Below are 72,089 nucleotides of genomic sequence, written 5' to 3'. Positions count from 1 at the left end.
CCGCCTCTCTCTTCCTCTCTTCTCTTCTTCCTTCCTCCGTCGTTCTCCCTCTCTTCCTTCTTTCGTTCTCACTATCCGTTGGAAGGAGGGTGTATGAGAGAGAATAAATGTGTGGGATTTGTTTCGTAATTTAGGGTTAGGGTTTGGTTTGGGAAAAAGAGGAATAAGGGTATTGTAGGAATTTTATATTCTACCCTTATAAAAAATTTCACCCTCGAAAATCGATATAATCTGTAAAACTTTACATGGTTTTAGCACTTTACCAAATATGAGAAATAAGTATAACGAGGTGCAAAAGTTACAAGATAGGTTCCTACTAAAACAATGCCGTTGACATTCCCCTACTCTGGCTCCCTTGACAACTCAGATATACATATATAGCACTCTTCACTTCGTTCATCAATCTTTTCAAAATACAATCTTGGTTCTGCATTACATATCCATGGTAGCAACCAGTCTTATGTCAAGTATTTGAATTACAACTTTTCAAACTTTAGCATCGATAAACTATGTCCTAAAAAACTAACGTATCGCTTGCTATATCTGGGAATCGCACGTGACATCAAAACAAGTACGAGTTTATTCAAAAGAATTCAAAACTTAGGCAGAGAAGAGCAAACATCACAGATGGTGTTCGCACGAACATGGAAGGATGCTTAAGATTGTAATTATGCAACGATGTACAGAAACAATGAAGTGTGTCAAAAAGAGAGTCAGTTGCATCTTAATAAGGAAATCTGAATAAAAACTTGGTAAAAACAATAAAAGAAAAGATGGTGTATTAGGTCAAAACAAGTTCAAGTTGAATCAAAGAATTACAAAGTTCACAAGAGATGGTCACTAAAATTAATAACAATGTTCACAAAAATTTAAGAGAATGATTAGGAACAAAATCAAATAGGACATCCATCAACAATGGTTAAAACTATGATAGAATCATTTCACATTCTCAAAGAAAAAATATGAGATGAACATTTTAAAAGAATTGATAAAAACATAAATGCTATCACGTCAAACAAATTCAGGTTGAAACAAAAGATGTAGGATTTATGAATTGAAGATCAATAGGAGTCAGGGCAAAGATTTTTTCTCAATAACCTTAGAGGATACTTAGGTGCACAATTAAGCAAGGATATTGTTCCGAGGGTTACCTGAAACTGTAGGTCGATCTCGGACGAGATCTTCTGTGCTGGTCGGAGCTGTTGTGTCCGACTTGTTGATGGTGGCCGGAGCCGCCGCGTCCGACTTGTTGGACTAGCTACACTGCTGATCCTTGGTCACCGGAGGGTGGGGGGTACCTGCAAGAGACTCCGATGCTTAAGTTAGCATGGGTATTAAACAGGTTTTATGTAGAATCAGAGTATGAGTTATACCTGGTGCTCCAGTGTATTTATAGTAGTGTGGGCTGACCTTTCTGATAAGATAAGTTAGTTATCTTGTCTTATCTTATCTTTATCTTAAGTGAAGTCAGCTTATCTTTAAGGGAACCGCCTTTATCTCTGTAGGCTTGAACTGCCTTTGGATTTGGGTTGTGTTCCTCTATTTGGACCCTTTACTGGGCTCTCCTGTCGATTTGGCCGATCTCTTTAAGAAGAGGTCGGATAGTCGGACCTGAAGAGGTCGGTCGCTTTGCCACCAATCATCCCGGGTTGGACAGTTCGACCCAGGGTATGAACAGTGCCCCTGCTTGAGCTCGGTCTTCTTTTTGAGGTCGAGTTCTTGACTTCGGTCCTTCTCTAGTGAAGCCGAACTCAAGCATTTTGTCGATTCCTTTGTAGAAGCTTTTGAATGTAGAACGTTTTTCTTCTAAAAGCGCGCGCTTTTATATCGGCGCTGTTTTGGGAATGCAAGCGGTTTTAATATCCGCATTTAATTGGCATTTAATTGCCCCGTTTCCCCTAACTTCTCTATTTTTTGAATTTTGCACTCAAGAAACGGTTTCTCTCCTTCGCCCTTTTCGTAACTTCTTCACATTTCTTCTTTCACTCTCTCACTTTCAACTTTTTTATTTTTCTGAAGCTTCTACCTGGAGTTTGCAGTTTCGTGTTTTAGCCTAGCGACGTTTGCTTTGTCACTTTGCTTTTTCGTGGGAGAAAGGGTGATTCTGGCTTTTGCCTTTCGCTTCCTTGCCTTTTTTCGCAGTTTTCTTCTCATTTCACAGGTTCGACTCTTCTTCCTTCCTTCCTCTACATCATTTTGTGTTTGTTTTGAGAAAGTTTGGATCTTTCTGTCTTTTTGCTGATCACTGCGTGTCTTGTAGTTTCTTCATTTGTTGCTTGATACTTGTAGAACTTTGCATGTTTGCGAATGCTTTTGTATTTGAAGCTTTGGAATGATGACTTTGTTTGATTCTGAAAAAAGTTTGCACCTTTGTTGTTTTTCCGCTTGCCCCAATTTGGAATTTCTGCTAAACTGTAGAAATGTGCTTTCCGCTGATAAACTGTAGGAGGGTGGACCTCTTGCATCTTTGCTTCCTTTGTTGCAGCTTGAAAATTTCACTTTGAAAATTTTATTTTTGATGAGTGCTGGGATGTAGGCTGTAGAAATAACTTGAAGACCTTGCTTGTTTATTGCCTCCATGGGATGCCCCGAGACTTTTTGTCTTAAGTCTTGGGGTTTTCCCTTTTTTGTTTATCCGCTCGTCGAGATGTTTTGCCCCCTGTCCGAGATGTTTTTAAGTAATCCATTCTTCTTTTCTTTTTGTAGGATTTAGTTGACCTCATGTCTTCCCGAAATAACGTTGTAGAGATGCCTTCCCAGGTCCCTGCGGGTATGGCCGATTGGGTGGACTCCATGGTTCTCATGTGTGTCTCGCTGGTTTATTCTGAGTTTTGTGCTCAGCTTAGGCAGTTTCATAGTGTCTGTAGTAATTCTGGTGATGAGAAGAACTACGAGATTGTTCCTCCTTCTTCTGACGAGAGAGTCTGCTTCTCGACTCGAGTTGTTGACAATCGCCCCTTCTTTTATGCTTACGATTTTTTCTTTGGTCAACTGGGTATTACCCTTCCTTTTACTCCATTTGAAACCGACCTGTTATGGTCTTGTAATGTTGCCCCTTCTCAACTTCACCCCAACTCCTGGGGTTTCATAAAAATTTTCCAATTGCTGTGCGATGGTTTTGGTATTCCTGCTTCCCAATCTCTCTTTTTCTATCTGTTTGTCTTGACTAAGCCCGATGTGGTAAAAAAGAAGTCAGCCTGGGTCTCCTTTCGTTCTACCCAGGGGAAGAAGGTTTTTTCCATGTTTGACGAGTCGTTCCGTGATTTTAAAAACTACTTTTTCAAGGTCTGAGCTGTTGAAGGAGCTTGGCCCTTTTTTCTGGATGAGAATGACGAACCTGCTTTTCCCTTGGAATGGCAAAAAGATGTGAGGGTCTCCAGGTATTCGTGGGAAATGTTGGATGAGGCTGAGCGAGCCTTTGTGACTATCTTGGAAGAACGCTAGGGTCAACCTCCCCATCTTGACACAAAGAAATTTCTAACCAATCCTTCTCTTCTTCAAACTGAACTGGGTATCTTGTGTTTCTTTTATTATCTTGTTTATGTTGCTTGTAGCTGTCCTTTCCGACTTATCCGACTTGTAGCTGAATTTTCTGTTTTGTTTGCAGAGGCAATGAAGAATAATGAATCCATGAAAGCTTACAAGAGGGCGCAGAGGGCGACTGCTGCCAGAAATGCTGCTGCCCAGGCGGCTGGGGAGGGATCCTCCCAAGTGCGCGAGAAGCCATCGGTGCAGAGTTCCGCCGGGGTGAAGAAGGTGATCCCTACACCCCGAGTTCGTTTGGTAGATCCTCACATCACCTCTGCTGCTCCTTCTGTTGCTCCTCCCAATAAAAAACAAAAGATTGCTGAGCCCTTTGACCTCGATGCTCCAGATTTTAATGCTATTGAATTCGTGGATCAACAAATCGGTCCTTATGGCACTCTCTCCATGGACGATGTGTCCATCCTTCATCACTTGGAATTCATGGCCCAAAATCATGTGAAGATGGCGTACATGTCAGCTGCCATATATTGGACTACTCAGAATCTCCCTCTCCACGCTACTAAAGCGTTTATGGAGGAGGCGAAACAGGAGTTTGATCGGATGAAGGTGCTAAAGGAGGAGCTTGAGACGAAGGTAGCCAAGCTGGAGAAGGACTTGAAGAATGAGGAGGCGAGCTCTCAGTCATTGGCGGCTTCTTTGAGGTTGGCTGAGGATGCAGTCCTGATGCACAAGGAGAGTTACCTTTCATCTTATCGGGAAGTGATGTGCCTGAGGGGGGAGCTTGACAGTGTTCGGGAAGATTATGCTGAGCTCCAAAGTCATCTCGTTGGTAGCGTGACTGCTGCTTATGAGAACTTGAGGGAACAAGTTCAGGTCATTGATCCCGAGGCCGACCTCACCCTTTTTAGCCTGGATAATATTGTTAGGGATGGCAAGATTGTCCCTGATGATGAGGGTGATGATGATGATGTCGTTCCTCCTGTGTCTTCTACCAAAGTGCCGACCTCTTTGGTTCCTCCCGCTGTGCCCGACCCGGATTGCTAGATCCTGAATTGGGAGGATGGAACTGTGGATGCTGTGCCGATCCAGACTCGCCCTCCTTCTCCTTGTCCTGATGCTGCCAAGAAGGCTCCTGATGCTTGTTGATCTTTTCTTAAAATTTGTATAGTTGGCCCGGTTTGTGGGCTTTTTTAGAACTCCTTTATTTATTTGCTGATACTTCTTAGTTGCTTATCTAGCAACTTTTATTTTGAAAAACAAACAATAGCTCGCTATCTTTTGATAGTAGTTTTTGGTGGCCTTTCGAGGCCTTATAACTCTGTAAAAAGTAGTTTTTTGACTAGGCATCTTTTCTGTTTTCTACTGATGTCGAAATCTTGCGGCTCGACCTCTTTGGGTTGTTTTTGTTTTGTTATTTGTAGCTTGAATCCTTTGAGGTCGGGGTTGTGGGGGTCCAACTTGTTTCTTTGGTTTTATTTGCTTTGTATGCTTTCTTAACGTTGGTCCCTTTCTAAGCTATTTTCGTAATCCTGTGTCTTGGACCTTTGCTAGGTCTCCTTCAGGGATTACTTATATAACTTGTTTTTATAGGAGTTCGACTTCGTTAGGTCGACCTCTTTCTAAGTTATTTTTGTAATCCTCTTTCTTGAACCTTTGTCAGATCTCTTTCAGGGATTACTTTGATAACTTTCCAGTTGTAGGAGTCCGACTTGGTTATATCGGTCTCCTTTAAGTTATTTGTAGTCCTCTTTCTTGGATCTTTGTCAGATCTCTTTCAGGGACTACTTTGATAACTTTTAAGTAGTAGGAGTCCGACTTCGTTATATCGGTCTCCTTTAAGTTATTTTTGTAATCCTCTTTCTTGGACCTTTGTCAGGTCTCTTTCAGGGACTACTTTGATAACTTTTAAGTAGTAGGAGTCCGACTTGGTTATATCGGTCTCCTTTAAGTTATTTTTGTAATCCTCTTTCTTGGACCTTTGTCAGGTCTCTTTCAGGGACTACTTTGATAACTTTTAAGTAGTAGGAGTCCGACTTGGTTATATCGGTCTCCTTTAAGTTATTTTTGTAATCCTCTTTCTTGGACCTTTGTCAGGTCTCTTTCAGGGACTACTTTGATAACTTTTAAGTAGTAGGAGTCCAACTTGGTTATATCGATCTCCTTTAAGTTATTTTTGTAATTCTCTTTCTTGGACCTTTGTCAGGTCTCTTTCAGGGACTACTTTGATAACTTTTAAGTAGTAGGAATCCGACTTGGTTATATCGGTCTCCTTTAAGTTATTTTTGTAATCCTCTTTCTTGGACCTTTGTCAAGTCTCTTTCAGGAATTACTTTTATAACTTTTTATTTTGGGCTGACTTTGTCATGTCAAGCCCTTCTAAGTTAAAGTAATCCTCTTTAATAGGGTTGGCCAGACCTCTTTCCAGGGTTTACTTATAACTTGGGTTGACTTGGTCCGACTTCTCAACGTCGGCCAGTCTTTAAGTTATTATTTTAGCAATCCGTAAGACCTCGTCAGGTTCTTTTTTAGATCACTTTCGATAACTTCTTACATTATTCTGTGTTCATCTTTGCCAATTTGTAGAAAGTGGTTGTCATCTCTAAATCGTCCTTTGGGTGAATCGCGTTTTCACCTTTATCGGACGGTTGTCTTTATCATGATCGTGCAGTGAAATTGTTTTTCACTTTCTGCCGATCTGTTGCTTTATAATCGGACAATGAATGCTTCAGATTATTGCGTCTTGAAATCTTTGTAGAATATCTAAAACATATTTTATTTAAAGGAAAAGTGCAAATATATACATATGGGATTGTCTGAGTCTCAACTTGGTGCCTCATTAAAAAACCTTTTCAGGAAAAAGAGTGCATCCAATGATGAGATCTTTTATCTTTTCTAACTGTAGTACCTTTTGAGGTTGCAGGCGTGCCATGACCTGGGAAGCTCTCGTCCTTCGAGTTCAGACAGTCTGTAATAGCCCTTTCCAAGTACTTCTACAACTCGGTAGGGTCCTTTCCATTTTGCTGCCAGCTTTCCTTCTCCTGGTCGAGTTATTCCGATATCATTTCGGATTAGGATGAGATCATTTTCTGCAAAACTTCTCGGCACTACCTTTTGATTATATCTGGAAGCCATTCGGCGTTTTAGAGCTTCTTCCCTGATCCGAGCTCTTTCTTGGATTTCGGGTAACAATTCGAGCTCTTCTTTCTGAAGTTGGGAGTTTGCTCCCTCATTGTAGTGAACTACTCTGGGCGACCCTTCTTCAATCTCTACTGGAATCATCGCCTCTATTCCGTATGCTAATCGGAAGTGGGATTCCTTCGTGGTGGAATATGGCGTTGTTCGATATGCCCACAGGACCTGTGGAAGCTCTTCTGCCCAGGCTCCCTTTGCATCTTGTAATCTCCATTTTAATCCGGCCAATATGACTTTGTTAGCAGCTTCGGCCTGCCCATTGGCTTGTGGATGTTCGACGGAGGTGTACTGGTGCTTTATATTCAAGTTGGCTACTAGTTTTCTGAAGCCTGCATCTGTGAATTGGGTGCCATTGTCTGTGGTTATTGAATATGGAACCCCGAACCTTGTGACAATGTTTCTATATAAGAATTTCCAGCTTCTTTGAGCGGTGGCATTGGCCAGGGGCTCTGCCTCGATCCACTTTGTAAAGTAATCTACCCCTAATATGAGGAATTTAACTTGTCCTGATCCCTGTGGGAAGGGGCCGAGAAGATCGAGTCCCCATTTTGCAAACGGCCAAGGCGAGGTCACACTGATGAGCTCTTCTGGCGGGGCGATGTGAAAGTTGGCATGTTTCTGACATGGTGCGCATGTCTTTACAAATTCTGTGGCTTCTTTCTGTAGAGTTGGCCAAAAAAATCCCGCCCGGAGTACTTTTTTGGCGAGAGCTCGTGCTCCGAGATGATTGCCACAAATACCGCTGTGTATTTCTTCTAGCACTTCCTTTGTGTTGGAGGTTGGCACACATTTTAGTAAAGGTGTTGAGATTCCCCTTTTGTACAGGATGTTGTTTATGATGGTGTAGTACTGTGCCTCCTTTTTTAACCTCTTTGCCTCCTTTTCTTCTGTGGGGAGCATTCCTGTTCTGAGGTAGTTGGCTATAGGGGTCATCCATCCTTGGTCCTGACTTGTTATAGTCAGGACTTTTTCCTCTTCCGAGATTGACGGGTTCTGCAATATTTCCTGGATGAGGCTTCTATTGTTACCCCCTGGTTTGGTGCTGGCTAGTTTTGAGAGTGCGTCAGTTCGGGCATTTTGTTCGCGGGGTATGTGGCAGATCTTATACTCCCCAACTTGTCCGAGCTGTTCTTTAGTTTTATCCAAATACTTTTTCATGGTGGGATCTTTGGCTTGGTAGCTCCCTATTATTTGTGATGTGACCACTTGTAAATCGCTGTAAATGTTGAGTTTTTGAGCTCCGACCTCTTTAGCCAGCTTCAAACCAGCTAATAACGCTTCATATTCCGCCTGGTTGTTTAAGGCCGGGAACCCGAACTTAAGGGAGAGCTCAACCTGGGTTCCTTGGTTGCTTTCTATTATTACGCCCGCACCGCTTCCAATTTTATTTGAAGAACCGTCCACGTAAAGATTCCATTCTGTGGGGGGTTTCTAGGGCATCTGTGAATTCTGCGATAAAATTGGCCAGATACTGTGATTTGATAGCCGTCCGAGCTTCATATTTGAGGTCAAACTCTGACAACTCAACTGCCCATTGTAGAATTCTGCCTGCTAGATTTGTTTTCTGCAATATTCCTTTTATGGGCTGGTTAGTTCGAACCTTAATGGTGTGAGCCTGGAAGTACGGACGGAGTCGTCGAGATGTTAGGATAAGAGTATAGGCAAATTTTTCTATTTTCTGGTAGTTCAGCTCGGATCCCTGTAGTGCCTTGCTAATGAAGTAGACGGGTTGTTGCCCATTTTCGTCTTCTCTGACTAGTGCTGAGGCTATTTCCCGACTCCCTACTATGAGATATAATATGAGCGGTTCTCCTTCTCGTGGTCGAGATAAGATAGGTGGCCGTCCTAAGAACTCCTTGAAGTCTTTGAATGCTTGCTCACATTCTGTCGTCCATTCGAACTGTTTTCCCTTTCTTAAAGTAGCATAGAAGGGGAGAGATCTTATCGCAACTCTTGCTAAGAATAGGGATAGGGCAGCCAATCTCCCGTTGAGTTGTTGTACTTCTTTGACACAGGTTGGGGTCTTCATGTTGAGTATGGCTTGACATTTGTCTGGATTTGTTTCAATTCCCCTTTGTGTGAGCATGAACCCTAAGAATTTACCTACTTCTACTGCGAAGGTACATTTTGCAGGATTGAGTCGCATGTTGTGTTTCCTTATGGTGTCAAACACTTGAGCCAGGTCGGATAATAATGTATCTTCGGTTTGTGTTTTTATTAGCATGTCGTCCACATAGACCTCCATGATATTTCCGATGTGATCCGAAAAAACTTTATTCATTAGTCTTTGATAAGTAGCTCCTGCGTTCTTGAGACCGAAGGGCATCACGATGTAACAGTAGTTTGCCTTTTGTGTTAAAAACGAGGTCTTTTCTTGATCTGGTGGATACATGGGAATTTGGTTGTATCCTGAATACGCGTCCATAAACGAGAGGTATTTATATCCAGAGGAAGCATCTACCAGGGCGTCAATACTTGGGAGTGGGTATGGATCTTTTGGACAAGCTTTGTTGAGATCGGTGTAATCGGTGCACATTCGCCACTTCCCATTCGATTTTTTCACCAAGACGACGTTGGCTAGCCATAGCGGGTATTTAACTTCTCTTATAAATCCGGCTTCCAGTAGTGCCTGTACTTGCTCTTCCACAGCCTGGGATCGCTCTGGCCCAAGCTTTCTTCGTCTCTGCTGTACCGGTCGAGATCCTGGGTAGACCGCCAATTTGTGGCACATTAGCTTAGGGTCTATGCCTGGCATGTCCGCGGCTTTCCATGCAAAGAGGTCGAAATTATCTCGTAAGAATTGTATTAGCAATTCTTTTAAATCTCCTTTGAGGATCGTGCCGATATTAGTTGTTTTTTCCGAGGTGTCCCCGATCTGAATTTTTTCTATCTCGCCCTCTGGTTGGGGGCGAAGATCTTCTCGTCGTTGAACTCCGCCCAACTCGATTGCGTGGAACTCTTCTCCTTTGCCTCTGATGTTTAGGCTTTCGTTATAACAGCGACGTGCCATCTTTTGGTCAGCTTTTATCGTGGCTATCCCTTTTGGAGTTGGGAACTTCATACATAGGTGTGGGGTCGAGACTATTGCGCCGAGTTGGTTGAGTGTTGTCCGACCTATGAGAGCATTGTAAGCTGAACTTACATCGACTACGATGTAGTCTATTTTGAGGGTCCTGGATTGGTCTCATTTTCCGAAGGTTGTATGTAGTGATATATATCCTAGTGGTCGAACCGGGGTATCTCCTAACCCGAACAGACTGTTTGGATATGCCTTAAGTTCTTTTTCTTCTAAGCCGAGTTTGTCAAAGGCCGTCTTGAATAAGATGTCGGCAGAACTCCCTTGGTCTATTAAGGTGCGGTGTAGGTTGGCGTTTGCCAATATGATGGTGATGACCATGGGATCGTCGTGTCCTGTGATGATGCCGGACGCGTCCTCCTTAGTGAATGTTATCGCTGGGATGTTGAGTGCTTCCTCCTCTCCTTCGACATGATATACTTCTTTGAGATACCTTTTGCGGGAAGATTTGGAGATCCCTCCTACTGCGAATCCGCCATGTATCATGTGGACATGTCTTTCTGGTGTCCGAGGTGATCGTTCTGTTCGCTCGGTATCTTCATCCCTTCATCTTTTTCTTTGATCATCGTCTCGGGTGGCCAGGAATCGATCTAATTTTCCTTCCCTTACCAATTTTTCTATGATATTTTTTAAGTCGAAGCATTCGTTGGTGGCATGTCCTCTGACTCGATGATATTCACAATATTTCTTCCGATTTCTTCCTCCCCTTTTTCCTTTGAGGGGCCGTGCTGGGGGAATTTTTTCTGTATGGCAGACCTCTTTGTATATTTCGACTAGGGATGCTCTGAGGGGAGTATAATTATGGTATTTTTTAATTTTCTCCCCTTGTCGGTCTTCTTTTCGTTTAGATTCCTTGTCTTTGTCACGGTAGGAGGCCCCCGATTTTGAGGTCTCTCCTAACCGAGCGTTTTCTTCCATGTTGATGTATTTTTCTGCCCGTTCCTGCACTTCGTCTAAGGAGGTCGGGTACTTTTTTTGATATAGACTGGCTGAAAGGTCCCTCTCGTAGGCCGTTGATAAGTCCCATGATGGCGGCCTCTGTGGGTAAGCTTTGTATGTCCATGCATGTTTTGTTGAATCTTTCCATGTAGTTGCGGAGGCTCTCCCGATCTCCTTGCTTGATCCCCAGTAGACTGGGGGCGTGTTTAGCTTTATCTTTCTGGATGGAGAATCTGGCGAGGAACTTTCCGGCTAGATCGTCGAAGTTTGAGATGGACTTGGGAGGTAAGCTGTCGAACCATCTGATCGCCGTCTTCGTGAGGGTTGTTGGAAAGGCCTTGCAGCGAACGGCATCTGAGGCGTCGGTAAGGTACATTCTGCTTCTGAAATTGCTGAGATGATGGTTAGGATCAGTGGTGCCGTCGTACAAAATCATATCCGGGAGTTTGAAGTCTTTTGGAATTTTGGTTTTCATGATTTTCCTGGTGAGCGGATCCTGTTCTTTGCGTGAGCTTTCCTCAGGAGTGACCCGAGGGGCTTTTAATTTGAGATCGGCTTCTAATTGCTGTAATTTTTCTTCCAATTCTCGACGTCGTCGTATCTCTCTTTGTAGATCCTTCCCGATTTCTCGTTGTTGTTGGGTTTCTTTTTCAAGTTGCTTCATGCGATCTTGAAGTACTTCTATTGCCCCCGGGTTTGCTGGATTTTTGTCTCCATTGGACTCCGGGGTATCCGCGTTTTTGTGCGGCGTTCTATTTTCTAGATCTGAATCGTGATTGTTGTCATGGTTGTCCGCCATGGTGTTGGGATGACTTCCAGGTTTCCCGGCAACGGCGCCAATGTTCCGAGGGTTACCTAAAACTGTAGGTCGATCTCAAACGAGATCTTATGTGCTGGTCGGAGCTGTTGTGTCTGACTTGTTGATGGTGGCCGGAGCCGCCGCGTCCGACTTGTTGGACTAGCTGCACTGCTGATCCTTGGTCACCGGAGGGTGGGGGGTACCTGCAAGAGACTCCGATGCTTAAGTTAGCATGGATATTAAACAGGTTTTATGTAGAACTAGAGTATGAGTTATACCTGGGTGCTCCAGTGTATTTATAGTAGTGTGGGCTGACCTTTCTGATAAGATAAGTTAGTTATCTTGTCTTATCTTATCTTTATCTTAAGTGAAGTCAGCTTATCTTTAAGGGAACCGCCTTTATCTCTGTAGGCTTGAACTGCCTTTGGATTTGGGTCGTGTTCCTCTATTTGGGCCCTTTACTGGGCTCTCCTGTCGATTTGGCCGATCTCTTTAAGAAGAGGTCGGATAGTCGAACATGAAGAGGTCGGTCGCTTTGCCACCAATCATCCCGGGTCGGACAGTTCGACCCAGGGTATGAACAGATATGCATAAACAAAAAGACAAAATCAACAATAGAAAAAGCAAAGCAAAACATAAATGAAAAAAAATATGACAACACATTCTGGAATAAACAACTTAACAGTCATAAAAAAAATAAAAAACAACAATTGTCACGTCACAAAAATTCAGTATGCTTCCTTTCTCTTTTTATAGAAATCTTAAACTAAGTACATTTGAGATTATTATCATAACCTTGGACATTAAGTAATTGTGCCAATATAAAATTTGATATCTCCTTACTCTAAATAGTAGATAGATTATGTAAAACAAGACGAAAAAATGTAAGCAATCATCTCATTATCCTCTAAGCCAAAATTTACATGTACATTTAACTTATCATTATTGTAAAATACACTCAAATATTTTCATATGATCACACATTTATGACTTAATTTACTAATAATGCACATGTAAGATAATGAAAATAAAACTAAAATTTAACGTAATTACAATTAACATAAACTAACATTAGTTATAATAACTGCTATTTCTTATTTTGTCTAAATCTTCAAACATAATTTAGGTTTCAGCATAATCCAAACACAGCAAAAAAATTTTATGAAATTAGTATGGGATCATATTTTTCGTAAAGATGAAACACCAAAAAGAAAACTCATTCATAAATAACTAACTGAATTTAAAGTTCATGAACTAAAGACACCCTCAAATATATATATATATATATATATATATATATATATATATATATATATATATATATGTTTTTGGTAGCAAAGACTAATACATGTAAAAATTAATAGACTTAGACATCAAACTCGCAATCATGAATCTTAATGTTCATTTTAGTATGCATCTCTATTCACATATAACGGATATTTTTAATCACATCCACAATGTTATTGTCTTTGTGTGTGTTCTTTTTTTTTTTTTTCTTCCGATAAAAGATCCACCATTAGAAATAAATACCAAAAAAACCTTAGTAATTTAAAAGCTATGCTTTTAAGAAAATATCTTTTATTAACATAAAATTCATAAGTGTCATAATTTAAAATTTTCTTTTGAATCTAACTATCAATTTTTTTTTTTTTTAGATCCCTTACTCATTTCCAAATCGAAAGTGAGCCTAACAAGTACAAAAACAACTACATACAAATCAAAAACTCAGAAGTCACAAAACATCATCACTACTCACTACTAACTACTACTAATAACAAAACTCAATCAATCAAATAACTTTGGAACACCACTTGCGAAGTCGTCATGTAAAAATAATAAGGTGAATTTTAATATCAAAAACACATAAAATATCATCCAAGGCGTATTGAATTGAAAAGAGATGTTGTCTAAGAGACAAATGATAATAATAATGAGACAAAAAGAGAAAGGTACTACAAAACTTGACAAAACATTATCGAGTTACTATTGAATAGAAAATTGAATCCTAACTATATCAATATGCAAGAATTTACTGCTTACGAATAATAATAATATCGATCAACACGCAATGATGACTTGAATAGAAATAACGAGAATAACAATTCAAAGGCAACAACCTATTCTAATAGCTAGATATAAAGAATTCAGCAACAATATCAGGTATCATAATAGAAAATAGAAAATTATATATTGTAAAAAAATTGTAACATATAAATACTCAGTAATACTAATTATAAAATAGCAACAACTTTGTTACAAGAGCATAGGTCTTTCAAACAACCGATCTTCCGTAATGAAATCCTAATTTGCAAAAAAAATCTTACCATAATAGTCTTTATATGTTGTGATTATCCTAAATTTCTAATAAAATTTCAAATTATTTTAATATTGATTCCCATTTATAAATTTAAAAGCAACAAAGTTCATAAGAATCTTATATTATCACATTAAAATAAATAATATATTTTCAATCCTAGTAAAAATTTAATTCAAAGTATCATTGTATAGCTCAAGTAAGTACATAATTTTAGGGTTAAGTATGATTTTGGTTCCTAAAGTAGAGGCCGAAAATTTATTTCGTCTCCGACTTTTTTTTACTACAAAATGGTCTTGAAGGTTTAACTTAGTTTTAAAACCGTCATTCAAACCAAAATACCTATTCCCCTTCTTCCCAAAAATCAAGCACAAGCACAAGCAGAAACAGAACGAGAAATAACAACAGCAATGAATCAACAATGAATCAACAATGTAATCAAGCAGGAGCAGGACAACAACAATAATAATGAATCAACAATGAATCAATAACCCTGAATTTTAATATGGCTTTTTTCTTTAGAATTGCTGAATCTGTGACTGGGACTTCCCTTCATTCAAGTTTCATGATCAACCATCTCTGGTTCCCACTTTGGGTTCTTCTCTGCACTTGGCTCAACGGTGGCAGAAGCATCCCCTAGCTCAAACCGCGACGACGCCTTTCTCTCTACTTGCGTTCTCATTTTTCCTCTCCTCAGTAGCAACGACAACGGCAGCAGCCCCTCGCCGGCGTCATCCTCCTCTCTTTCCTTTTCTTCATCCCATCTCTTTATTTCTCCTTTCGATCCTCTTTCTCTCTTCTGTTTTGTCTTATGTGCGTGGGGTGGGGGGTATATGTAAGAGAGTGAATGTTAGTGGGTTTAATTTGGGAAAATGGGGTTAGTAGGGTATGGTTTGGAAAAAAGAGGAGTAAGAGTATTTGAGCTTTGAGGGATTTTACACTCATCTATCATGAGATCCATGGTGCATGTAATAAGGTCCTTGAAATGGAAGTTTATTGGTTGCCTCCCTTCAATTTCTGAATCTATTCTAGTTTGTCAAGCCTGGAAGCTGAGACTATAAGGGGCTTTAAACTCCTGAACTCCCAAATGTTAAGGTATATTTTTAGTAATGAATTCACCATCTTTTTTCTAAGTAAATAAGGGAAGCTTCATTGATCTGGATTTAGTCATTAATATGGTTTATACCTTGTTGTCGTGGCTTTGTCACCAGCCACATTTTGTGGTTTCATCAACTTCCATGTACTTAGCATTTATTATCTACTATTAACAAGTTATTAAAATAGAGTTGTTGATTTTGCACCTTTGGTTCAGTTATTTTGAATTCAAATTTGTGGGGGAATATTAGATTCTTTTTCTTATTATTTTATTTTATTTTTTATGCTTTCATTTCATATATATATCATGGCAGATCAGTTCGGTAATGGCAAATGTTCCATCAATCACGTTCTTTCTAATGAGTGGTTTTTGTTGGTATTAGATCTATTTAATTGAATTTGGATGACAATATTATTTAAATGTGTAATAGATTTGTAATAAATTAATAATAATAAACCTCATCAGCAAATTAAATTTGTGGTTAAATTATAAGTTGAACTAATAATAATAGTTCCAATCTACAATTATTAAATCTCGTGATAGATTCCGTAAAACAAGTTATATTTTTAAGACAATGATTTTACTATTATTGCATTCAGCTTAGCTTATCCACTAACTATTGATATGAAGTCATGATATTAACTGAAAAAATTAGTTCCTAAATTAAACTTTAATAGTATATATTAGCAGCCGCCTAACTATCCCATTATTTGTCACACATGGTAAGTTCACAACTATTTCTTAATTTTTCTATGACTATTATTTTTCAATCTCATATCATATAATCAATATTTTTTTAATAGATGCTGCTAGCTATATCATGGACATTTGAGATAGTCATGGCGGCTCCAAAAATAATTTGATTAATTGTTGAGAGGATGAAATTAAAATAATCAAGGTTTATTAACGTGTTAGTTTAATTAATTTATTTGATCATATAATGGTTAACTCAATTAGATATAAAACTATTTACTCATCTAAAAATATAAAAATATACAAAACTAGTTATAATTAATTAAGAAGTCCAAAGACAAGTAACGGAAATTCTGAAAAATCTCTCTACCTATATGAGAAGTCATATATGCTTTTCAACAAACCTAAGCCTTTGATATTGCTTAACCTTGCACCACCGCTGCTTTAATTTTATGTTGAATCTTTATTGTTTCCCTCAAGTTCTAAAAGTAGACAGCTTCAAGTTTTGTTTGTGAAATTATTGAATGAGAGATAAAGGTGATTAAACTGAATAAACTCTATTATGTCTATTAAAAAAATGCTATATAACAATAACAACAACAATAATATTTGGAGATGAGATATTTCTTACTGCAAAACAAAACTTATAATTCTAAAATAATGCACACCACAACTGAGAGAAGCTATTGTCAGAAACAAGCATGGTGAATAAAAGTATATATTAAAATTCTAGTTGAAAATAAGTGGAAAATAATCATAAAAATAATACTAAATTGGCATAATATAATAGAATAATTTTATACTATATATTGAGATATTTGAAAATTTGCATATTTTATTGAAAAATAAAATCTAAACGTATTGATAAAATCCAATAAAAAATCAATATGAACTAATACAAGTTATACTAAGACATTGTCAAATCAGATCAATATGTATATTAATTAAAATATGATTACTTTTTAATAATATGATTGTCTCTGCTCCAGTGTGCCCATCTTTTTCTCCATTTTCTTTTTTATCATTGGAAACATTTATTTATTTTTTAATGTTTTTTGGACTGAGTATGTTTTATTTATTAAAAAGGTGCTACGTTAGGCCATGTTATTTGGATCCAGATGAAATTTAGGATTTTGTTTACTCTTTGATAGTTTGTGATAAGTCTTAATATTCTTAAATTTTGGATCTTGTCCATTCCATTTACAGCCCAAGTGTTTTCATTTCTTTACTTCATTTTTCTCCACTAGTTTGGGCCTTTGGGCTTTGGTCCCAACACACCATTTTTTTCATAGAAGTCAATATAATAGACTCCACTAATATATAGGCTTCCAAATACCAGGATTAGGGTTTTTTACCTACCACACTCCGCCTCTGAACTGGCCCTGTCTAGCTGATGCTCTCAAAAAACCCTAACTTCTCAGTTCTCAAACCTTCCAAAATGGAGTACATAAGGCTTCCAAATACCAAAAAGAGAGAAAAATATTGAGTAAAAAAAACCATTGATTGATGTTCAGAGTGCAGATTCCAAATTGTACGGAAATTACCGATAGTGACCTCAGACAAATATATATTGGTGCCATTTACCGTAAAGATGCATCTTTACAGATTTTTGTCTTTTATGGCAAAAAAGCGTCTCACTAAAAAGTGTTGCTTAAAGAAAAAGTGTTACCCTTAATTGTTAACTTGGCTCTGATACCAATTTTTACCATTTCTATCCAATTTTTTACTAGTCCTTGATGTATATTGTGACTTCATTTTTATAGTTTTCAATCTTGTTTTAGTTTATAATATTCTTTTTTGCATGGATTATTGTATATAAATTCTTTTATCTGTTTGTCTTTTTCTTTAATATAATTTCTCAAATCCTCAAAAACTTCTTTTATTTCTACACTTTCTGTTGTTTCTAAATACCTTCTTAATTTTTCGACTTCATTCTCCATTTTTTCTTTCAACAGTTTTAATTCTTTTAAGTCATAATATGGTTTTTCAGGCATTATAAATTTTTTAAATTTAATTCCAACTTGTTTATATTTTATTCTTATTTCTATCCTTTTTATTATAAGGTCATCAATTTCGATCTGAAGGTTATTTAATTCCCTTTTATACTCTTTTATTTTACTTTTTAATTTTTCCGCCCTTTTTCTTTTTATTTTATTTTCTGGTTTTTCAATCTTTTTATGCTTCATTATTTATTTTAAAATTTCTGCAAATTCTATCATCGATTCATCACTATTTTCTAGAGATTCTATTAATTTTTCTAGCTCTTCAACTTCTCTTTTTAACTTGTCATAGATTATTTTTAGAGTTTCAAATGCTCTTTGATTTATTTCAGAAAACTGTAAATAATTCAAACGATTTTCTCTTTCAAAGAGCTCTTGTTTCTTGTCTTGATAAGTTACATATATTTCTTCTTTATTTATTGTCATAATTTAGTGTTTAGGGTTTCATTTAATTTTTCGACCTTTTTTGTTAATTCTTTTATTTCAGAATTTTCTTCTTTAATCTTTAACTTAGATAAACTTAAAGGGCTATTAATTTTAGATTCTCTTATTTGAAAATTCGATGAAAATAATTTTTCTGATGGTTCTTTTAATAATAGAACTGGGTTTTCAATAGCTTTATATTTTGGTATTTCTGTTTTTACAATTTTCTGAAATAATTCATCGACATAAATTCTTTCTCTGTTTTTAAATATTATACTATGATGGCTATTTATTAAAGCATAATTTATTGCATATGTAATTGAAAATGGTTCATCATCTTGTTCCATTAGATTCTTTCTGTGAAATTTATAAGCCAAACTTATAGATCTTCCAAGATTTTCAGTTGATAAAGGTATAGCATATCCAAGATGGGCATTGAATTTAACATTTACGTTTGCCAAGTTTCCATGAACAATTCCAATTATTTGATCTATTGGGTCATCAGTAATTCTTTTGTCACAGATTGCTAAGCTTATTGGTGAATTAATTCCTTTCATATATGTAGATTTGATTAAGACTTGTATAGTACTAATATGAATCCATCCAATTTTAGATCTTTTTTGTTGATCCTTAATTTTTTCAATCTGTTTACTTAATTCTTCATCATTTATCAAAGCTATTTCAAGTTCTCCATTGGCGGATTTTATCTTTATAGGAGCTTCAAGTTGAATTTTTCCATAGTATATTATATTTTTTCTATTAAAAACTTCTTTTAAAAGGTTCTGTTTATTAAAATTTTCATTTGATTTGAGATTTAATTCTGTTTTTAGAACAGCCTGTTTTTCATTATCTAATAAAGCAGTTAATCTATAATAATCAGATTCTTCTGTTAATTCTAAACTTTCTAAATAATTCATAAATGAAAGACTAGGATGAAGATGTACCTTTCTGGAGAAAAACTTCCTTTATTTAGAATATTTTACATAAGGTGTTTTTATCTCCAGAGGGGAGATTGTAAATACTAACTCCAGAGGGGAGTTTAGAACTATTTTTCCTAAAGGAATTCTTCCTCAGACCATAGAATCGCCTCGGCAGCTTCCTTCTTGCTCTCCTAGCATGTGAGTACTCTTTGCCTCCTGCTTTCTATTTTCTGATGCCTTCTATAATTGCCTAAGCAACCTATTTATAATGGTTGGGTCTGATGGACAATTCCCATCCTTACCCTTCTTATGACGTCATTGCTTACGTCATTGTTTATTATCTTGCACCAGCTACATTGTTGGTGCTCTATGACCTAAGCGCTTACGTCACTATGCAATAATGTTGAGAGATGCTTCAGATGTGCTGTCTTCCTCTTTCATTATGTGACCTTCAGATGCGTTGTCTTCTTCCTCTATCATGTGGGTTGATTCCGTTTTATTATTGCTTTCTTCAGATAACTCTGAGACGCATAGCTGGCACTTGTGGTCTTCTCTGTCTTTTATCAAATAGCAGAGATTCCTCTTTATCCCTTCAGGGAGCTTTTCTAAGAGTCCAGATAAGTTGTAGAATGCTGATTCAAATTCCACTAAGAGTCTCATCTCTCTTCAATTTCATTTCTTTTACTAGACACAAGCAAAGTATTTCTGCTTTTATAATTAATTCTTGTGTGAGATTCCCTTGTTATCTTTTGAGTTCTTTCGAAGACCCTTGCTAGTGTGCTGGCTAGCCTTCCTTCATGACTGTAGATTGTTAAATCTTGAACTTGATCAATTGGTTGAAAATTTTCTGGGAAGACAGACATGAATATTACTTGGTGTGCTGGAACCAAGCATTTTTCTTCTTCATTAAAAATAGGTTGACTGTTCGTAAATTTTAGGGATATATCCCTTGGATTTACGTTGTCAATCATATTTTTAAATCTCTTCACTGCATCAACGAATCCTGCAGGAAACTCACTAATAATTTTTAGATCATTAAAAATTAAAATTGTATCAATTAATCCATACTGGAAAAACTGATAGGTGTCCGATGGGGATGCATCTGGAAATATAACCAGCTTTGTTAGCTGTTCTTTGGCAATAGGATAATAACCCAAAATTGCTCTTTTTTCTTCAGTCCAGTTCAGGACTATATTAAGGGTTTCTCTGAGATTTGATCTACAGACCCTTTTCTTTTCTTTGATTTCAGCCCTTGTAGGAATGTTTCTTATTATCCCTGTTCTCTGGGTTTGAATTGGAGCTTTATCTGCTCTTTTTAGGGTTTGCTCTGGATGAAGAGCTTCATATTCCCTGAAAGATTCATTTGCTTCTTCCAGTGTTAAAAACCCTCCTTTATGAATTATCCTTGATTGATGTGTAAATGGTGTTGCTTTTTCCCAGGCATCATATACTCCTTTCATGGGGCCATTATAAATTACATAATATTTTTTATCTTGGGTAGATTTTTTGATAATTTCAGCAATTGTTTTATTTTCTGGAATTTTTTCTTCACCTGATTTGTCCACCACGCTTAGCTGGCTGAGCTCTGATGGTTTTGGTTGTTGTGTTGATTTTATTGCTTCGATGGCCTTCTTGAGGGATTGGATCTGTGTCCTTATTTGCTGACAATGCTTGCATTTTTCGAGTTCTTGTTCGTATTTCTGAATTTCTTGATCTAATGCATTGTAGACGAACTCCATTCTCTTGTTAATGTATCTGCAATAACATTTTTGTCACCTTTAATATATTCAATTTTTATTGGATATTGTAACAAAAATAATTGCCATCTTACCAATCGTCCATGATTATAATCAACTTTTAAATTATATCGTATGAAACCTGTTAGGTAACTTGAATCTGTCCTTAATGTAAATTCTCTGGGTAGTAAATCAATTTTCCATTTCTAAAGAGATTTAATTGCTGCTAGAGTTTCCTTTTCATGAGTAGTATATCTCTGTTCTGTTGGAGTAAAAGTCCCTGAAATATACGTGTAAAGTAATTCCTTTAGGGAATATTTAGAATCTAGTGATTCTTTTTCTTGTTCCAAACTTTTTATAGCCTTCTTAGCTTTTAGACATCCTGACCAGGTTATGTCTGAAGCATCTGTTTCTATTATTAAGTAGTCATTTTCTTCTGGAATATAAAGTTCTGGAAGTTTTTCACATAATTCTTTAATCCTTTGAATTTGCATACTATCTTTTTCATCCCATTTCCATTCTTTTTTAGTACTTATTTTTGGAAATAAGCTTTTAGTGTATTCTGTTATATTTTTTAAAAATCCTTGATCAGAAATATAATTTATACACCCTAAAAATCTTTGTAATTGTTTTCTATCTTCTATTTTATTAGGAAATAAATTTACCTTTTCTAGGACATTTGGCTGTAGTTTTAGCCTTCCTTGAGTGGATAGAATTAATCCAAGAAACTCTATTTCTTGTTTTGTTATTCTTGCTTTCTTTTTGCTAAGAACTAATCCTTTATCTTTACATCTTTCTAAAACTATTAATAATTTTTGAAGATGATCTTCTTTATCCTGTTTTGTAAAAATTAGTATATCATTAATGTACACTAAAACAAATTCATTTAACTCTTTTAGATTTTCTTCCATAAATCTTTGATAAATACATGGGGCTTGTTTTAATCCGAATGGTAATACATTCCATTCATAGAGCAATACACTTGTTGATTCTTTTGTTGGGCAAGTAAAAGCAGTTAATTTCTTTGTTTCTTCGTCTAAACGAAGTTGCCAATATCCTGATTTTGCATCAAGAGATGAAAACCAAGTTGCTCCTTTGATTTTTTCTAAAATAGAATCTTTTCTTGGAAGTTTATGAGCATCACCAATAGTTGCTTCATTCATCTTCTTATAGTTAATAACCATTCTTCGTTTTCCCGTTTTAATTTCATTATTGTTTTCGACATAAAAGGCTGGAGCCGCATGAGGACTTTTACTTAATCTTATAATTCCTTTTTCCAAAAGATCTTTACATTCTAAGGAAAACTCTTCTCTATCTCTTGCGGAATAAGGAATTTTATTTGGAACATTTATCTCTTTTGTAGGATCTTTTAATTTAATACTTACTAATTCGTTATTTGTATTTTTAATATCTAAAGGATTTTCAGCACAGATTTCATCCAAAAATTCTTCTATCTTTATTTCAAGATTATTTTTTGGGATATTTATCTGAAAGTATAAATTTAAATAACATGTCTCTAATATAGAAAATATTTTAAATTTTAAGATCTTATCTATAGTAGTAGTTGGTATTTTTATACGTTTTGATTTTTGATTTATTGAAGAATCGTGTGGAGCTTTTAAAACTATATATGTTAATTCTTGAATGAATGGATGATATAACTTTAAAAAGTTATTTCCTATGATAAAATCCATTCCAGAATCTAACATATATATAGATGGAACAATGAACCTATAATTTTGAATAAAAATTTCAACCATCTCTGCTTTTTGGTCAATTTTATGTATTGATTTGTCAGCTATTCTAACTCTTAATGGTTTCTTTAATTTTTTCCAACCAAGTTTTATATTTGAACTAGCAAAACATTGTGTTGCTCCAGAATCTATAAAAGCATTTATAAACTTTTCTGTTATTTTTATAGTAATAAATGTGGCATTATTACTCAGTCTCTGAGTCTGTTTCCGAGACATATTCAAAAATATAGTCTAAGTTATCATCAGATTCCTCTAAAGGTTCCATGAAACAAGACTTAGCAATTTCTATTTGTTTAGTAAGATCCTTTTTATCCTTCTTTTTCAGGCACTCATTTGCATAGTGTCCTTCTTCTTTGCAATACCAACACTTGCAATTTTCTTTTTTATTTGGGCAATAGTTACTTTTTTGTCTTTTGTTTTTATTGTTATCTCTCCTTCTAAAATACCTCTTTTTTCTCCAGTTTGGATAGTATTTTCTTTTTCTAAATTGATATTTTCTTTTTCTTTGAAAATTTTTATTAAGACCATATTTTTGAGGTATCTCTTCATTATCCTGACAGCAAATTCTAATTATATTTGCAAATCTTTTTTGAGTTGCTTCTTGCATACACCGTTCTTTTATTTCCTCTCTTATTGCAGAGGTTGCCCCACCAAAATTATTTTCAATTGTTCCTCTATTTATTTCTCTTATAAATCTTCCCATTATAAACTCATTAGCAGGATATGGAAGTTTTGTTATATACATACTAAGATAATGATTTTTATCTTCTTCTTTTAATTTGTAATAATGTATTCTATATTCACATATATAAGACTCCACATTACATAAATCATATATCTAAATATTAGCTAAATGGTTTTTTGCTTCTTGATATTCTTTATTATAGACTTCTTGTTTATGATCTATAATATTTTTTCCAAAAAATTCTTTATATAGAATCATCATTATATATAATATCTTATCATAAGCTGTTGTTTTTGTTGCTAATTCTTCTATTATTTGGTTTTCTATTGATGTCATATAATCTCTTATAGTTCCTTTAGTATGAAACCCTATGTAATTCCAAATGTCTCTTCCAGACAATTCACTAAGTTTTGGGTTGGTAAAGGCTTCTAATAAAAAGGAATTTAACCAGTTTTCGAAAATTTCTTTTTCATTCTTTTTACAATCTAAATCGAGCATTCTATCTCATTCCATTTCCTGGATTTTAGGAACATATTTTGATGGTATTTTTGTATATTTTGAATCTTTATTTATAAATCCTTTTTTAAAAGCATAATTATCAAAACCTGTTCCCATTTAAATTGAGATTGATTATCCTTAGATGTTCCAGCTTCATTTTTTACTTGTATTGGAATTGCTGGTTCTTCGTCACTTGAATAATCTAGGATGTGTTCTTCATTTTCTATATTTTCAGGATTTAATTCTTCTTCTATTTGAAATCCCTGTTCCATAATATTATTTTCTTGAGCCATTTTTAATTGTTTAAAAAGCATTGTAACTTCTTCTAATTTTTCTTCAATATTCATAATTTTAGTGGTGGTTTTACTTTTAAATCTGTTATGTTGATTATATTTTGAAATTTTTCTTCTTTGGGATTCTCTTTTTCCTTATTTCTCTGAAATTTTATGGATACTAAAACTTCTTCAAGCATGTCTACTATAGAATTTAATTGTGGGTTAAAGGTATGATAAAGATGTGGTGAATCATTTCCATGGTAACATTTTTTAGAAATTCCGTGTAAAGAATAAGTTTTTTCAGGTTTTTGAAGTCCTTCAATAAAACTTATAGTAAAATAAAGATTTTGAGAGAAATCATTTTGTATTGATTTTAAGAATTCGGTGTCATTACAGTTAACATTAGTTAAAATCATTAATTTTTGATCTATTAATTTTGATAACTTAATTATTTCTTCTCTTAAATCTTCTAATTTACTTTTTTCCATTAAGTGACGCTTTTCTTTGTGAAGAGTTACGGTTTTAAATGAAAAGTGTGGCTTTAGAATGTGTGGTTTAGATTTTGCCACATAGACAAATCTTTAAATCTGTACATGAAAAGGTGAAAATTTTCATCGATAGGTAATTCCGTAATTATCGAAAGACCATAAAGCTCATCATTCATCTAGTCAATTTTAGTCACCACACAAATCAAACACTTCCCTTCTTTGCTCTTGTTTCTTTCTAAACCCAGAGAATATATTGCAACTGTGAACCCTTCTTCTCACATCCTTCACCTTTATTTTTTATGGTTCATTTTTTTAGATATGAGAAGCATGTGTGTTGTGCGTTATTGTGAAAAACGTAAATGCTAGACATGGATGTGGAAACAGCATTTTCTAAAATAAAAATGAAGAAATTGCACCATTCGATTTCTTTGCAAAAAAAAATTAAACTTACTAATTGGACATTCCGATTAATGTGAAAGAAAAAATTTAAATTTTGGTGGAAGAAATAGACCCTCCGATTTGTATTTAAAAGATGAAAAAAATTTAGAGTACACAAATCGGAGGATCCGAGTTGTGTACTCCAAATTTTTTTAATTTTTTAAACACAAATCGGATGGACCATCTTATTTGTGTACTCAAAAATCGGACGGTCCGATTTTTACTCCTAACACCACATTTGCGTAAAGCACCTATATACTCCATTGTTTCTTTCTTTTTTTGTTGTGATCTCATCTACTTCACTTGGGATCCAATCATAGCTGAAAAACTTTATGGTGGAGCTTACCTCTCTTTCTTTGTTGATGTTGTTTTGGAGAACCCGACTTCAATAATTGAAGAAGACGACTCTTTAACAACTTGTTTGAAAGGTTGCAAAATTGGAGAATCATAAGTGACTGTGATCTTCATTGTGGGTGATCCGTTGGCTATAATTCGGCTCAAATAAACCTATAAAAACTAAATCGGAGTACGTCATATTCGATAAAATCAAATACAACTTTATAAATATACAACTCTGAGTAATATTATACTTATCTTCTATTCCTATTAACTTGAGCGTTTGGAGTGCCTTTGTAGGTGTCCACCGCCGTCGTTCTTGGAGGAAGCCGACGCATAATCCACTGGTCTGAGGAGAGGCGAACTTGAACTTGCAACTCAACTATCTCTACCTTGGAATCGGCTATCCACGCAGAAACAGTGGGTATGGGCGAAATAGGAAAAACTACTCTTGCTCAACTGGTTTACAGTGATGTCTCCAAGTGGTGGAAAAATTTGACAAAGATTATGGATGTGTAGCTGAAAATTTCGACCCTGTTCATGTTACAAGGACAATAACAGCGGCACTAGATTCCTGTCCTTGTAGCATGGAAAATTTTAATTTTCTTCAATCTGATTTGAAGGAAAAGCTGATAGGAAATACATTCTTAGTTGTTTTGGATGATTGTCTGGAATAATTAACGAGACACATGGAAGGATTTTCTAAGACCTTTTCGGTATGGAAATTGATCCGTCGGTTGGTTATAATTTGACTCAAGTAAATCTAAAACTATAAATCAGAATAAATATGGTTAAAACTAAATACACACGTGCCATATCAGGAGTACGTGGAGAGTACGTGCTTTGCTCTCCTAACGGACTTATCCTATACAATCAAATAACTACGTGCCAATCTAGATGGGCACAGAAATCTCTCCGCAAATATCAGAATAACCTAATATATATTGAAGTATTTGTCTAGATAGTATTTTTTACTCTTGAAACAAATGTATTATTAATAACTTTTATATTATAAATGTATAATAAAATCTACTTTTGTCAACGACAATTTATAGTGTATATATATTAAAGTAATTTTTTTTAATATTATTAAATATCAATTGACTTTATAACTTAGATTTTTTTTTTTAAAATTTAAAGATCTATAAAAAAATTAATAAACCGATCATTTTATCTACCGTAAAATATATAAGAATGGAATAATATTGTAATAATAAGAATTAATGATAAATGGATACTATGACAGTTTTTTTTAGGAAATGTCTTAATAATGATATTAAATTTATTATTAATTAGAAGATAATGTTAGTAAAGGTATTAAATGAGGAAAAATAGTAAAAGAAAAAAATTTAAAATTCTATAAAAATTATCACTTGGCAAAAGAATTTATATAATAATAAAATAAGATATAAGAGATGTTATTTTTTAATTGTAAAAAAACATGTATATCAACTTTTAAATAGATAAAATAGATAAACTGTGTATTCAAAACCTTATATAATAAAAACTATATATGCTACAATCTAAGGTACTCAAAACTAAAACCTAGAATTTGTTAAATGAAATATTTAATGTAATTGTTTCCTTTAGATTCATTCTATTTGCAATTTTAAATAAATAGTTGCTGAAAGATTATTTCCTATTTTTTATTATTACATGGACTTGTTGGTTTGTACTCTTAGAATAAAAAAATTTATCTATTTATAATATATAAAAGTTGATACTAACTTTTTTTTTATAATGTGCTTAAGCCATCTTTTCTTTGTTAATAATATTACATAAGCAAATCTAATGACTTGGCAAGAAATGAAAATCAACCAATCACTATTTAGTAAAATATTAAAAAAAATTAAAACAAAAAATTCTTATCTATTATTATTCAATTGAAACATCAGGTACTAATTAAATGCAATAAACATACATTAAAAGTGTCATAATAATAATTATTATAAAAAATTTCAGTTATAAATATTCAAATTCTACAACTTATACATATTAAGACTCTTACTGCTCTTTATTTCTTAATCTCTCATACTAATTGTCAAAAATTTCTTAAATTTAATATAACATTTTTATATGTTTTTCATTCTTATTCATTCATTATTTTTATTATTTACAAACAAGAAAACGTTCGAAAGGACAAAATGTAGCAATTAATGCAAATAGAAAAATGAAAAAAAAAAAATAAAGATGCAGTTTTGTATAAGTCTAATATGAATAACCTGTGTTTTTTTTTTAAATAAATTCAAAATCTATTTATAATATGTTCTTTAAAATATTTTTTATATAACATTTATTAAAATACACTGTATAATATAAATAATCTACCTCTCCGCGCATTAGGTGGTCTCACTCTAGTATATAAAAAAGGGGTTAAATTTTTATCTTATCCTTTTACTTGTTTGTTTGTACTAAAAAACAAAAGAAGAAGATAAATAGATTTTCTAAGTTTTGTAAGGAAGATAGCAATAAATATATCTATTTTCCAAGTTTAACAAGTACTAACGAAAGGCCATTAGTTGGGTATTAAGATTTTCTCCAAAGAAATAGAAACCATAAAAGCTAATGTTAAACTCCACAAAGGACTGTATAGTTCATTTGTATTTGTTGTAAGACTTAAATAATGCAAGAAAACTAAATTTTTCAAGCCACCAATATGTGTGGCTCTTGTTGCTTTGATCACACCACAATCCAAAAATCTAAACCAATGGCTCTCCAACTTACACCCAAATATTCCCTCCTTCACAAACCCAACATTAGGTAGTAATAATAACAAGACATTACCGTATTTTCTGATTTCTCTCAATTTTCAAACCTCAAGGTTCTCAAACAAATAGCAACATCGTTTTTTTATTAGTTACATAAGAAGAAAAAATACACACACAAACACAAAGAGTGTAATCAAATGGCTACTTCAGTTTCTGCAACTGGGTGTGTTGGTTCATCGTTCTATGGAAGTTGGGGAAGTTCCATGGCAGGTGAAGAATATAGTATGCTGGCAAAATCGTCGCAAGTTCGATTTGGAAGGAAAAAAGGTTTGAGGATGCAACCAATGATGAAGAATGTGAATGAAGGGAAAGGAATCTTTGCTCCTATTGTGGTTGTCACACGCAACATCATTGGCAAGAAGCGTTTCAACCAACTTAGAGGCAAAGCCATTGCTTTACACTCTCAGGTCTAAATTCAACTCTCTTTACTTAATTGCATACATGTTTGTTTTTATTAGAATTAAAAAATCTTTATATTGTATCATTATTCGTTATGATAAAAACTAGCATTTAAAGAAATAAGTAGAACTTAAATATATCCCTAGAGAGTATTGGAGAAGGGATAATAGTCCAACACTAGATATAAATTCAATTAAAGAAAAATGAAAGGAGACTAACTCTAAGCTGTAAGTACAAGTGTACAACCATAAAGGTTTATGGTTAGAAGAGTGGTTAAATTAGAATCTTTGAATAGTAAATGAGTTTAAAAAATAGCAACATGTTTGGGAATAATAAGATAACTAATGGGTGGGACATAAAATTCCAGTTTACACTCATAACTAAATCATAGTTATTTAGAATACAATACGTTACAATATGAAAATGAATACACAATACACTATATGTAAAATATTTTGTGAAAAATATATATGATATTTTGGTAAGTAAATGAATTGGTATGGAGTAGCGGTCTACTCTAATTAGTAAATTTAAGGAGTAAAAAAAAAATAGTGAATTTTATGTAACTATAAATTAAACTCTATTTGATGTTGTTCAACTAATATGACTATGTGAGATTGCTTAAAAATCAATGGATTTGAAATAACTTTGAAAAATATTTAAAAAGTAACTTTAGTTTGAAGTTAACGGATCAAGTAGGATTTAAAACAATTGAATCTGAAGTTGTTTTCTTACCCTTAACTCTAGAGTATTTGTCCTGAAAAAATCTTAATCAAAATAGGCTCCAAGATTCTGTAATTTGAGAAGTATTAAGAATCTTGTTCCAGAAACTATTCTTAAAATTTGGTATTCTTAAGTATAAAATTAATGTGAATATATATGGCTTAATTGAGTATTATTGTTTTTGAAATACTAGGTAATTACTGAATTCTGCAAATCAATAGGAGCTGATGCAAAACAGAGACAGGGACTGATAAGGTTGGCCAAGAAGAATGGAGAATGGCTTGGATTTCTTGCATGAAATATTTAACAAATGTTTCATACATTTTGTAATTACCATGTGAGAAGTTAAAATTTCAATGTCCAAACTTGATGGCTTTTAATTTTGACAGTACAATGTAAACTAGGAACATATATCTTCTAGTTGTGATTTTTCATTTTTCGCTAATTTTTCTCTTATTTTGTTCTTTAAACATATATTAAAAAGAAATAAAAAGAATAAATAGGAATTGGATATCAATTGCGATCCAAGGAATAGTTCAATGCTACTATTACATAATATTCTTCACTTCTTTATTTTTTTCCTCTAAAATCATTTATTAAATATTAATTAATCTGCATAGACTACAAATTTTAATGATATGTGATTGTGAACCACTGATAATAATTTTATCGTATTTCAATTTTGTGTGGCCAGGATTAAAGGTATAAAATGACCAGTATGAATTAATACAACCACCTTAGTATCATTTTATTCATTTATAAAAAAAAAAAAGTGTATGACTGTATGACCCCGTGATACAATATCACAAATTTATTTGTTAAGTTCCACGCCCTTAAAACCATGAGATTTATATAACTTTTTCTTAATTGACTTTTCACCAATTATAGAAAATATCATTTACAATATGCTATTAGCTATAATTTTCAGCAATGAAATATTTACCACCTTCAATAGTGATCAGTACTAAACTGTTGATTCAATTATTTAAAATTGAGTCATAATTGATAATTCCAAAATCAAACTAAATTATTCCAAAAAATTTTATTGACATCATAATAAATATTTAATTGGTAATTTAGTGCCAAATAAAATTATATATTCAAATACTACTTAAAACATTAATTTTTGTATTTTCATCTGCAGATATAGATTATAATTTTAATTTTTGTTATTATTACTGTTTGTATAAATCATTCTTTAATTTAATTTTTTTATTATAATAACATAAATTTAGTATTTGTTAGATGTACGGCAAAAATGTGCCATGCATATTTAACTGGAAAAAGACTAAAATTATTATAAAATATTTTTTATATAAAATCGAATTAATTTATTTTACAAAGATAAAGTTTAATTTCTTTGACCGATCTCTCAAGTAAAACAATTTTTTTTTTAAATATCTTCATATTTGCTTTATAAACTATGCAATATATAATGAATAATTTTATAGTTATTTGGGTTATATGAAAGCAAATTTGATTTAGTGCAATATTCAATACCACGTGTTGCTATATATGTGGTTAAAATGGAATATCTGTATATCTGTACAAATTTACTTCTATACCGTATAATTCTTCACCTACAACTCATGATCATACTGTATCTTTTCATGAAAAAGTCTTCCATTGAAAGAGTAGTGCCAAAGTCTATATATCAAAGATAGCTTCTTGAGGTGGTTGACAAAGTATCCCAGAAGGGAGAGTTGACAATCCACGCTAATTAGATAATCTATATGACAGCATCAATGCCAAGAAGCATAGAACACTTCATAACATGTGAAGGAATTTCTTCAGCTTGGTGCAGAACAAATTATAACAAAAGTATTCTAAAGCAAGTCATGTGAAATTGTCTAATGAACTTTTGAATTCAATTTTCCTTAGCTAGAAAATTCTTAGTTGTGCTGGAATACTGGAATAAAAATTAAGACTATTGGAATGGACTTGTTAAAACTTTTTATATTTATAGGGAATTGAGGAAAATAAAATTCTTATGACAACTAGAAGTAGACATGTTACTCTGTGGTGCAAATTATTCCGCCTCATGAACTAAGTATTTTAACTTGATTATTATTGCTAATAAGCAAGTGAAATGTTGTTGGTAATTTTCTATATTTCATTCCTTACATGCAAGGCATACCTTCCGGTTTGTCCTGCTTAGAACTGGTATCTTGATTTTGTTAATCTAACTGATGTTTATCCTTAATGTTTATTACAGTATTCTTAATGTAGAATTTGCGATTCCAACAGATATTTCTTATGTTCCAATGATAAGATAATGAAATCCAGCATGAGCTATATGTTCCTTAGAAAGCTAGAAGCCTACCACTCATATATATGGGGACAATATATATGGTTGTAACCCAAAATGTGGTCATATGCCTAATATGAAGAGAGATCATTTAGATTTTCAAGTAATAAGAAAGATAATTTCTGTTGGCTTTTTTCTTTTGATTGTGAAGGGCTTACGTAAGGGATGATAGACTTAGTAATGAAATTAGTTTTAGATTGAAATGTAAATTCAGTTTTCTGTTTTTCAATTTACTTTCTCTTCTTAGCTTCTGTTAGGTGTTATCTGCTATACATAGCAACCCTTGATAGAATGTAACAGATTCATTTCATATGGAATGCAATTGAGGAAATTCAGTATGTGTTTCCCTTTCTTCTCTCACAATCATCTTCTTCAATTACACTTCATATAATTCTGCAGAATTTAACATGGAGCAATTGAGCATTGAGCAACAACCGAATTGGGGGTTCCCAACAAATAATTCACTTTTGGTTATATAAATAATACATATGGTGGATCGTAGGGGTGAGCACGGGTAGCGAGTACCCGATTACCCGTCCGAACCCGAATCGAACCAATTAAATTGGTTCTGAAACCAGCGGGTAATCGGGTCTAATTCGAACCAAACCGATGGCTTTTGTTAGTGATTGGTTCGGGTATCGATTTTTGGGGTGCAAAACCCGAACCAACCCGCGAACCCGATCTTATATTAATTAAATAAAAAAAATAAAAATATATATATGGCTTTTCTATTAGAAAATTTGTATTTTAATGAGTTTAGTTTTTAATGTATTTGGTGTTTAACATGTTTGGATTATTTCTATTGATGTTACATGTTTATTGTACTTGTTGAATTTTTAAGATAAAAATTTGGTTTTTTTTTATGAATTTCAAAGTCATCGAGTACCCAATTACCCGAACCGAACCAATCCGTTCTTAATCGGTTTAGTTTGATTCAGGTACATATACAAAAAAATGTAAATTCGAATCAAACCGAACCAATTATATTTTGATTGGTTCGGTTCTAAATTTTCCATAAACCCAAACCAAACCGATCCGTGCTCACCCCTAGTGAATCGTTTTGGAATACCTAGGAGTTTGGTTAAATAATTACTTGTTCACCTAATAACACTTATTTTTGAATAACCATTCTCAATACACTAAGTTAATATTTATTTGAATTTAATTTTGACGCACCATTCAGTGGCGAAGCTTGAAAAAAATTTTGAGAGGTCAGAAATCTTAATAAAAAATTATATAATAGTATTTATATTAAAATAAAATTTATAAATATAATTATTTTATTTTTAAATTTATTATTAATATGTAAGATTATGTATGGTTAAAATTAACAAAAAAAAATAATTCTAATTTTGATTAATAAAAAATTTTGTTTTGATTAATAAGCCAATTTTATTTTAAATAAAAAATTAATTTAAAAAAAATCAGTTTTTACATGAAAAAAATTAGTTTTTGCACATAAAAATCTATTTTTATTTAGAAAACTAATTTTTTTATCTAAAAACTGATTTTTTTTAAAAAAAATTAATTTTTTATTTAAATTATATGAAATCAATTATAACTTATAAATTATTTTTTAACATTTTAAAAAATTAATTTTACCTTTGATAATATTTATCTTTCAAAAGTCTCAAAATTAATTATTTTTATTACAAATCAAATAATATAATACAACAAAACAAAGTCTTAAATTTCTAATAAAATAAAAATATCAAAATTTATTAATGTAAACAATATTATACTATAATGGCATTAAATTTGTAAAGTTGATTTAAAAATAAAATAATGCATGAAAAATATATGAGAAGCCAAATATAATATAGCGTTAATTGTATAATGATATTTAATTTGTAACATTGATTTAAAGATATGTCACTTGTTGTTGATTTAAAGATATGCTATTTGTTATTGTCAAATAGGATAGGATAAAAGGTTTAAAAGAATGGTGAAAATAGATATAAAACTCAGATACATAAGTCGAAAGTATATCAATTTAACCAAATAAGTTAATTTTATTTTTTTAAAAATAGAACTGCTAATATTTTTACAAAAATTTGGGGGGGTCATGGCCCCTATTGTCCACACAAAACTACGTCATTAGTGTAAAATAGTTTCACATTATATCAAGTTATGAACGACACATTAACAAAAAAATAAATGTGATTGGACAATTATAAAATATTTTCCATTATATTTATTTTTACAACTTTTAAATTTTAGTATGATTTTCATTTTAATAGTCACACTTTCATTTTACACATTTTAAATGTACCTAATGTCTATAAAAAAGAAAATGTCTATTTGACATTCACTTTTAGTTATATAAATAATACAACTCAGGATCATACTACATCTTTTCATGAAAAAGTCTACCATTAAAAGAGAGTTGACTTTTCACAGAACAGAGATAACTTCTTGAGGACGTTGGCATAGTACGCCAGAACAGAGAGTTGACATTTCACAATAACTAGATAATTTATATGACAGCACCAGTGCCAATAAGCATTGATCTACCGTTTTGTGAGGACCGAGAAATATATAAAACAGATAGAAATAGCAAATTCTGCACATGCAGTAACGTGATTTTGCGGTTATGATTGTATGCTTAGTTGCTTACTACTGTATTGTTTATTTATTTAGTAACATCTTATCACATGTTATTAATTAAGAGAATGCTAAGGAAACAATGACTATTTTGAACAACATGAACAACCACCAATCAAATAAAAACACACTACACTTCTAAATTAATCATCTAAATTTTAATTTTAAAATAACCATCCGTACACTAGTAAAATAAACATTCGATATATCTATTGTTTACATTGTTTAATATTTTCATTGTCTACCTATACTTTTTCGTTAACTAATTATTATACATATTATTTCAGCACTGCTCAAATATGTTTAATAACACTCTTGCTACTATTACAGTATTACTTGATCTCATGATCGTTCTAACAAATTGCCCATGGTCATTGGTCAACATTAATATTTTATCTACACTGCACAAATTTTTTCCCTTAAAAAACTCCTTGCCTGGATGCCTGAATCGTTTATTTAATTATTTTATTGCTTCTATTATAACACAATTGTGCATTATTGGTATCACCTAATTTATGCTTCTCATGTAATTAATAATTAATTATTAATTATGCATATTGTCAGCACTATAACAGTATATAATCCTTAGCAAAGAACATTGCTAGTGCATTGCGAACCGCAAACACTTGAGATCCCATTGTGCTCGAGAGAACCCTTTGAGATCTGAATATAACGTTATAGCATTCTAGCTACAACAACTTTCCTCGTCACCTTTCATTCTTTCCTTCCTTCTTTATTTCTTTTCTCATCATCTGCTGCACTTGAGATTCAATCATGGCTGCAAAACTTGAAGGTGGTGGAGCTTATCTCTCTTCCTTTGTAGATGTTGTTTTAAAGAAGCTGTATTTAGTACTTGATGACGACGACTCATTCACCGAAAGGAACAACTTGCTTGGAAGATTGGAGAAAAGTCTGTCTGATGTTGGACCTGTTCTTGATGATGCTGAGCAGAAGCAGTTCACTAACGAGAAAGTGAAGAGTTGGCTTGATGATCTCCAAGATGCTCTCTATAAGGCTGATGACTTGGTCGATGAACTCTCCACTGAAGCTGCCATTGCCACCCAAAGGGATCCAGGTAACTCTTATTCCTGGTCTCATCCGGTTGATTCATATATTAATTATAGTAGTGGCAAGGAAAAAGTAGTTCAAAGACTAGAGTATGTTGTAGCACGCAAAAATTTACTTCATCTGAAGGAGAGTGCCAAGGTGGACATGTCATCATGGAGAACTCCATCCACATCTCTCGTTGTAAGTTCCGACATATTTGGTCGGGACAATGACAAGGAAAAGATAATCAAATTGTTGCTAAATGATACTTGTCATGCTGAATCACCTGTCACTGTGATCCCTATTGTGGGTCTGGGTGGAATAGGAAAAACTACTTTGGCTCAATTGGTTTACAATGATGCCAAAGTGGCGAAAAATTTTGACCTTAAAGTGTGGGTGTGTGTTGCTGAAAACTTTGATCCTGTTAACCTTACACGGATTATACTAAAGAAAATAACTTCTTGTTCTTGTGACACCGATGACTTTGAATCACTTCAGACTGATTTGAAGGATAAGTTGGCAGGGAAGAGATTCTTAGTTGTTTTAGATGACGTCTGGGATGATCGAGAGGATATATGGGAGGATATTCTAAAACCTTTTTGGTACGAGAATAATGGAAGTAAAATTCTCTTAACAACCCGTAGTGAAAAGGTTGCTTCTGTTTTCACAGCTACTAATCAACATTACCAACTGCGTTTATTGTCTGATCAAGACTGTTGGTCGGTGTTTTTTAGGCATTCATCTCTTTCTATTAATTCTAAACAATATGCAACTCTAGAACCAATTGGTAGAAAAATTGTTGAAAAGTGTAAGGGGTTACCTTTGGCTGTGAAGACACTCGGAGGTTTATTGCGCCACAAGTATAATGTAGGGGACTGGGAGAATATACTTGAAAGTGAAATTTGGGAACTCCCAGAAGATAAGAGTAAGATTGTTCCTGCATTAAGAGTAAGCTATCACTATCTTCCTTCACATCTAAAGCGGTGCTTTATTTACTGCTCATTATTTCCTGAGGATTATCAATTTGACAAAAATGAATTAATCTTGCTGTGGATGGCTGAAGATCTCGTACTACCAAACGAAAACTACACGTTAGAAAATATTGGTTGTACATATTTTGATGAGTTAGTTGCAAGGTCATTTTTTCAACCTTCTAGTATTGATGTTGGTTTATTTGTAATGCATGATCTCATGCATGATTTAGCAACATTTTTTGCTGGAAAGTTTTATTTCAGAGTCAGAGAATTTGGAGATCTACAAAAGATTCACGACAAAACTCGTCATTTGTCATATACGGCAAATCCTAACGATCCAGTCATACGACTTGGAGAGCCCTACAAGGGAGAAACTCATATGAGAACATTTCTAGTTGTTCATTTGCTTCATCTTTATGAATTAATTGATATAACAAGTGATTCTTTGCACTTACAATTATTAGAATTGAGGTGTTTAAGAGCGTTGTCATTTAAATGTTTTTGTATTGAGTCATTGCCTGATTCAATAGATAAACTGATCCATTTGCATTATTTGGATCTCTCTTACACCCTTATTTTGACATTGCCCGAGTCATTGTGTAAATTATACAATCTCCAAACGTTGAAGTTGACTTATTGTGAGAGGCTGAAGATTCTTCCTTGCCGTATGCAAGATCTAGTGAACCTGCGCCATCTTGATATTGAAGGAACTTCTTCGTTGATAGAGATGCCAAAGGGAATGAGCAAGTTAAAACATCTGAACTTCTTGAGTGGTTATATTCTCGGCAAGCAGGAGGAGAATGGAATAAGAGAATTGGGATCACTTGACAATCTTCATGGCTCACTATGTATTTCCAACTTAAAGAATGTCAACAACAGCCGTGAAGCTTTGGAGGCAAAGATGGGTAACAAGAAGCACATCAACATTTTAGAATTGAAATGGATTCCAGAGGACGATGACGAGGAAGATGATGATGTTGATTTTCAAAAAGAGAGAAACATACTTGGGGAGTTACAACCTCACCGAAACTTGAAAGAGTTATCAATTGATGATTATAGGGGTGAAATATTCCCTGATTGGTTAGGCCTTTCTTGCTACTCCAATTTAACCAACTTGAGTATGTATCGTTGTAAGAATTGCCGTCAGCTTCCTTCACTAGGACAGTTACCCTCTCTGGAGCATCTCAGAATTTTTGATTTCGATGGGTTGGAGAGAATTGGTGGTGAGTTTTACAACAACGCTGAATCATCTCATCAGGGCACACCCTTCAGATCTCTTCAAACTCTGATATTTTGTGGAATGCCTCGCTGGCGAGAGTGGCATACTCCTGATGACTTTGACGGATTTCCGAAACTTAAAAAACTTGACATAGCAGAATGTCCGGTGTTAAGTGGAGATCTGCCAGCTCACCTTCCGGAAATGGAGCAACTTACCATTTGGAAGTGCGAAGAGCTTGCATGTTCGCTGCCGAGAGCTCCCAAGCTTCAAGAATTACTTGTAAGTAGTTCTGAGTGCTTGGAGGATGTGAAACCGCACGAGGTAGTAATTGAAGAAACTCAGCAGGCGAAGTCCGTATTGGAGTGCCTGCTCCACATCGAATCGCTGTGTCTCCAAAGTTTGAAAATCCAGAAGTGTTCATCAGCCATATCAATTTCAGGAGACTATTTGCCGGATTCATTACAAGATCTGAGGATATCAGATTGTTCAAAATTAACATTCTCTAAGCCATTGCAACACAAGTCCCTAACGGAGATACATGTGTCCCAGTGTGATTCACTGACGTTGTTTCCATTGGGGTCCCTTCCAAATCTCAAGAAACTCTCAATCTCAGAATGCCCCCGTTTAGCATCCGTGCCGGGGCTAGGCTTTTCTGCGCCACACCTAGAGATACTGGAAATTGATGCTTGCGAAGAAATAGATTCTTTTGGAGAGGAGTGCCTCCCACCGAGCTTGACAACTCTTCGGATCAGTAAATGCGAGAAACTAGAGAGGTGGATAACATCCAATGGTTTGCAGGGTGAAGAATCTCCTTTGAGGTGCAAAGTGGAAGGGATGAAGGATCAACAAATTCAATCATAAAGTTATAACACAGGTAATTAGAAAGAAAACGGCTTACTTTACTTAAGTCATCAAATTTCAAATTTTTTTTTTATTCCTGTCATTTTGGGCACTTACATGACAACCTATAGTGACATTTTTTATTTTTACAAATGCAGTGTCTCATTATGCTTCTTATGGAAAAACTTGTCAATTTTTGTCCTATACAGGTTTCTCAACACAATATGAAGACAATTTTTCTGAATCCAAGGTGGAAAAAGAAGGCTGAGGTGTCAAGGTTGTTTATAGCTGAATGCTTACCATAAGCAAATGGAAGAACTTTCACTATGAAAGTAAGAGAAATGAGGAGCTCTTGCATTGAGCTAAATAGCTGCAAGTGGTTAATGGCTGAGAATGATGAGGAGGATTGCGATTCCTGAGAATGCCACTGGGAAGTGGTTAATGGCATACAAGAATAAATTGTAAGAATACATTGTTTTTGTCTCACATTCCCTCAACTGATCATCAAATGGCATATTTGCTCACAAAAAATGTGTCAACTTGTCTTTGTAATATGTTTTGGACCAACACAGTTTTCCAAAAGAATACTCTGAGTTTGAGGGGGGAAAGTTAGGATAATAATTTGTATGTAACCCCCATTCTGTATATTATAGTAAGTCAGGGTGTTAGTTTCTGTTTTAAGTTTCCTATTTGAGTCTGTTTTGGATTTGTTTCTTTATAGGCTAGTTTCCCCACATATACAAGGTTCCTCCTTTGTATCTTATTTATAATCAATGAATGAGGTTATTCAGTTTCATATCATCTCTCTCAGAAAGTCTTGAAACTCTCTGTTTCTATACATATTTTGTTCTACTTTTTTTACATTGCAGCTCCTTCTAGAATGCCTAGTGTCAATAGAGGGTATTGAGATTCCCTAGCAATAATAATAGTATATACATAGTGAAAAAAGAGAGTCTATAAGAACAAGCACTTGTTATAATATATTCAAGGCATTATATTGCAGGGGGCACTTGACAATAAGGACGGGGAAGTTGTGTCTTATGGGAGATAAAGTTGATGGAAGAACATATTATAGGGCTACAAATGTGTCACGACCCAAAATGAGTCATGACCGGCGCTCAGGAAAAATAATCCTATAGCAAGTCTAACATAGTCAAATATAAGTTCAATAAGCAAGTATAAATATTTTACAAGTTCTAAAATAAATAATTATATATTTTTAACAAAAAAAATTAAAATAACTAAGAATGGTTGGTTCTGCCTGTGACATATGGAGCATATACTTTTAGGAATTCAACAAAGAATAGGTACGCATTGCAGACCATTACTCTTGAATAGAAAGTCTCACACAGTCAAATATTTGTTCCTGAAAAATATCTTTAGGAAAATGGGGTGAGTTTTGCAACTCAGTGACCAGACAATACATCTATAATCAACATGAGACTATACAAACATTATCATCAAAGTAATTTTAATTAGAAAGTAATAGTTAATAATAATAAGTGAATCAATAAGGGAGTTCTCATACAAAAATCAAATCAAAAGTCCACACCTGGGCGGCTCCACCTCTATGGGTAGCCCTTTCCTCTTGTGTGTCCTAACAGAATAATAGATCTAACGTGTGGCCTACACGTTAGGCTAGCAACACCCCTGCTAGCTGGAGTCTGAGTTAGATGCATCTAAGTTAACGTCATAACCGCCGTTAACTACGGTTTTCTAATACGAGGCTCCCAAACCAATTCCAAACATATAATTTCAAATACAACAAATATTTTATCTTTCAAATATATAGGGTATCAAATCAAATCAAATCAGATAATACTCTCTCATCAGAAATCTTTTTCAATCATACTTTTTCAATGAGATTTCAAATATATTTCACAATTTTTAAAATAAGTGAGTACCAACAAATACTTCAATGCTTCAAAAACGGATATTCAAGTAAAATCAAACATTTTGGAATAATGCAAAACTTTAAAAAAATATATATAGTCTCATGTATAGTTCCAAAAGTATAAACTTCATAAAAATGAATTATTTAATTCTAATAAATCAATTATTTTAATCAATTCAAAATCGTTCAAAATAAATATAACTATAATTCAAAGATCATAATATATATATATATATATATATATAGATGCACAATCAAACAATTATAAATATAAAGCCTACTCACAACGTAGTCCCAAGGGACCGAAGATACCAAACCCAGAGTGCCAAATTCAAGGTAAGAAGGATTGAAGTGGAATGGAAAGAATGAGCGTAGAATTTGAACCGGAGTAGCGACAAGATAGAGCTGGCCATAGTTCTCCATTGTTGAAACTATAATCCAAACGCGTCGACGGAACCTTTCCTCTCAACCCGAAACTGCAGCAGCTACAACCTCAGCTCCAAATCACTTTCTCAGCAACCACAACGACTCGGACTTTAGGGAAACAACTAGCGGCAACACCGGTGGTGGTTCCGGCAACAACAGCGCCATACCCATTGACCAGAAACCCCGGCAGCGGCGGCGGCAGAAGAACGGCGACCTCAATGTGACTTCCCGGCGGCCAGAGGTGCAGTGGCGCTTCCGGCAGCGGCGAGCCACTCCAGTATCCCCTTGTGCAAGCTCTCTTCCTCCGGCAGCGACCCAGACGGCGGCGGTGAGCTCGTCGCAGTAGCTCCCCCGACAGCCAGCCCTCCAACACGACAACAACACAAAGGCTTCGCTCTCTCTCCTCGCGTTCGCCTCTTTCTCTCTCCTCCATTGTTGTTGATGACGGCGGCAACTGGCAGCAAGGTGTGGCGGGTTCGGCGGCTCAGTGGGGAGGGCAGTGGCAGGACACGCAGCGGCGGTCCTCTCTTCTCCCTCGCAGCGCAGCTCTCCCTCCATTCTTTTCTTCTTTATTCATGTGATTTGTGTGTGTGTTGTGAGTGAAGAAGGGGGTTTGGGGAGGGTGACGGCTAGTGAGGACTGAGGGTTGAGAGAGAGTGTTTTTTTTTTGTGATTAGGGTTAGGGAAAAGGAAAAGGAAGAGTGGCCCACAATTTTTTTTATAAGTTATTACAAAATGGCTATACAGTTCTTGCTCGAAGAGGTGAGTGTGAAGGAGGAGGACTTGAAGGTGGTCTTAGCAAATAAAATGATGGTTGAATGGATAGAAGGAAAAATTGAGACCAATTGGGAGAACCGGTTCTTGAGAAACAAAGTAATAGATATGAAGGTGTTGTTCAAGAATTTACAGGTGAAGTGTAGAACTGAAAATGAATTTAAAGACAAGCGAAGATGGGAACAAGAGGCAATGAAGAAAGCATATAGCTGGGTGGAATGGGTGCAATAAGGAAACAGTACACAAACACACTCTCTCAACCTTCAGTCCCCGTCACTCGTAGCCAAAGAAAGAATGGAACGAGAAGATAGGGAGGAATGAGGAAAGAACATGGGAAGAAGAGGAAAGAAAGAAAGAAAAAGGAGAGGAAGATGGCGACGGTGTAGGGGAAACCATTGAGCCACCGTAGCTGAGAAGAGGAGACAATGAGAGACAGAGAGGGAGGGTTTGAGCTCGGTGGTGAAGAAGGGAGGTGCCGCTGTGTCGTCGGAGCACGTCGTTGCTTGCGCTCTGTTGTCGGTGTCGCCGCCAGAAGCCCTAGCCTTGTCATCCCTTAATCTGATCGCTGCAGCTGCCGAGAAGGGTGGTGGTTGCTGCACCTCTGTTGTCATTGTCGTGTGATGTTGCTGCTGCTTGTTTTGGGTCGATGTATTTTGTTCGACCTTGCTTCCTGTCTTATTTGGGACCATTCTCCCAGGTTGAAACTACCACCTTCAACCCTCACTTGGATTCTAACTTCTAATCTCTATATTGATGGCATTCCGGTGTTGGTCTTGGGTCTTTTAGGACTAATTTGTGATTAGACTTTATATTTATAACCGCTAATCTTTTACTTTATGCTATTATGAGTTTTAATTATATTTATAAAATTATTATTGAAGAACTCTGAATTGATTAGAATAATTGATTTATTATAGTTGAATAATTATTTTTATGAAACTTTTATTTTATTTTAGAATATTTAATTTTACTCGAATATATACTTTTGAAGCATTGAAGTATTTGTTGGTACTCCCTTACTTTGAAATTGTGAAATATGTTTGAAATTTCGTATGAGTGAAAAAGTATGATTGGAAAAGATTTCTAATGATAAAGTATCGTCTGATTTGATTTGATTCGATACTTTATATATTTGAAAGATTAAATATTTGGGAGGCTCGTATTAGAAAACCGTAATGATGTTAATTTAGATGCATCTAACTCAGAACCTGCTAGCAGAGGTGTTGCTAGCCTAACCTATAGGTTAGGCGTTAGATCCATTATTCTCTTAGAACACACAAGAGGAAAGGGCTACCCATAGAGGTGGAGCCAGCCTAACGTATAGGTTAGGCGTTAGATCCATTATTCTCTTAGAACACACAAGAGGAAAGGGCTACCCATAGAGGTGGAGCCGTCTAAGTGTGGACTTTTGATTTGATTTTTGTATGAAACTCCCTTATTGATTCACTTATTCATATAAATTATTATGTTCTAAATAAAATTATTTTTAGGATAATGTTTATATGGTCTTATGTGAATTATAGATGTACTGTCTAATTAATGAGTTACAAAACTTACTCCGTTTTTTTCTAAAAATATTTTTCAGGAATAAATACTTGAATATTTGAGTCTTTCTGTTCAAGAGTAATGATCTGCAATAGGTACCTATTTCTTGTTGAGTACTTAGACGTTATCTGCTCTATATGTCATAGACAAAAGCCATCCATATTTATTTATTTTTATCTTTTGTTAAAAATATGTAATTATTCATTCTAGAACTTGTAAATTTATACAAAAAAAAATATTTGTAACCTTATTTATCTCATATTCGAATCTGTTAGACTTGCCAGGGGACAATTTCCCTTAGCTCCAGTCATAGCTCATTTTGGACCTTGACAGAATGATTATTTGACGTTCAGTGCATGACTGTTTCTCTCCCCGTTAAGGGTCGAGTTGTAATAAACTGATCTGAAATAAAGAAGCAACTGAAATTTCATGTTAATAATTTCTGACCAAGTTTTTATTCATATGTGGTCTCCTTGCTATTTAAATGTTTTCTTTCCTCCATTACTTGCAAAAGTTAGTTCCTCTTTGCACTTGGCAGCAAATTAATAGCACCAAAAGTTATTTAGGGTAACCTTTTGAAAAACTACTACAAATGCAAAGTTTGTTTTCTGAGTTAATTTTTTAGGCATTTATCATCTTCTTAGTTTTTTATGCTGCAATTCATATGCTAATTTTTAGAATTCATAGTGAAAGAGGCCAATTGAAAGAGAAGCTTACAAACCACTGCCCAAACTTTTACAGTTGAAATCAGAATGTTTAGACTGATAAATAAATTTGGATCAAATAAATATATATTTAAAAAATTAATGAACCCATTGCTTAATTAAAGTGTATTATTGATAACGCCAGAGTTTAGAAATTCCAGTAATTATTTATGTTGAAGCATTATGGAGAAGATGCATTAAACAAATACTATATGATATGTGAAGGAAACATATCTTCAGCTTGGTGTGGAACAAATTATAACAAAAGTATTCTGAAGCAAGTCATGTGAAATTGTCTATTGAACCTGTGAAGGCAATTTTCTTTAGCTAGAAAATTCTTAGTTGTGGTGGATGATGCTGGAATGAAAATTATGATAATTATAATGGACTTCTTAAGCCTTTTTATTTTAATACGGGGTTAAGGGAAGTAAAATTTTTATGATAACTAGGATCAGAAAGGTTATTTCTGTGGTTCAAATTATTCCGCCTCATGAACTAAGTTTGTTGATTGTTGTTTAGTGTTTGCTAATTATGATAATTGTTGTTGTTCTTTTTTCTATTTGACATCTGCCATTGTTTTGTTCTTGTTTAGGATATCATCATTATAATTTAAAAAAAAAAAAAAGAGTCAGATACAATGTTACCTATTATTTGTAATAAGCAAGTGAAATGTTGGTAATTTTCTATATTTCATTTCTTACATACAAGGCATACCTTCTCATACATTGAAATTGCATCTTTTTTCAATTTGTCTTGCTAAGAACTTGTACTTGGATTTTGATAATCTAACTGATATTTAGTCTCAATGCTTATTACAGTATTCTTAATGTAAATTTTGTGATTTCAACTGATTTTTCTTATGTTTCGATTATAAGAAGATAAATTCCAGCATGAGCTAAATGTTCCCTAGAAAGCTACAAACCTGCCACTCATATATATAGGGAACTCGGGACAATATAAATGAAGAGAAGAGTGATTAGTAGATTCCTACAATGATTGAACCCAAAATGTGGTTATATGCCTAATATCAAAGAAATTTCTTTTTTTTTTTCTTAAATCAAAGTCAAGATATATTGATTGTTAAGGCCTTACATAGTGGATGATAAACCTAGTAACGAAATTAGGATGAGATTAGTTTTAGATTGAAAAGTAAATTCAGCTTTCTGTTTTAGATTCTGTTTTTTCTGTTTTGTAATATATTTTTCTGTTTTCTGTTTATATTCTCATCTTAGCTTCTGTTAATTGTTATCTGCTACAAATAGCAACCCTTGATAGAATGTAACAGTTTGATTCCATATTGAATTTGCAATTAAGGAAATTCAGTATTTGCTTCCCTTTCTTCTCTCACAATCATCTTCATCAATTTGACACACCTAGTCTAATAGTCTAATAATCTAAATATCTAATGAATAATTGTAAACTAAGTGTGTAGAAATTTGTGAGTAAATAGCATTATTATATGCTTTAACCCTTTCCTTACTTCAATAGTTTCAGTGTGAGTTGTGAGTGTCAACAGTAATAGCCATCGCTTCATGTAGCTACCAACAAAACAAGCATCCTCCTCCTCCTCCAACTTTGATTGTTTCTTTAACATTATTCTCAGACAAAGCCTTCAACATGGAAATCTTGTAAGCTGCTTCTTTCATTGACCTCCTCTTCTCACTCTGTCTTTAGTGCATAAAAAATCTGCAAGTAATGTTGTAACGTTATACCAACCAGTTGTTTATACATTTTACCAAAATATTTCCTCTAATCTACCAACAAATTAAAAGAGCAGTGATATGCGTGCAGTATAATTTTTATATGTACATGAGAGCATCAATGTCAAGAAGCATTGAACAAATAGTTGAACATGTGAAGGGAACATCTTCCGTTTTGTGAGGACTGAGGAATAAAAGAAACAATAGTATATTCTGTCATGGTGTCACGTGATGAAGAAGGAAGCATGTGCCTATTAAGTATTAACACACTATTGCATTTTGGCATTGCACTTGACATTAAAATTTTCAACAAAAGGAGTATGATTCATTTTTCAAACTATTCTTATTTTAACATGCTATTTACGTAATGTGTATATGAAAAAGAATATCTAACTCTTCAACCTTTACCTGATAGATTAAAAATATTTGTTCAGAATAAAAGAAAATAAAAAGTTAGAAGTTCTACACTTTGTTTATGTAATCTATCATCAGACACAAGATGCTTCATCCAATAGAGATACATACAGATTACTCAGATTTATTACTTCTGTAATCATGTGATTAGCAAAAATCTTAACGTTACACCAACCAATTGTTTATATTTTCTTCATCTCATGTTACAACGTGCAGTGCAAATTTATTTTCATAGAATACATCCAAGAGAGTAAAGACAAGAATCGTGTGAAAGATCTCTTTTCACATGAACGTCTTTGATTGACAAAATCTCCTAACACTTCTCTTAAATATATTATTTATTCAGAAGTTGTTTTAATTTACCTTGAAATACGAAGAACACACCTTAACGAAGTGTTAAACAAATGAAAGGACATGTGAAAACATCATGGAGAAAACAAAAGAACGTTATCAATCAATTAATTATTATTCATCTTTCAGCATTGCACAAATATATAATACCCAGCAAAGAACCTTGTTAATACACTGCAAACTGCAGACACTTGAAATCCCTTGTGCTTGAGCCTTGAGAAGATCAGCTACCTTATAGCAATCTTGCTACAACAACTTTTCTCATAACTTTCCAATCTTTCTTTCTTGTCTTTCTTGTGATCTCATCATCTCCTAAACTTGAGCATCAACCATGGCTGCAAAACTTCAGGGTAGAGCTTATCTATCTTCCTTTGCTGATGCTGTTTTGAACAAGCTCTCTTCACTTGATGTCAACTCAACCCCAGATGCAAGGAAGTTAGCTGACCAGAAGTTGCTTCAAAAGCTGCGGAAGAGTCTCCGTGCCACTCGACCTGTGCTTGATGATGCTGAGCAGAAGCAGATCAGAGACCAAGAAGTGAAGAAATGGCTTGTTGATCTCCAAGATGCTCTCTATTTGGCTGATGATCTTCTGGATGAACTCTCCACTAAAGCTGCCACTGCCACCCCCACCCAAAGGGATCCAGGTAACTTTTCTTCCCAGTGTCACTCTGCTGTTAATTCAATGGTTGAATATAGTGATGATGATGAGATGGAAGTAGTAGATAACATGCAAGACATAGTTGATAAACTAGAGTCTATCGTTGAGGAGAAAGATGTTCTTGGTCTGAAACAAGAGATTGCTGAAGATCTAGAGGACATATCATGGAGAATTCAGTCATCTCTGGTTGAATCTTCTGATATTTATGGCAGGGACAGTGACAAGGAGGCCATAGTTGAGTGGTTGTTAGATAATACTTGCAATGATAAACTGTCTGTGATCTCTATAGAAGGCATTGGTGGAATCGGAAAAACTACTTTGGCTCAGTGGGTTTACAATGATGCCAGAATGAAGGAGAAGTTTGCCATTAAAGCATGGGTGTGTGTTGCTACAAAATTTGATCCTGTTAATGTTACAAAGGCTATAATAGAGGACATAACCTCTTCTCCTTGTAATAAGGTTAACTTGAATTCACTTCAAACTGAATTGAAGGAAAAGTTAACCGACAAGACATTCTTAATTGTCTTGGATGATGTTTGGGACAATCAGCAAAATTTGTGGGACAATTTTTTAAAGTCTTTTTTGTGTGGGAATAAAGGAAGTAAAATTCTTTTAACTTCTCGTAATAAAAATGTTGATTCTGTAGTGTCAACTACTAATCGACATTACTCACTACACACATTGTCTCCCAATGATTGCTGGTCAATGTTTTTGAAACATTCATCTCTTTCTACTAATTCTACACAATATACAACTCTAGAACAAATTGGTAGAAAAATTGTTAAAAAATGTAAGGGCTTACCTTTGGCTGTGAAGACACTGGGGGGTTTATTGCGCAATAAGTATAATGAAGGAGATTGGGAGAATATATTAGATAGTGAAATTTGGGAACTTTCAGAAGATGATAGTAAGATTGTTCCTGCATTAAGAGTTAGTTATCACTACCTCCCTTCACATTTAAAGCGGTGCTTTGTTTATTGCTCATTATATCCTGAGGATCATCAATTTGGCAAAGATGAATTAATGTTGCTATGGATGGCTGAAGATCTTTTACAACCAATGGGAAACAACACATTAGAAAATATTGGTTGTGCATATTTTGATGAATTAGTTGCAAGATCATTTTTTCAACCGTCTAGTACTGATATTAACTTATTCGTAATGCATGATCTCATGCATGATCTAGCAACATCTTTCGCTGGGAAATTCCATTTCAAAGTCAAAGAAATTGGAAACCCACAAAAGATTTTCAGCATAACTCGTCATTTGTCATATACTGAAAATCTTGGCGATCTAGTCTCAAGAATAATTGGAGAGGCTTATAATGGAGCAATGCATATGAGAACATTTCTACAGTGTCATTTGCATTCAATTTGTGGTGAAAGTGATTTGCTGTTGCTGCTGCAATTGAGATGCCTAAGAGTTTTATCATTTAAAGGCTTTAATATTCTATCATTACCTGATTCCATAGGAGAATTAATCCATTTGCGTTATTTAGATCTCACTTTTACACCTGTTGTGAGATTGCCTGAGTCATTGTGTAAATTATACAATCTCCAAACCTTGAAGTTGAGGAGATGTTATAAATTAGAGAAGCTTCCTAGCAACATGCAAGATCTTGTGAACTTGCGCCACCTTGATATTGAAGGAGCTTCGTGTTTGAAAGAGATGCCAAAGAGAATGAGTAAGTTAAAACACTTGAATTTATTAGGAGACTACATTGTCGGAAAGCATGAGGAGAATGGGATAAAAGAATTAGGAACACTTGACAATCTTCATGGCTCATTCTGCATTTCCAACTTGGAGAATGTCAACAATAGCGGAGAAGCTTCGGAGGCAAAGATGGGCAACAAGAAGCACATCAACATTTTAAAACTGAAATGGCTTCCACATGGCGATGGTGATAATGTTGATGTTGAAAGTGAAAGAGATATACTTGACAAGTTACAACCTCACCGGAACTTGAAAGAGTTGTTAATTGATGGTTATAGGGGTGAAATATTCCCCGATTGGTTAGGCCTAGGCCTTTCTTGCTGCTCCAATATTACAAAACTGATTGTGGTTCGTTGTAAAAACTGTTGTGAGCTCCCTTCACTGGGACAGTTACCCTCTCTGCAGGAACTGTATATTTGTGAACTTGATGGGCTGGAGAGAATTGGTTGCGAGTTTTACAAGAACGATAAATCAATTCAGCAGGAGACACCCTTCAAAGCTCTTCGAAGACTGGTGCTTGGTGAAATGCACCGGTGGCGAGAGTGGCATGTTCCTGATGAGTTTGATTGTTTTCCTAAGCTTGAAAGGCTTTTGATAGTAGACTGTCCGGTGTTAACCGGAGATCTGCCAGCTCACCTTCCAGCTCTGGAGGAACTTGTCATTGGTGGATGCGAAGAGCTCGCCTGTTCACTGCCGAGAGCTCCCAAGCTTTGCCAATTACTTGTAACGGGTACGGCGACTTCTATGGAGAAGGCGGAACCGCACAAGGTAGTAATTTTAGAGACGCAGCTAGCCAAGTCCGTATTGGAGTGCCTGCCCCACATCCAATCGCCATATCTCCAAACTTTGAGAATCGTGAATTGTTGGTCGGCAATACCAATTTCAGGAGATTATTTGCATGATTCGTTACAATATCTGCAAATCGCTATGTGTCCAAAATTAACATTCTCAGAGCAACTGCAACACAAGTCGCTAATGGAGATACTTGTGTACAAGTGTGATTCACTGACGTCATTTGCATTGGGGGCCCTTCCAAGTCTCCGTGTCTTACAAATCTCAGAGTGCCCCGGTTTAGTATCCATGCCAGCGCTAAGGCTGGCTGCGCCCCACCTAGAAGAGCTGTGTGTAGAGAAATGCCAAGAAATGGAACCTTTTGGAGAGGACTGCCTGCCGTCAAGCTTGACAACTCTTAGGATCTACGATTGCAAGAAACTAGAGAGGTGGATAACATCAAACGGTTTGCAGACTGAAGGCCTTATCCATCTTTTCCTTATAGAGTGGAATGAAGTTAAGTCGTTCCCAAGAGAGGGCTGCCTTCCTGCTTCCCTTCAGTCTCTACAACTGTATGACTTTGCAAATCTGGAGACGCTAGACTGCAAGGGACTTCAACATCTCACTTCCCTTCAAACATTAGCAATTGAAGACTGTCCAAAGCTGGAGAATATCACACAAGAAAACCTGCCTGCCTCCATACTAAAACTCAGATTTGAGGGAGAATGTCCTTTGAGGCGTAAGCTGGAAGAGATGAATGATCCACGGATTCAGTTTGAAACTTAGGACACAGGTAATTGTTTTTGCTCTCATCTTACCTAAACTCACTGCACGCCCTCCAATTACAATGCTAATTCTTTGCACCAAACTTTCTCATTCCCTTGTTAATATGCCAAACCAATTTTTCCCCCCTTAATTTTTTCATTCTTTGATCTGAGCCATTTATCTATACCTTAGCTACCGTTTCACTCACAATTTCTATGGTTGATTGCAGACTAGGAGGATCAGTTTCGTTCATTCTGATTTTCCACCATTTCTTCAGGGATTCTGTCTATTAATATGTTATGGAGGAGGTGCGTTAGTACTTTATGAAATACATTATTCTCTTTGATTTGCAAACTCATACCAGTTTTCGAATTACGAAAACAAAACATACTTTAGTTATGCCATTGAATTTCAGCTTTCTATTTTTGTCAGATTTGAGTTCATAAAATTTACTTTTTGTTTTCCTAATCTCTGGACTCTGTTTATCTCATAGAATTCTGGTATATGTTGGATGTTGCTTCTCTGGTTTTTTCATCTTTAGTCCATATTGATTAAACCAAGGTTCTTGAAGAGATGAAAGACCCACAAATTCAATCTGAAAGTTATGGCAAATGTAAATTGAAAAATAATGGCTTACGTTACTTATGTAATCAAATTTCAATTCTTTATAGATTTTGAAGGTGCTCCAATTTTAAATATTTGACAAGATTCTATGTTTTTCCGCATACTCTTGCATTAAATCTCCCTCATTTGACCAGATCGAAATCTATTATGTGTTGCTAATCTCACTTTGTTATCTTCAATCAAAATTTGTCTGCCCAACATTCTTGCGGTTTTCTTTTTTTATGGAAGATTAGTTAGGTAATGGTAAATGCTCCACCAATTATTGGCTGATGGGTTGATACTTCACGAATTTGTTTTCTGTTTAGGTACTAACATCATTCTATGCATTCAATTATAAATTTCATTCAGTTGCATTACAGTAGCAGTTACCCAAGTTTTCTAATACATTGGTCTATTTATTATCTTCATTTTTTTCACCATGGTTATATTATTCAGGAGCCAAGATCTTTTATTCCATCAGTGTTCTTCAAAATACTTTACATTTTGCCTCCTAGCAATCAAAGTTCTTACATAGCTGAACTTTCCATCATGCTACACGTTAGTGATAGCAAAATACCGAGTAATGTCCTAATTCATATCTTCGCAACCTTCTATGATTCAACTCCTAACTTTTATGATGACAACCATAAAAAGTTCTGTAATTTATTTGTTTTCCGGACAGAGAATGAATCAAATATGAATATAAACTGGCCGATGCTTTAGCTAATCTCTTCAATTTGGCTCAACCAAGCAAGATTGTCACCAAGATATTTTCACTTAAATATTGCCAAAATTTTCGTGTCATGTCTCTTCTTTGGGTTGGCCTATTGGAAAAGCCTAAATACAGTTCACAATAAAATCAATCATATGATGGTAGTTATGGTAAGTGCTCTTCGAAAATTATTCTCATTTTGAGAAAATTTTTAATACATTACTCAACACAGAATAATTGAATTGTTTACTGTTGTTATAATGCTCTTGGGTTTGATCTAACTGTCCTTTCATTCAACTAGTGTAACTTGGATTTCTAAGTCCAACCGCAGGCTGGATCTAAATCTGAACTCTCCATTTGCGACAAAGTCTTTGTGACAAAGTCGATTAAAGAAGAGGTATGGTCTACTCTTGCTTTCTGTTAATGTCCCATATCTTTCCTTACATACATGGAATACCTCCTCATAGAGCTTTTCCAAAAGGAGCAAAGGGACAACTTCTGCATTCAAGTTGTTGCTTTTGCTACACATGAGAATGCACAGTATTTGAAATGCACAACATGCAGCCTCTTTGGTAGTGAAAAAGTAGGTACTTGAATCAGTTGTCCCTGTATCTTTTCTAATATGTCCTGCGAATTACTTGAACCTCTTTGGAAATCTAACTGATACTCCAAGCTAATTACTCTATTATACTGAAATTTTTGGGCTGAATTTTTTTTCTCTTTCCTTTTTTCAAACACAATATGAAGACAACGTTTCTCAACCCAAGGTGGAAAAAGAAGGCTGATGCGTCAAGGTTGATTATAGCAGCAATTGGTTAAAGGCTAAGAATGTTGAGGAGGTTTGTGATTCGTGAGAATGCCATTGGGAAGTGGTTAATAGCACACAATCCATTCTTACACAATAGATCTGAACATCTCAAATCATATTCTTTCCTTTTTTCTTAGTGAGAGGGATTAAATCATTAAGAATAAATTGTTTTTGTCTCACATTCCCTCAACTGATCATCATTGCTCACAGAAAGTGTGTCAAATTGTCTTTGTAAAGTTTTAGTCCAAACAGTTTTCTCAAGGAATACCCTGAGTATTAAGGGGGAAATTTAGGAACAAGAGTTTGTTTATAACCCCCATTCTCTATTATATATAGTAAGTCAGGGTGTTAGTCTCTGTTTTAAGCTTCCTGTTTGAGTCTGTTTTGGATCTCTTTCTGTATAGCTAGTTCCATCACATATACAAGGTTCCCCTTGTATCTAGTGTGTAATCAATGAATGAGGTTACTCAATTTCATATCATCTTTCTCATAAAGTCTTGAAATTCTTCCTTTCTGCACTCATTTTGTTCTACTTTCTGTATTCGACCCTACCAAAAAGATGCAACATTATTATATAATCGGATGATAATTTAAAATAGAACTGATTTTTTGTAAAAAAAAAAATATATTAAATTATCAATTAATGACCTTCTCTTAGTGGCTAAGGATCTTTTACATTTAGTAAAAAATCCTTGGTTCAACATCCACTGTCACAAATAATTCTAAACAACCATAGCTGGAATTTCATTATGATTCCTTTTACTAAAGTTTTATGTAGACGAGACAAGAGCTCTTTATAATCAATGTTTTATTATCTATCAAATTATTATTTTATTTGCAGGTGGTTTTATTTTATAAATAAAAAATAAAAAGAAGTGTGAACGAAATCACCTCAGAATCTGTATTATCAATTTTCTATCTCTAAGAGTAGACAATCCTTAATTAATAAAATATTTTTAGACCATTTATATTTTTAGTTTATTTTTTAATATGTAACAGAACTCCTGTAAAAATATTTTTTAAAAAATTGAAGTACTTCTCCTAACTAACTAAAATAGCTGTGCCACGTAGCACATTTTTAGTTTATTCTATAAGTCAATCATTAATATTATATCTACATTAAACTGTTCTAATATATTATGATTATTTTTCATGACCAATAAAATGATAAATCTTTGAAATAAACAATTCCTTATAATTATTTCAAGATTGCCAATCTCAAAGTGAAACCTTATAAAATGAAGCAGAAATTAAAAAAGGAAAAAGGAATCACATATAATTTTATATGAGGGGCTGAATTGTTGATTGTGTTATAAAATACATTAATCCAAACTTTTCTTTCTTTCTTTTCTTTGTTGTGATCTGATCATATCCTGAACTTGAGTCTCAATCATGGCTGCAAAACTTGGGGGTAGAGCTTATCTCTCTTCCTTTGTTGATGCTGTTTTGAACAAGCTGTCTTCACTCGATGTCAACTCAACCCCAGAAGCAAAGAAGTTAGCTGACCAGAAGTTGTTTCGAAGACTGAAAGCGAGTCTCCGTGCCACTCGACCTGTGCTTGATGATGCTGAGCAGAAGCAGATCCGAGACCAAGAAGTCAACAAGTGGCTTGTTGATCTCCAAGATGCTCTTTATATGGCTGATGACTTGCTCGATGAACTCTCCACTAAAGCTGCCACTGCCACTGCCACTCCCACTCCCACTCAGAGAGATCCAGGTAACTCTTCTTCCTGGTCTCACTATGTTGATTCAATTTTGGAAGATAGTGATGATGATGAGATGGGGGTAGTGACTAGCATGCAAGACATAGTTGACAAACTAGAGTCTATTGTTGAAGAGAAAGATGATCTTGATCTGAAACAAGGGGTTGCCAAAGATCTGGAGGACATGTCATGGAGAATTCAATCATCCCTGATTGAAAGTTCTGATATATATGGCAGGAATGATGACAAGGAGGCCATCATAAAATTGTTATTAGATGAAAATTGTGATGATATATTGTCTGTGATCTCTATAGAAGGTATTGGTGGAATTGGAAAGACTACTTTGGCTCAGTTAGTTTACAATGATGCCAGAGTGAAGGAGAAGTTTGCCATTAAAGCATGGGCGTGTGTTGCAACAAAATTTGATCCTGTTAATGTTACCAAGTCTATAATGGAAGACATAGCTTCTCCTTGTAATAAGGTTAACTTGAATTCAATTCAAACAGAATTGAAGGAAAAGTTAACAGAAAAGACATTCTTGGTAGTTTTAGATGATGTTTGGGATAATCAGCAAAATTTGTGGGATAATTTTCTGAAACCTTTTTTGAGTGGAAATAAAGGAAGTAAAATTCTTTTAACTACTCGTAATAAAAATGTTGATTCTGTAGTGTCAACTACAAATCTACATTATAAACTAGATACATTGTCCGACAAAGATTGCTGGTCTTTGTTTTTGAAACATTCATCTATTTCTACTAGTTCTAGACAATATGCAATCTTAGAACAAATTGGTAAAAAAATTGTTGAAAAATGTAAGCGATTACCTTTGGCTGTGAAGACACTTGGGGGTTTATTGCGTAGTAAGGATAAAGTAGAGGATTGGGAGAATATACTGAACAGTGAAATTTGGGAGCTTCCGGAAGATGAGAGTAAGATTGTTGCTGCATTAAGAGTTAGTTATCACTATCTTCCTTCAAATTTAAAGCGGTGTTTTGTTTATTGCTCGTTATATCCCCAAGATTATCAATTTGACAAAGATGAATTAATCTTGCTGTGGATGGCTCAAGATTTTGTACAACCAATAGAAAATTACACATTAGAAAAGATTGGTCGTGCATATTTTGATGAATTAGTTGCAAGGTCATTTTTCCAACCCTCTAGTAAAAATGTTAGCTTCTTCGTAATGCATGATCTCGTGCATGATTTAGCAACATATTTTGCTGGAAAGTTCTATTTCAGAGTCAGAGAATTTGGAGACCCAAAAAAAATTTGCAGTGAAACTCGTCACTTATCATATATGGTAAATCGTCATGATTCAATCTTAAGACTTGGAGAGACCTATAAGGGAGCAATCCATATGAGAACATTTCTAAATGTACATTTGCTTCATCCTCAAAAATTAATTAATTTAGAAAGTGATTCTTGGCTTTTACAATTACAAAGGAGGTGTTTAAGAGTTTTGTCATTTAAATGTTTTTCTATCGAGTCATTGCCGAATTCAATTGATAAACTGATCCATTTGCATTATTTGGATCTCTCTTACACATCTATTTTGACATTGCCTGAGTCATTGTGTAAATTATACAATCTCCAAACGTTGAAGTTGAGTTATTGTAAGAAACTGGAGATGCTTCCTAGCCGTATGGAAGATCTTGTGAACCTGCGCCATCTTGATATCAGAGGTTCTGATTCTTTAAAAGAGATGCCGAGGGGAATGAGCAAGTTAAAGCATCTGAACTTCTTAAGTGGTTATATTGTGGGAAAGCACGAGGAGAACGGGACAAGAGAATTGGGAGCACTTGACAACCTTCATGGCTCACTTTGCATCTCCAAGTTAGAGAATGTGAACAACAGCCGTGAAGCTTTGGAGGCCAAGATAGGTAACAAGAAGCACATCAACGCTTTAGAATTGAAATGGCTTCCAAAAGGTGATATTGTTGATGTTGAAACTGCAAGAGATATACTTGACAAGTTACAACCTCACCAAAACTTGAAAGGGTTATCCATTGTGGGTTTCAGGGGTGAAATATTCCCTGATTGGTTAGGCCTTCCTTGCTACTCCAATTTAACCGAATTGAGTTTGAAGGATTGTAAGAATTGTGGTCAGGTTCCTTCACTGGGACAGTTACCCTCTCTGCAGCATCTGGAGATACGGGGACTTGATGTGTTGGAGAGAATTGGTGGTGAGTTTTACAACAACGCTGAATCATCTCATCAGGGGACACCCTTCAGATCTCTTCAAACTCTGGAATTTTTTGATATGCCACGCTGGCGGGAGTGGCATATTCCTGATGAGTTTGATGGATTTCTGAAACTTAAAAGCCTTTTAATAGAAGACTGTCCGGTGTTAAGTGGAGATCTTCCAGCTCACCTCCCGGCTCTGGAGGAACTTACCATTGATAGATGCGAAGAGCTTGCGTGTTCACTTCCGAGGGCTTCCAAGCTTCACCAATTAACTGTAAAGGATTCTGTGTTCTTCGGGAATGCAGCACCGCACAAGATATTAATTAAAAAAACCCAGCTGGCGAAGTCCATATTGGAGTGCCTGCCCCACGTCCAATCGCAGTGTCTCCAACGTTTGGAAATCCAGCAGTGTAGGTCAGCCATATCAATTTCAGGAGATTGTTTGCCCGATTCATTACAATTTCTTAGAATATGGGATTGTTCAAAATTAACATTCTCAGAGCAACTGCAACACAAGTCCCTAACGGAGGTAGTTGTGAGCAAGTGTAATTCACTGACGTTGTTTCCACTGGCAGCCCTTCCAAATCTCAAGACACTGTATATCTCAGATTGCCCAGAAATGGATTGTTTTGGAGAGGAGGGTCTCCCGCCGAGCTTGACAACAATTGCGATCTCTAATTGCCAGAAAGTAGAGAGGTGGATAACATCAAAAGGTTTGCAGAGTGAAGACCTTACCTATCTTAGCCTTCAACAATGGAATGAAGTTAAGTTGTTCCCGAGAGAGGGTTGCCTTCCTGCTTCCCTCGAGTATCTACATTTGTCGTCCTTTTCAAATCTGGAGACGCTAGACTGCAAGGGCCTTCACCAACTCACCTCCCTCCAAAAATTAACAATTAAAGACTGTCCAAAGCTGGGGAATATCACACAACAAAACCTGCCTGCCTCCATATCAAAACTCTACATCTGGGGACAATGTCCTTTGAGGAGTAAGCTGGAAGAGATGAACGACCCACGGATTCAATTCGACACATGTAATTGTTTTTGCTCTCATCTTCCCTAAACTCACTGCATGCTCTCCAATTACAATGCTAATTGTTAGCACAAAAACATTCTCTTTACCTTGTTAATATGCCAAACCAAATTTTCCCCTTAATTTTTAATTTATCTTTTCCCCTTGATTGCAGACTAGGAGGACTAGTTTCGTTGATTTCTGCAACATGCAAGGATTCTGTCTATTAATATGTTAAGGAGGAGGTGCGTTCATACTTTATGAAATACATTATTCCGTTTGATTTGCAAAGTCATACCAATTCTTGAATCCAGAGTTTAATGTTGCAAGAAATTCATAGATATGATGTTGCAAGCATTCTATTAAAACCAGTGCAAGGATTTTGTGGTTTCAAGCATCTTTGTGAGTGCTTGGCACAGCACACACTTCATCCATTTCAGATGGGGTAATTGCAATTGCAATAGAATTTGTTTACAAGCCATAACCTGCAAAACCTCAGTTCCCATGCCGTTGTGAAAAAATTAAATTGATTAATATGTATCAATTCTAGCTCCATTGGTTGGTTGATATTTTCATCTTTCATAAAACAAATGTTCTACTTTCTAACCAATCAGCATTGTGCGGTACTATCTCATTATACTTATGATAATAAAACTGGTCAATTTTTGTTCTATGCAGGTTTCTCATGATTCAGACCCTGAAATACAATATGAATTTCTTTGCTGGAATTGCTGAAATGCAATACAACTGGGACTGCCATTCATTCAAGTTTCATGGTCAACCATCACTAGTTCATCAAGTCCAAACTCAGTTTTACCAAGGAATACCCTGAGTTTGAGTTGGGAACTTAGGAATAAGTGTTGGTTGTAACACCCATTGTGTATATTTTAGTTAGGGTGTTAATTTCTGCTTTGCTCTTTCTGTTTGAGTCTGTTTTGAATCTCTTTCTCTATTGGATAGTTTCCTCGCATATATAAGATTGCCTTTTGTATCTTATGTATAATCAAAGAATGAGTTTATTCAGTTTCATATCATTTATCTCACAAAGTATAAAACCGTCGTAGATATTTTATTTTTCCATTGTTTTATATTAAGTCAAATTTAAGAACTGTTCTTAACTCAAAAATAAAAATAAAAAAGTTAGGTATTATTATAAGTAATATATTTAAGTCATACAAGATATGAGATGTCGAAAGCATAATTAGGTATTGTTATTATATGCTATATTGAGTTATTTCTTTTTCATATTAATTGTTATGAAAATTATATATATATAAAATATAATATTAACCAAAATATAACTAATATTGATAAAAAAGTATCGATCTTTAATATTTCTGTATTACTAATATGAAAATTATAGTATGCATCGTTGCTTGCATGTATGTAGTATATATAGATAGGACAAATTAAATAATCGGAAGATGTTCATGTATGCCATTGTACTTGTTTGAAATATGATATTTTAACTTTTAGGAAACGTTTCAAGTGCTCCAGGTATTTTTCTAAGTTCAGTATGCCATGTACTATTATTTTTCAAGTTTTTGTTTGTCTTCGAGTGACGCATGAAATGACCCAAGTGGTCCTGAAATGTAAACGTAAATGAAGTAAAGAATAGTTTAAAAATTATTAACTAGTAAAAAGAAATTTTAATAATTTTAGATGTGTTATAATTAAAAAAAATAATTTTTATGAACATACATTTTAATAATTTTAAAAAGTTAATGTTTAAATGAGTAATGAAAAAATTCAACAAATAATAAAAAAATATTAGATACGTTTTTATCGAATAAGATATAAAAAAAATTAATTTTGTTTTTAATGTTTAACTTTAAATTTTAAATTTATGATTTTGAATGTGTTTCAAAAATATTTTGTATATAACTTAATAATTTTAGATGTGTTATAATTGAAAAAAAATAATTTTTATGAACATACATTTTAAATAATGAGTAAAGTATGATTTTTGTTTCCAGCGTTTGGGGTAAGTTTCAAAGTTGTCCCTAACGTTTCAATCGTCCTATTTAAGTCCTTAACTTAGGGATCCGTTAACAGAATTGACAGCGGGACAAAATTGAGACGATTTTGAAACGGTAGGGACATAAATAGGACGAAAACATTGGGGACAAAAACGATACATAGAAATAAATTTTAATTTTATTTTTTAATAATATCAATTTTTTACTGTACATAGTATTCAATTATTTTTCAATCACATCTAAGTAAATTATACTTAATCACATTACTTTCATTCTAAATAAATTTATTTTTTTATAATTTTACACTTTCCTTCTAAATAAATAATGTAACGTGATTAGATTAGAATGAAAGTGTAAAATTATAAAAAAAATTATAAGTAATGTGATTAAGTAATGAAAGTAAAATTACATTATTTAGAATGAATGTATAAAATTTATTTATTTATAAAAAAAATTACATTATTTTAAGTGTAAAATAATAAAAAAATTAATTTATTTAGAATGAAAATGTAAAAATATTAAAAAAAATATAAGTAATGTGATTAAGTAATGAAAGTAAAATTACATTATTTAGAATGAAAGTGTAAAAATTACTTATTTATAAAAAAATTACATTACTTTAAGCGTAAAATTATAACAAAATTAATTTATTTAGAATGAAAGTGTAAAATTATAAAAAAAAAATTATAAGTAATGTGATTAAGTAATGAAAATAAAATTACATTATTTAGAATGAAAGTGTAAAATTTATTTATTTATAAAAAATTTACATTACTTTAAGAGTAAAATTATAAAAAAAAAATTAATTTATTTAGAATGAAAGTAATGTAATTAACTGTAATTTACTTAGATGTGATTAAAAAATAATCGAATATTATGTACAGTTAAAAAATTGATATTATTGAAAGATAAAATTAAAATTTATTTCTATGGATCGTTTTTGTCTCCAACGTTTTCGTTCTATTTAAGTTCCTAACATTTCAAAATCGTTTCAATTTTGTCCCGCCGCCAATTCTGTTTACGGATCTCTAACTGCAGGACAACAATGAGTCAATTTTAAAACGTTAGGACGATTGAAATGTTAGGGACAACTTTAGGACTTACCCCCAATATTGGAGATAAAAATGATACTTTACTCTTTTAATAATTTTAAAAATGTTAATATTCAACTATATAAGTAATGAAAACTCTAACTATTAATAAAAAAATAAGAAATATTATATGCGTTTTTATCGAATAAAATATAAAAAATTAATTTTTTTTTAACGTTTATATTTAAATTTAAGATTTATGATTTTGGATGTGTTTCAAAAATATTTTGTATATAACTTAATAATTTTATATGTGTTATAATTTAAAAAAAAAAAAACAAATTTTATGAACATAAATTTTAATAATTTTAAAAACGTTAATGTTCAAATATATAAGTAATGAAAAAATTCAACTAATAATAAAAAATAATAAATATTAGATGAGTTTTTATTAAATAAGATATTAAAAAATTAATTTTTATTTCTGTAACTATTTTTTTCTTTTGCATAGTCATAATTTTTTTTTTATTGTGAATCATTCATAATCAAATTCGCAAACTAAATATTTAGAAGACTAAGTGATTAAGCCACTCGCATATATTTTTATTTTCGTACTTCAAAACGTGAAAATGTTAAAAATGAGAAAAATATAACTAAAATAATCAATAATCAATCAATTGCGTGATATTAGATAGATATTACAAAAATTTTTTAAATTTAAAACAGAATTTATAAATTTGAAAAGAAGTATAATAATAATAATAAAACAGAATTTAACTCTCTTCTCATAATATTTTCTCACACATTTATTATTTGCAATCTTCAGTTTATTGTCTTTTATGCTATTTGATATTCAAAATTCTTAATTTCGCTTAGTCTATTAATCCTCGTGGGATCGACACTCACTCACCGTGAGTTTATTACTTGATACGACCTCGTATACTTGCCGATAGTTTGTGGTTCGTAAAATTTGCATCACCTGTAAAGACACTACTCCGATACTCAAGACAGAATGGATCTAACTATCTAAGAGATATGTGTGAGGAGAAGAGTAACAGGAGGCCTCTGGTTTCTTTATATAGCTTGTGGTAGTTATCTTATCTTATCTTGTTTAGCTAAAATAAAGGAGGAATTTGAATTTGAATGCTGGGTAGCCTGAGTTAGGATATTGGAAGTTATTTATCTGTTTTGGACCGAAAAGGAATCTAGAGGCGGGGTCCGGAACAATATACAAAAAAAATAATAAATTCTAAAATAAAAGAAGCTTAATTTAATAAATATACTAAATCCAAATATATATATATATATATGATTAATTTAATACATAATTTGTATATATAACTGTGTGTGAAAATGTGATAATTCTAAATTAGTGTGAGAGTAAATTAAATCCACTCAAAAAATTAAAAAAAAAAGTTTATCGATGAAATATTTAAATTCTTGCTCAGTTAATTATTACTATAAATTTAATATAATGTTAACCACTGGTTTCACTATTTCTAAAAATAATATGATTTATATTTTAATTTTCTGGAGTGAACTTATTATTTCAAGATTTAGGGATTAAATTCAATTGCACTATATTTTTAAATGTACTGTAGAATTTCACTATAAAAATAAAATTATCTAACATTCATTAAAAAAATAAATTTATTTATGATTCCTTCCTAATAATTAATAACAAAACGTGAGAAAAAACTAATGTCATTATTCTTATTAACAAAATTATAGTATAAGATAGTGGATAGTTTCTTAAACAGAAATGATCAAGTAATAACATAAAAGTTAACAATGGATAAACAATAAGGGGTTTGTAGGAAAACAAATAATAAATTTTACACTGTTAATATTATTAATAAAAAATATTTATTAAAAGTAAATAAAATATTAAATTGTAATTAATATTTTTGGGTGAAAGACATGCAGTTAAATTAAGAAAGATATATTTATGTCTAAATAAATAAATATAAAAATAATTAATTTATAAATAAATGATAAAAATCCATCAAGTAAAAAAAAATTATGATGACAATGAGATATTTTAAAAATTTATCTAACAATTAGAGAGAAATTGCAAAGCACACTTAAAAACGGCCACCTTTTGTAGTCCCATTATATGTTCTTAATTCAACTATCTAAATTTGATTTTTCAATGTTATTTTTGAGATCATTTTAATAATTTTAAACCTCACTTTAAGATAAATTATAACTCACAACTTATTCGCACTAAGTAATATCATATTTCATTGTCATACACGGTATATGGGATAATTTTCCTAAACAATAATATAAAACAGTTGTTCGTCCAAATGATGCCATCGATGGCATTCTTCTTCCAATAATTAGGATTGCACATGGATCGGATAATATCTGCATATATATCTGCGGTAATTATCTGCATTCGATTCGAATTTTATGGATATTATCCGATCCACACTATGGTAGGATTGGATTGCAGATTTGGCAGTGATATCTGCAGATTCGATCCGTAAATTCGTATATCTGCACGTCACATATAAATAGCATAGTTTAAGAAAATAAACCCTAATGTGATATGAATTTTATGATATCTTGTTTTTTATTTTTTTTGTTGTACTTCGACTTAGAATAATTAAACTTAAATCTTGTGTTATTATTTTGTTTGTTATTCAAGAGAACTTTTATTGATAATATTTTAGAATTAAATATGCTTAAACAGGTGAAAAATGAATTTTTTTTTTGTAAAAATAGCCAAATGAAATTTAAAAACATTTTTTTTAATTATGCGGATATACCCGATATTCGATCCGATCCGATCTGCATACTTGCGGATCGGATCGGATCTGGCCTGAAAAATTACGGATATCGTATCCGATCCGATCCGATGAGTGCAATGCGGATCGGATAGAATTTTAGGCAATATCCGATCCATATGCAACCCTACCAATAATTCACAACTTAAATAATAAATCATTTTTCTAAGAAAAAATATTGGGTTGCGTGAATCTGGAGTGTGATGTGGGTGCATAATATCATTGAGTTGACATGGCTTTCTGACCCTAAAAACAGCTAGGGTTCATTTCTCAAGCACTCTAAGCAATATTGTATCAATAGAAATTTACAAATAGTTGAAAGGACCACAAATTTTCAAGAACACAACAATAAAAATATAAGGGTTAAATACTGAAATCGTCCCTAAGGTTTGGGGTGAAAATCAAAATCGTCCCCAACTTTTTTTTGTTATTAAAATCATTCTCAACATTACAAAACGTTATAAAATTGTCATTTTCCACTTCAATTTTATTTTTTTTATCATGTTATCCTTCATTAGTAATAAAAATAATTAAAAATAATATTAAAAATTAAAACAAACTCCCCTCCCCCTCCCCCTCCCCCTCCCCCCCCTTTCCGGCTTTCCCTCCCCTCCCCTCTCCTCCCTTCCCGTAACTCCCTCATTATCACACCTACGCATCATGTTCTGCATCATCTTCATCATTCTTATCACCTTTTGACCCATAACTTCTGGATCATCTTCATCATCCTTAAGCAACTCTTTTTCTCTCCCTCTTCTTTTTCACATGGCCATCACCACTGCCTCCATAACTATCACACTTTCCTTCTCTCTAAATCACTATCACCCACCCACAAACTAAATTCAGCAACAGCAACAATAAATTAACCAACAAATTCAGCAACATTAACACACATTTAGCAACAGCAACAACAAAATGAACAACATCAACAACATCCACAAAATAAATCAACAAAAATATTAAATTTAACAATAATTCAGCAATCATCAACTGCAATTTCATATCCAAATTCAACAGCAACAGAAATTAAAAAATTAAAAAAATGATATTTATCAGTTTATGTTCTTCAGAAAAAAATAAAAAAAAGGAAGAACAAAAAGAAGAGGGATTCGAGGCTGAAGACGACAAACTCGAAGACGCTTCTATCGATTCACCACCCTCTGCTCTCCACCTTCCCAACCAGCAACAACTGACCTCACTCCTCCTACCCGCATTGATCCCCATGAAAAGTGGTGAGCTCCAAGAAGCAAAACAGAGAATCAGAGAAGCAGAACAGGAAGAAGAATATATTTGAATCTGGAAGGAGCAGCGATACGGCAAGAAGGCAGAATGGAGGCGCAACACTGCAGGAGGCAGAACGGAGGCGTGGCGCTGTGAGAGGAAGAACGCATGCCAGCGCTGCGAGAGAAAGAGCGCGACGGAGAAGGAGTCGGCGCCGAAGAAGAGTCAGAGGACATGGTTGTCGTTGAGGGGTAAGGATTGAGGTCGGTGATAGAAAGGGAGAAGAAGGTGGAGAAGGAAGTGGGAGCGGAGATGATACGGTGGCGGAAAGAGAGAGAGGAAGAATTGGGGTTGTGGTTGGGAGGGAGAGTTCCGAAGAGGGGTAGGAAGAAGGAGATGAAAGGGAAGAGAGGGAGAGATACGGAGACAGGATGGGGGTTGGGTTTTTTTTTTTAATTTTATTTTTATTAATTTTAAGGGTAATTTGGTCAAGAAAATGAAATTAAAGTAAAAAATGAGGATTTTATAACGTTTTGTAACGTTTGGAATGATTTTAATAACAAAAAAAGGTCGGGGACGATTTTGATTTTCACCCCATACCTTAGGGATGATTTCAGTACTTAACCCAAAATATAATAATGTACCATGCATGAAATATATATATATATATATATAGGACAAAAAAGACAATAAAAAATAGGAAACATTTTAAGTGCACCAGGGAGTACCGGTGCACCAGTTATTTTAATCATTGATTTCAATTAATATATGCTATATATATTTTTTATAATTCAGATAAACGGTTAAAATAACTGGAGCACCGGTACTCCCGGTGCACTTGAAATGTTTCCTAAAAAATATATGCAAGTCAACAATTAAACAAAATGTCTCTACAAGAACATATGATAAGACGAAAAAAAAAAAAAATCCAACAACAATCAAAAGGACAAACACCATATAAAAAGACTAAATCTATCAATTAAAATAAATAAAAAATAAAAACAACAAATAAAGATGTAATTTTGTATAACTTTAATATAAAAAATATTATATTACAAAATATTTTAAATAAAAATCAAATTTAATATTAGTTGGTATATATTTTAATTAATTTTTAAATAATATAATACTTATTAAAATATATTATATAATACCATTAATTTATCAATCTGTGTATCCCACGGGTTGCAATTATTTTTAATATAGAGATGAAGATGATGTTTTAGTTAAATATTGATATTTAAAGTACGTTATATTATGAACAATGTGAACAATGGACTCTAAAATTAGTCTAATAAAGTAAAAAAACACACCACACCCTCAAATTACCCACCTAAATATTAATATTAGGATAACTATCCGCACATTTAGTGAATTGAACCTTCGATATATCCATTGTTCACATTATTTAGTATTTTCATTGTCTACATATACTTTTCCATTATATTATTGTAGATTACCGAAAATGTGTTACCAAAATATTGACACGTATTCAATACATACTCTACATATATATTGACTCTCTACTTACAAAATCTATCTACTTGTAACTACACTAAATAATTTTATTTTTAACAAAAGGGAAAAGCTCTACATCCATGTAAAAATTATATGGATGGTATCCAAGTAGAATCCACTCCACGCGTTTCCCCCACCCACACACTCGTTTGTTTTACACGCGCCTCATATAACATAATCTTTATTTTGCGCGATCAACCTTTCTCAACGTAAACCTTTCCATATCAACGTAAACCTCCTCCTCCTTCTTCTTCTTTAACCTAATTAAATTCGTTCTTCTCCCCTGGATTGACTTTAACGTAATTAGCTTCGTCGTTCATCTTCTTCTTCGTTTTCTTCTTTGATCTGTACTTTTGAATTGAAACAATGAATGAATCAACTTCAAATCAATTGAATGAGTGCGATTTGGATCATTCTTCTGAAACGCATCAATTTGATGATATTTGAATTATTGAATTTTGAATCGAATTCAATAGAATGAAATTACTAATTTTATTTGAAGTGAATTGAATGGACTGAGGTGATCTATATCTGAATTGATAATATGTAACTGTGAGTAAATGTGAGTAACTTTTCGGTTCGGTAGGTACTAAAGAGTTGATTCACCATATGCATGTGTTCGGTTCGGCATGCAGAAAGGAGCCTAAAAATAATTAGACGAATATATTCTGTTTTGTTCCCTAAACATTACATAATTCTTTTACCGTAATTAAGATTTCGGTTCACCATAATTACGATTTCGGTTTACCATGCAGACCAGCTGTATTGTGGATGAAAAATTTGTTGATTGAAAGTTGATCACCATTTATTCACCACATGAACATTGTTCGGTTCGGTGGCCTTTGTGATTTTGATTCACCAAATGAATGTTGTTCGGTTCGGTGGCCTCCTTTTACTTTGTTCAATGTTTAAGATTATTGTGATGCGTTTTGGAAGAATAATCCAAATCGCACTCATTCAACTGATTTTGAAGTTGATTCATTCATTGTTTCAATTCAGAAGTCCAGATCGAAGAAGAAAACGAAGAAGAAGAACGACAAAGCTAATTACGTTGAAATCAATCCAAATCCATAACGAAGAACGCGAGTAGAGAAGAAGAAGAACAACAAGAAGAAAAAAAATGCGAGCAGAGGAGAACGATGAAGCCTATAACGCGAGTAGAGAAGAAGAAGAACGGTGCGTGTTTTCACTCTCGTTAATGCGCGTGACTCAATTTGGGATTGGGCCAACTTGGTTACATAGTTACATGGATGTGTAGCGCACCCGTTTTCCAATTACAAAAATCTTATTTATAATATGACCTAGTGACTAAATTGATAAATTTTCGTAAACATATTTAGTCAACGTCTAATTAAACATGTTATGTATCATGAATTCTATCCGTTAACATTTCACGTTATTAATCGTTGGCGAAAATTATGAGTGGAGTAATTGAAGGACATATATAATTAATTTGTAATTTTTAAAAAATTGATTTGATTGAAAAAATCTTTCAAAGACAATTTAAAAAATATCTTATCTTTCAGAAACTAATTTGATTATTAACCATGAAAATAAATTTTACTTGCACATTGTAAACATGAGATTGTGAAAATAGGAGTACATTCGCTTTTTAAATTGTTTTTGAAAATTTTTTTATTTAATTTATTTTTTAAATATTTTAAATTAATTATATTAGTTTTTTTTATCACTTTTTTTATTGATAGTAATAAAATTTGCTGATATAATATGTTAAGTAACACTACAACTCACATTTAAAAATTTTAATTGGTTATTAACATAATAAATTTATTAAATTAAATCAAACTAAAATTTAATTAAAAGAGAATTTTAAAACATTAAAACTTTCAATTTAAAATTAATTTTATCAAAATTCATAAACTAAGATAGTTGATTGTTGGTTGTCTGCTAATTATCAATTTAGTATTATATTTAGGAAATTTCGTCCACACATCTTGACTTTTTTTTTTTTTTTTACACTTCTTTGAACGGTGTTTCATGATAATTAAAACCCTTTGCAGATAAAACAATAATTTAATAAATAATTAAACATATAGTTTTCGTTGATTTCAATGATTTGTGAGACCTTGTCTCCACATACAAAAATTTAAAATCCTTCCAAAACAAAGCAACTACTAATAACTTGGCTTTTGCTTTTGTCCCTTGTGATAATGATAATACCCATAGTGATAATCTAGTAGAACGCTTTTGATTTTTTCTTCCACATGATGCCACTTTCACACCTACCATTATTACGTGGCTGCCTCTTTCAATTTAAATAAGAAATGCACTCAAAGGAGATTAGATAATAAACGGCTCGAACTGCTTACATAATACATAATTGAATATATTATATGAATGACTAATATGTCAGTAATATCTTTCTAAAGGTATATTCAGACTTTGAGTATTAATCTGAACTTTTACTATGATTATGTTCATCAATGTTGAATGGTTCAACGTTTATCTTTTTATGGCAAATTGGTAATTCATGAAACAGAAAAGAAAAATAATGTAAATTACATCTCTGTTCACCTTATTCATGTCTGAAGAACTACAAGTTATTGCTACTAATACAATCTTCTTAACATTAAGAACATCAAATTTTTTTGGCAACACAAATTCATGCTTTATTGTCAAATTTTCCCTTCATGAACTTGCTGATATAATGAGATGGGAACCTACCTTGATCCTTCTGAGTGGATGCTTTAGGATATTAGATTATTGTTTTTACAAGGACCAAGTTAGTGAGAAATGGTAGAAGTTTGTGACAAACTAGAAGATATTGACCTAGTCTTCCTCACAATTAATTTGATTAGTGTGTTTTGATTGATCTTATAATAAACGAATAATACTACTATACTTTATTGGTGGTTGTGCAAATACGGATAAAATAATGGAGGAAATTATAGGGAGAAAAAGACAAAAGAAGTGTAGAAACGTAGGTGGTTCTCTTGATTGGTTTTTGTGCTACATAAAGAATAATAATGATAGGGTAAAATGTCTGAGATTGTTTTGATTAATTCACCTAGGCTTCTATTTCAATTGGTCTCCTTTCACTATGAAGTATAATAGCTAGTACATGGATTACACATCATACAAGACTAAGTAGTAATATATGCCTAGAGGGTACAATTCTTAACTTACAAAACAAATTTTGCATTTGTAGTTAGTTTAAAAAGGTTCCCTGCAAAAAATCTCGGTGCCCTCAAACTATTGTGCAGAGAGGAAACTAACTTCTGCAGTAAAGTAAAATGTAACTATTGTAAACATGAAACTTCATTTGCCACATATGATAGAAATATATAATAATGTTTGTTCATATAGGCTCATCTTAAAATTTAAAGTGTCATATTTAAATATAAAAAAAATTCTATTTAGCATTAATTTAGTCCCACAGTGAAGTCATAGTTAAATAATTAATGAAATGTTCTACATAACAACTATACAAGGATAAAATCGATAATTTAAAGAACAAATACAAGCCTCAGAGGTACAAAACTAACCGTGGATGCATCAATATATTTATTTATTATTTTTCTTATAATATAAATAAAATATTTTCTATAGAACTAAAAAGAATGATAAATAAATGTATTGATGCATCAACCATTAATTTTGTGCCTCTGGAACTTGTACTTGTTCTCCAGATTATCGATTTTGTTCTTGTTATGTAAGACGTTCCGTTTATTTGACTTTGACCTCATAGCGGGACTAAATTAATGCTCAATAAAACTTTTTTGGATTCAAATAGGACACTTTAATCTCCAACGCATCAATTTTTCAAGGTTCCATTTCCTCTTTTTCTGACACAATAGAGTCCCAACTGTTGGAGAGAAAGAAAACAGCGTCCCTGCTCATGGATTGAGGAAAAAGAGTTCCTCCTAAGAGGGACTTATGTTTGCAAATGATAACTTGTCATGTCGCAAGTTATCTTTAAAATAAATAATTATATTAAATTATAATTAATTAAATAATTATATTAAATAATTGAATAATAATTAATTAATTACTAATTATAATAAATTATTATAATTAATATTATTTAAATAATTATATTTTTATTTAATTAATAATTTATATTAATTATTTAAATTATAATTAACATAAATAATTAAATTTGTTTACATAAAAAAATAAATTTAAATGTTTTCACATTATAAAATAATTTTTGTTTGAATTATTTATTTTTATTTATAAAATTTAAAAATACTAATCATATTATAAAATCAGCCGTTGCAAAATTAATCATTAAAAATTAGTCGTTATTATGTTATTGTTATTATTAATAAATTAATATTAATATTTTTTAATAATAAATTATTTTTGAATTTATAAATTTAAATAATATTATTGTAAAAAATAGTAATTATAGTAATTTTAATTATTTTAATTTATTAATTAAGTGGGATCATAACAGGGACTAAAGTTAGTTCCTTCTAACGGAGAAGAGACAATGTTTTGAGTTCCAATTTACTATTTATGATGCAAAAAACTGATGTGGAGTTACTTTTTATGACAGGTGGGCCATAAATAGGAACTGGAAACAGTTCCTTACTTCCTTACTGGAAATGGTCTTAAGATTCAAACCAAATTATGCCCAAACATAAAAGACCAATACAGTACTTTACCAAAAAAAAATCCAAAGCTTGGTGGGAACTCCACTACTTTGAAATTTTAATTATTTTAAGTTACCTGAGAGACTTGCCTGGTTATACACGATTTAGAAAACCATTCTATCAAGTTCACTATACCCGGCAACCATTGTTCTCTTACCTTTCTTTCTTTCTTTCTTCTCTTGTTGTGATCTCATCATCCCCTGAACTTGAGCCTCAATCATGGCTGCAAAACTTCAGGGTAGAGCTTATCTCTCTTCCTTTGTTGATGCTGTTTTGAACAAGCTGTCTTCACTCGATGTCAACTCAACCCCCGAAGCAAAGAAGTTAGATGACCAGAAGTTGCTTCAAAAGCTGAGGAAGAGTCTCCGTGCCACTCGACCTGTGCTTGATGATGCTGAGCAGAGGCAGATCCGAGACCAAGAAGTCAACAAGTGGCTTGTTGATCTCCAAGATGCTCTTTATATGGCTGATGACTTGCTCGATGAACTCTCCACTAAAGCTGCCACTGCCACTGCCACTCCCACTCCCACTCAGAGAGATCCAGGTAACTCTTCTTCCTGGTCTCACTATGTTGATTCAATTTTGGAAGATAGTGATGATGATGAGATGGGGGTAGTGACTAGCATGCAAGACATAGTTGACAAACTAGAGTCTATTGTTGAAGAGAAAGATGATCTTGATCTGAAACAAGGGGTTGCCAAAGATCTGGAGGACATGTCATGGAGAATTCAATCATCTCTGCTTGAAAGTTCTGATATATATGGCAGGAACAATGACAAGGAGGCCATCATAAAATTGTTACTCGATGAAACTTGTGATGATATATTGTCTGTGATCTCTATAGAAGGTATTGGTGGAATTGGAAAGACTACCTTGGCTCAGTTAGTTTACAATGATGCCAGAGTGAAGGAGAAGTTTGCCATTAAAGCATGGGCGTGTGTTGCAACAAAATTTGACCCTGTTATTGTTACCAAGTCTATAATGGAAGACATAGCTTCTCCTTGTAATAAGGTTAACTTGAATTCGATTCAAACCGAATTGAAGGAAAAGTTAACAGAAAAGACATTCTTGGTAGTTTTAGATGATGTTTGGGATAATCAGCAAAATTTGTGGGACAATTTTCTAAAACCTTTTTTGAGTGGAAATAAAGGAAGTAAAATTCTTTTAACTACTCGTATTAAGAATGTTGATTCTGTAGTGTCAACTACAAATCTACATTATAAACTAGATACATTGTCCAACGAAGATTGCTGGTCTTTGTTTTTGAAACATTCATCTATTTCTACTAGTTCTAGACAATATGAAATCTTAGAACAAATTGGTAAAAAAATTGTTGAAAAATGCAAGGGATTACCTTTGGCTGTGAAGACACTTGGGGGTTTATTGCGCAGTAAAGATAAAGTAGAGGATTGGGAGAATTTACTGAGAAGTGAAATTTGGGAGCTTCCTGAGGATGAGAGTAAGATTGTTGCTGCATTAAGAGTTAGTTATCACTATCTTCCTTCAAATTTAAAGCGGTGTTTTGTTTATTGCTCGTTATATCCCCAAGATTATCAATTTGACAAAGATGAATTAATCTTGCTGTGGATGGCTGAAGGTCTCTTACAACCAATGGAAAAATACACATCAGAAAATATTGGTTGTGCTTATTTTGATGAATTAGTTGCAAGATCATTTTTTCAACTTTCTAGTAAAGATGTTGGCTTATTTGTAATGCATGATCTCATGCATGATTTAGCAACATTTTTTGCTGAAAAATTCTATTTCAGAGTCAGAGAATTAGGAGATCCACAAAAGATTCGCAGCAAAACTCGTCATTTGTCATACATGGTAAATCCCGATGATTCAAGATTTGGAGAGGCCTATAAGGGAGCAATACATATGAGAACGTTTCTAAATGTATGTCGTGGTCCTCTATCAATTACGTTAGAAAGTGATTCTTTGCTCTTACAATTACAAATGAGGTATCTAAGAGTTTTGTCATTTAAACGTTTTTCTATTGAATCATTGCCTGATTCAATAGATAAACTGATCCATTTGCATTATTTGGATCTCTCTTTTACATCTATTTTGACATTGTCGGAGTCATTGTGTAAATTATACAATCTCCAAACATTGAAGTTGAGTTATTGTAAGAAGCTGGAGATGCTTCCTAGCCGTATGCA

At 33.5% G+C, this 72,089-nt stretch overlaps 6 protein-coding genes across 10 annotated transcripts; 4 read left to right on the top strand and 2 right to left on the bottom strand.

Annotated features, from left to right (window-relative positions):
• Window positions 1–18,973: 18,973 nt before the first annotated feature.
• On the bottom strand, window positions 18,974–25,878 carry LOC148575469 (uncharacterized). 2 transcript variants are annotated; one of them, XR_015905259.1, is made up of 3 exons: window positions 25,159–25,878; window positions 20,491–20,693; window positions 18,974–19,941 (listed from the first exon to the last, which is right to left on the bottom strand). XR_015905259.1 is itself a non-coding variant. In XM_088505277.1 (2 exons), the coding sequence occupies exons 1-2, from the start codon at window positions 25,278–25,280 to the stop codon at window positions 19,595–19,597; spliced, it is 1,221 nt and encodes a 406-aa protein (XP_088361403.1). In that variant the 5' UTR covers window positions 25,281–25,878; the 3' UTR covers window positions 18,974–19,594. The 2 variants fall into 2 exon arrangements, 1 of the variants encoding a protein (XP_088361403.1); XM_088505277.1 differs by having other exon boundaries at window positions 18,974–20,693.
• A 2,030-nt stretch (window positions 25,879–27,908) lies between these two features.
• PGR5 (proton gradient regulation 5) lies at window positions 27,909–29,483 on the top strand. The gene is made up of 2 exons (XM_016329140.3): window positions 27,909–28,323; window positions 29,232–29,483. The coding sequence occupies exons 1-2, from the start codon at window positions 28,054–28,056 to the stop codon at window positions 29,334–29,336; spliced, it is 375 nt and encodes a 124-aa protein (XP_016184626.1). The 5' UTR covers window positions 27,909–28,053; the 3' UTR covers window positions 29,337–29,483.
• Window positions 29,484–34,572: 5,089 nt separating this feature from the next.
• Window positions 34,573–38,685, top strand: LOC107626282 (putative disease resistance RPP13-like protein 1). The gene is made up of 2 exons (XM_016329134.3): window positions 34,573–38,064; window positions 38,240–38,685. The coding sequence occupies exon 1, from the start codon at window positions 34,725–34,727 to the stop codon at window positions 38,049–38,051; it is 3,327 nt and encodes a 1,108-aa protein (XP_016184620.1). The 5' UTR covers window positions 34,573–34,724; the 3' UTR covers window positions 38,052–38,064; window positions 38,240–38,685.
• On the bottom strand, window positions 38,665–41,923 carry LOC110269093 (uncharacterized). 2 transcript variants are annotated; one of them, XM_088504179.1, is made up of 2 exons: window positions 40,210–41,923; window positions 38,665–39,407 (listed from the first exon to the last, which is right to left on the bottom strand). In XM_088504179.1, the coding sequence occupies exon 1, from the start codon at window positions 40,906–40,908 to the stop codon at window positions 40,429–40,431; it is 480 nt and encodes a 159-aa protein (XP_088360305.1). In that variant the 5' UTR covers window positions 40,909–41,923; the 3' UTR covers window positions 38,665–39,407; window positions 40,210–40,428. The 2 variants fall into 2 exon arrangements, with proteins under 2 accessions (XP_088360305.1, XP_088360306.1); XM_088504180.1 differs by having other exon boundaries at window positions 38,665–39,396.
• A 4,069-nt stretch (window positions 41,924–45,992) lies between these two features.
• LOC148575467 (putative disease resistance RPP13-like protein 1) lies at window positions 45,993–57,793 on the top strand. 3 transcript variants are annotated; one of them, XR_015905004.1, is made up of 4 exons: window positions 45,994–46,160; window positions 53,253–56,786; window positions 56,940–57,009; window positions 57,443–57,793. XR_015905004.1 is itself a non-coding variant. In XM_088504177.1 (2 exons), the coding sequence occupies exon 2, from the start codon at window positions 53,261–53,263 to the stop codon at window positions 56,813–56,815; it is 3,555 nt and encodes a 1,184-aa protein (XP_088360303.1). In that variant the 5' UTR covers window positions 45,993–46,160; window positions 53,253–53,260; the 3' UTR covers window positions 56,816–56,830. The 3 variants fall into 3 exon arrangements, 1 of the variants encoding a protein (XP_088360303.1); XR_015905003.1 differs by lacking the exon at window positions 45,994–46,160 and having other exon boundaries at window positions 53,061–56,786; XM_088504177.1 differs by lacking the exons at window positions 56,940–57,009; window positions 57,443–57,793 and having other exon boundaries at window positions 45,993–46,160; window positions 53,253–56,830.
• LOC148575468 (putative disease resistance RPP13-like protein 1) lies at window positions 46,158–52,342 on the top strand. Its single transcript, XM_088504176.1, has 4 exons — window positions 46,158–49,773; window positions 49,975–50,053; window positions 51,362–51,457; window positions 51,808–52,342. Exon 1 carries the CDS (start codon window positions 46,170–46,172, stop codon window positions 49,764–49,766), a length of 3,597 nt encoding a protein of 1,198 aa, XP_088360302.1. The 5' UTR covers window positions 46,158–46,169; the 3' UTR covers window positions 49,767–49,773; window positions 49,975–50,053; window positions 51,362–51,457; window positions 51,808–52,342.
• Window positions 57,794–72,089: the final 14,296 nt, after the last annotated feature.

The sequence above is a fragment of the Arachis ipaensis genome, chromosome B2, assembly GCF_059453495.1.
Source record: "Arachis ipaensis isolate K30076 ecotype BB chromosome B2, ASM5945349v1, whole genome shotgun sequence".
In the NCBI taxonomy this organism is placed as follows: domain Eukaryota; kingdom Viridiplantae; phylum Streptophyta; class Magnoliopsida; order Fabales; family Fabaceae; genus Arachis; species Arachis ipaensis.
This window is presented reverse-complemented; position numbering and strand designations above follow the sequence as displayed.

What these genes read in the sequence shown, in the direction of transcription:
- LOC110269093 (XM_088504179.1), bottom strand. Translation starts at nt 40,908, where the DNA reads ATGGAGGGAGAGCTGCGCTGCGAGGGAGAAGAGAGGACCGCCGCTGCG.
- LOC148575469 (XM_088505277.1), bottom strand. Translation starts at nt 25,280, where the DNA reads ATGAAGATCACAGTCACTTATGATTCTCCAATTTTGCAACCTTTCAAA. An exon ending in ACATCAACAAAGAAAGAGAG is followed by an intron (nt 20,694 to 25,158) that starts GTAAGCTCCACC and finishes ATGTTATTGCAG; the next exon opens with ATACATTAACAAGAGAATGG.
- LOC148575468 (XM_088504176.1), top strand. Translation starts at nt 46,170, where the DNA reads ATGGCTGCAAAACTTCAGGGTAGAGCTTATCTATCTTCCTTTGCTGAT.
- LOC148575467 (XM_088504177.1), top strand. Translation starts at nt 53,261, where the DNA reads ATGGCTGCAAAACTTGGGGGTAGAGCTTATCTCTCTTCCTTTGTTGAT.
- PGR5 (XM_016329140.3), top strand. Translation starts at nt 28,054, where the DNA reads ATGGCTACTTCAGTTTCTGCAACTGGGTGTGTTGGTTCATCGTTCTAT. An exon ending in CCATTGCTTTACACTCTCAG is followed by an intron (nt 28,324 to 29,231) that starts GTCTAAATTCAA and finishes TTGAAATACTAG; the next exon opens with GTAATTACTGAATTCTGCAA.
- LOC107626282 (XM_016329134.3), top strand. Translation starts at nt 34,725, where the DNA reads ATGGCTGCAAAACTTGAAGGTGGTGGAGCTTATCTCTCTTCCTTTGTA.